The sequence below is a fragment of the Gordionus sp. m RMFG-2023 genome, chromosome 2 (genome assembly GCF_954871325.1).
Source record: "Gordionus sp. m RMFG-2023 chromosome 2, tfGorSpeb1-WG-v2, whole genome shotgun sequence".
NCBI classification, from domain to species: domain Eukaryota; kingdom Metazoa; phylum Nematomorpha; class Gordioida; order Chordodea; family Parachordodidae; genus Gordionus; species Gordionus sp. m RMFG-2023.
The window spans coordinates 22,812,402-22,884,490 of NC_088776.1; the positions used below are offsets into that span (position 1 = coordinate 22,812,402).

At 26.5% G+C, this 72,089-nt stretch overlaps 4 protein-coding genes and 1 long non-coding RNA gene across 6 annotated transcripts; 1 reads left to right on the top strand and 4 right to left on the bottom strand.

Annotated features, from left to right (window-relative positions):
- Positions 1-13,036: 13,036 nt before the first annotated feature.
- On the bottom strand, positions 13,037-20,667 carry LOC135925254 (actin-related protein 3B-like). Its single transcript, XM_065460483.1, has 7 exons — positions 20,575-20,667; positions 17,964-18,537; positions 16,768-16,975; positions 15,002-15,078; positions 13,749-13,964; positions 13,514-13,664; positions 13,037-13,286 (listed from the first exon to the last, which is right to left on the bottom strand). The coding sequence occupies exons 2-7, from the start codon at positions 18,529-18,531 to the stop codon at positions 13,151-13,153; spliced, it is 1,356 nt and encodes a 451-aa protein (XP_065316555.1). The 5' UTR covers positions 18,532-18,537; positions 20,575-20,667; the 3' UTR covers positions 13,037-13,150.
- Positions 20,668-20,738: 71 nt separating this feature from the next.
- Positions 20,739-51,069, top strand: LOC135923343 (BOS complex subunit NCLN-like). The gene is made up of 14 exons (XM_065458036.1): positions 20,739-20,928; positions 20,975-21,159; positions 21,209-21,350; positions 21,390-21,526; positions 21,568-21,648; positions 21,768-21,871; positions 38,721-38,809; positions 40,530-40,663; positions 41,901-42,082; positions 42,354-42,498; positions 45,508-45,671; positions 46,493-46,546; positions 50,489-50,567; positions 50,703-51,069. The coding sequence occupies exons 1-14, from the start codon at positions 20,757-20,759 to the stop codon at positions 50,895-50,897; spliced, it is 1,863 nt and encodes a 620-aa protein (XP_065314108.1). The 5' UTR covers positions 20,739-20,756; the 3' UTR covers positions 50,898-51,069.
- Positions 23,579-28,571, bottom strand: LOC135925394 (uncharacterized). The gene is made up of 8 exons (XM_065460686.1): positions 28,427-28,571; positions 27,947-28,336; positions 27,477-27,652; positions 25,189-25,324; positions 24,595-24,910; positions 24,324-24,530; positions 23,800-24,283; positions 23,579-23,752 (listed from the first exon to the last, which is right to left on the bottom strand). Exons 1-8 carry the CDS (start codon positions 28,569-28,571, stop codon positions 23,579-23,581), a joined length of 2,028 nt encoding a protein of 675 aa, XP_065316758.1.
- On the bottom strand, positions 51,061-52,375 carry LOC135924193 (uncharacterized). The gene has a single exon (XM_065459240.1). It carries the CDS (start codon positions 52,373-52,375, stop codon positions 51,314-51,316), a length of 1,062 nt encoding a protein of 353 aa, XP_065315312.1. The 3' UTR covers positions 51,061-51,313.
- A 674-nt stretch (positions 52,376-53,049) lies between these two features.
- LOC135923344 (uncharacterized) lies at positions 53,050-58,587 on the bottom strand. 2 transcript variants are annotated; one of them, XR_010571189.1, is made up of 3 exons: positions 58,450-58,587; positions 58,060-58,105; positions 53,050-53,160 (listed from the first exon to the last, which is right to left on the bottom strand). It is a non-coding gene; the product is annotated as an uncharacterized LOC135923344 (long non-coding RNA). The 2 variants fall into 2 exon arrangements; XR_010571190.1 differs by lacking the exon at positions 53,050-53,160 and adding an exon at positions 57,654-57,844.
- Positions 58,588-72,089: the final 13,502 nt, after the last annotated feature.

Consider the following 72,089-nt stretch of genomic DNA (forward strand, 5'->3'; position numbering starts at 1 on the left):
GGAGGAATGCGTTCTTTTTATGAGGAGCGAAGATTTCAAATTGGAAATGGAAAAATTTATAGGATATCCTGGAGAGGAATACATAGTTAACAGAAGTGTTATGGGAAACGGTGTCTGGGCAACAGAGGTAGAAATATTATCTATGGCCACATTGTTACAACGAATATATTAATCTATACCCATTATAAGTGGGCTTATTATTCGCCCATGAAATTTTTTAATAATATTTAAATATTTAAAGAAAATATTTATTTATGCAATGTAAATAACAATCATTTTGTTAAAATTATATCAATGTGATTATCTATTCTAATATTTTTATTCCATTATATTTATTGCAATTTAGTTGAAAGATGATAATCGGTAAGTATCTTTTTGTTAAATGTTATTGTACTCTATATTTTTATAAAAAGTACAATAGTTTGACATCCTTTTTATAAGTTGAATTCTATTCAATTGCAAATTTAAATTATATTTATTGCATTTTATATTTTTTTTAATACTTCATCTTTTTCTTAAATGATATTCGATTGCTATTTTATTCAATATATTTATTGCATTTTATATTTTTTATTAATAGTTATTTTTATAAAAAAAAAACAACAATAGCCATCTTTTTGATGAGTTAAGTCCTATTTAATTGCTAATTTATATTATATATCTTTTTATATTTTTTATTAATTAGATATTTTTCTAAAAAGTACGATATTGAATCATTTGATGAATGAATGATATGTAATTTATGTTTAAATATGAATAAATTTAACCTAGTATATAGATTTTGATCAAACTTTTTTAAAATTAAGCTATGACATTTTCGACGTTAAATTATTTATAGGTATAAAAAATTTAAAAAGGTAGAGAATAAAACTTAGATGTTAATATAACTAAATATCAGAAATTAATATTATCTATCGCATAAATTTCAATATTAGAAAATTTTAATTATTTATCACTCATAAGCGTCAATATGTTAAACATATAAACTTTAAGCATCACCTGTCAGTCATAAGTATTAATATATCAATATATAAATTTTTAACAATGCACGTAAGTCATAAATGTCAGTATTCCTTAATAATAGATATTTTTTAACATTACATGTCAGTCATAAATGTCAGTATTACTAAATAATAGAAACTATTAACATTACATGTCAGTCATAAATGTCAGTATTATTAAATTTTATAATGATATTTTAATAAAATATTATTATAACGTCAATCATAAATGTCAGTATTACTAAAGTGAGTTAATTTAAATTTAAGTTAAAATATCACACTAAATTTTATAATGATATTTTATTATAAGGTCAATCATAAATGTCAGTATTACTAAAGGGAGTTAATTTAAATTTAAGTTAAAATATCACGTTACACCGGGTCTGAGAATTTTTTTTTGAAACTTATCATGGGCTTGGAAAATTTTTTTTAACATTAGATATGAGCCGGGCTTTGGCCTAAAAAATTTTTTTACTGTGGTCCTGGGCCGGGCTTGGTCAAAATATTAAGGCCAATGAAGGTCTCTGATTTAATTAGACGAAGGTCGCTTAAACAAAATCAGATGCTTTATCATGATTGCCAATACTCAATCTATACCTATATCTATATTATAATTTTCCGATGTTTTCACTATGTCATCGATACGTCTGTCATCGCTACGTCATGTGATAGCTACGTCATGTAATAGCTACGTCATGTCATCGGTACGTATTTATTTATTTTTGTAGGAATCATCTATTTTATGAAACGATAAAGTATCTTGAGAAGAAATTCCTTACAAACACAAAACTTAACATCCACTATCAAAAGCCAAGAACGCACAACGCAAATGAAAAGCAACTATTTCATGAAAACTAAAGGTAAAAAAATCCATCCAGTAAATGTATATTTTTAATTTTAAAAAATTTTAAATTTCTCTTAAAGACAAGTTAGAAATTTATTCCTTTAATATTCCATGGCTCTTAAATAAAATAACTATTCTCAGAAAAATTATAGAAGATAGTAATGATAAAAATTTAGAGAAGAAATTTTTTACAGACATAACAGCCAAGAAAGCACGACGCCAATGAAAAGCAACTATCTTCAAAACTTAAGATATAATATTTTTAATTTTCTTTCCATAATAAAATTAATTTAAAATGTCAAACAAGTTACAAATTTATTCCTTTAATACTGCAGGCTCTTAAATAAAATAACTATTCTCAGAAAAATCATAGGAGATAGTAATATTAAAATTCGAATGACTCAATATGTTAAATGATAATATCATAAAAAAAACATAGAGGATATACTATTCTTACTTCAGGTAGTCCGCTGTAAATCATTCTAAAAATTACAAATTCATTCTTCAAACAAAAAAATAACAACTATTATGACTTTTTTAAACACAGTTCCTCATATAAAAGTCAATTAGATTTTTTCATCATGAATACCAGTAACCTACAAAATGTAGACTGGCTATGCTACGCAGATGACATATGTATTCTTACTGAAGATGTCACTAACATTCATAATATTTTAAGAACAGACTCAAATATAATGGAAAAATGAACCTGAAAATAAATTTAAAAAAAAACTAAAATTTTATCAAATTCAAATCTTCAATCATGAAATTTTTTACAATTAACAATAAATTTAATTTAACAAACTCTTATAAATATTTAGGCGTTATAATTGACTGTAAAAGTGCAACTAAAGCAAATATTACTTATAAGTTATCCATAATCAGTTTCCTTTATCTTCCCTTTTTTACTTTCCATATTCCTTTTTCTTTCCCCTTTCCTTTCCTTTCTTTCCCTTTCCTTTCTTTCCCTTTCCTTTCTTTCCCTTTCCTTTCTTTCCCTTTCCTTTCTTTCCCTTTTAATTTCTCTTATTATCTTACCCTTTCTCATCATTTCATTTCATTTCCCTTTCCCCTTTCCCCTCTTCCCTTTTTAATTTTCTTTCTCTTTACCTTCCTTTCCCTTTTAATTTCACTATTTTCTTTTTTGTTTCCCTTCACCAAGCCACCTTCATTCCGGCCGAAGGCTGGGGATATTAAAAGATAAATATCATTCAATCTTTAATTCATCTAGTACAAAAAAGTATAAGAATTATTTATTTTTATTTCATGGATAACTAATAATAATGTAAACATTAATCATTCAGCATTATAAAAAATCAATTTGGTTAGAATTGTTGCAGTGAACGCATTTTCAATCCATATTTTTCTCCATAACTTAATTTTTGGGGTTATCTCCAATAAAACGAGGTAGTATTTGTTATTTCTTATATAAACATTATAACGCACCTGATTTTGTCATGATTCTAATAAGTGGTTTGCCGGGGCTTTCCCAGTTTCCCTTATTAAGAATTCACGTGTTTTATTTGTATGCATACTAGAAGTTAACCCTTAAACTAACTGGTAAATCGGAGATTTCTGCTTCATTTGATGATAAATTAATTAAAAATTTAAGTATATTCGGACTAAAAAATTTTTCAAAATTATTATGGGTTGGCGTGGGCTTGGAAAATATTCCTCAAAATTAATATGGGCTTGAATCTGATTTGGGAAAATCTTTCACAAATTATTATGGACCGGGATTGGGAAAAATTTTTTAAAATTATTATGGGTTGGACCAGAGTTGAGAAAAAATTTCCAAAATTATTGGACGGAGATTGGGAGAATTTTTTAAAAATTATCAAGGTCGTAGACGCTTGAAATTTTTTTTGCAGGCTAGCGCTGGGCCTGATCAGAAAACAAAGGACCATGCTGATTCTGATTGCATTTATAAATGCATTATGATTTTTTTTAAATTTTATTTTGGTTCTGAACTATCAAAATTATTATGGTGTTTAACCGGACTTGAGGAAATTTTTTCAAAATTATTGTGGGCTTGGACCTGTATGGGATTATTTTATATTAAATATTAGCCATATATAATCAGCAATATTTTAACAAATAACTTTGATATGGGATAAAAGCTTATTTAAATATATTTTGAATCAAAAAATAGTATGAACGCTTAGTCTTAATGGGTTGGACTTGACCTAAATGGGGGAGGGGGTAAAAACCATAAAATTTGGATATGATTTTTAAATAAACGGTAACATCGTAAAAGAACGAACAAAATTCTCATTCCCCGTCATTTTTGACGGGCTATCTACTAGTTTATATTAATGGGTATGTAGTTATATGAAAACTACATGTATTATTACACTATAATACATATATAGATAATATTGATATAATGGAAATAATATGATATTATTTATATATTATGAATTAGTATATTGTTAATTAGATATGTTTTATAATGTTTGTGAAAATGTTTTAACTGCCTTACATTATTGCAATGTAAAGAGATCTATTATAATATTTTTTATCCTGTCTTATGAATTATCATGGTTGTATATAAAAATGAATGTTGTATGAATTACACTATGTGATATGTGAAATTATCCCATTTATTAAAGGATATATATTTAATTTAAAAATAGAATTAAGTCATGTAAGATACTTTTTAATAATTCCAATTTGTTTCACCAAATACGTTTATTAATCATTAATGCTACATAAGTAATACATAGTTATATATTTATCATAAAATAGTACATTTGAAATTGAGGTTATCTTATCATTTTCTTTAAAATATATTAAAAAAATTTTCCAATTAATATCACTTTTATATCCTAAATAATGTAAGTCATATGTTTTTATCAACAATGATTGTTCAAAGAAAGTTTAGCTATGTCATATTTAATAATTATAAACTCATGTCATAATAATCACAACTCAATTTATACTTATATTCATTTTATTAGTATTATTACATATATCATCTATGTAATAATTTTCCGATGTTCTCGCTAGTCGCTTCGTATAGTTATCGGTACGTATTTATTTTTATTTAAAAATATTTTAAAAAATAGTAAAAATGGTATTTAAGAAAAATAATATAAATAAATATTTTATCAAATGTTTTGTATGCACAACATTTCTTAAAATTCTAAATTCAACTCAACATAAGCAAATTCATTTATAATGGGTCACATGAAATTTTAATTACAATGTGGTGCAGATTTGAAATAAATTATATTATAATGAAATAATTTATATATATGTATTTCAGATATCAATTATAAAAACATATCTAATGGTGCCTCCTGTGGGGGTTTCAGTGCATTATTATTTAAAAAATTTTTCTTTTAGATAACAGGCCCTGTCTTAACCTGTCGTAAAGATTGTACGGATTCTGATTTATCTTTTATTATTATAAGAAAAAGATGGCAGATTAATCAACAAGATTAACTTTCCAGATATAATGAATTAAATTTTCATTCCTTTTTTTCTTTTCCTTTACATATTCCCCTTTACTTTCGCTTTTTAATTTCTTTTTTCCCCTTTCCTTTAAAAGTTGTAAGTCTCGCTTATATCTTCTAAAAAAAATAATAATAGAAACTAAACACTCATATTCAAAATGAGTACTTATTTTTCTATTTTTAGCGATTCTTTAAAAAACTCTATTTAATAAGAATTTACTTCCTTAGCATCTATAAATATTAATTTCAAACTTACTTAAAATATTTTCTAGGATATATAAGTAAGATTCCCAATTTTTTTATAGCTATTTTTATTTTAGCGATTTAGAATGGAAACCATTTTTTTTGCCCTTCCATCTCCTATCTTTACATTTCCTACTTACCTTCCTTTCCCTATATATATATAGAACTTTATTTTTATTATTTCAATAAAATTATGTCTATTCTTAAGGATCCTATTTTTTAAAACTTGTCATTTCGCCGCACCTATCATTATTTCTACTGCTTATTTTGTAATACTCAGTAAAAAAAAACAATACGCGTTTTGCTAATTTATATGACCATATATATATATGATATTTAAAATAAGATTCTAAATCTATTCGCAAAGATCCTAGCATTTTTTGAAGCTTTCCCATTCGTCTCCCTGAACAATATTCCTTTTTATCCATGCTGATTATTTTAGACTAAATAAAAAACTATATATGCTTCGTTATTTTATTATCAGATCAAGATAACAATAGTATTACATTTTTAGAATTTTATATATATTCTAAATCATACCTTTTTAAACTGACCATTTAGTCGCTCCTAACATTGTTCCCCTTCATTCCTGCTGATCAGTCCATACCTATATTTTTATTTAAAATCTCATATTTCATGATTTGAGATCCATTGCCATTTTTTTACTCACCACTATTTGTGATAGGTTTATATAAAATTCTGTTGTTTTTAATATTCTGTTAATAAAGTAGTCAAGTAAGAAGCTTGTCATATTTTGTTTGTTTTTCTCAAATATAACAACTTTACTATCCATGATACCTATGCCAATACATTTTTAAATATGAAAAAAATTAATTTTTTATTACCAACTCTTTGTCAACAGTTTTTAATAATATTATGTTGTTTTTTTAAAAAATAAAATAAAATTTATGTTTTTTTTAACAATAGCAAACATAAAATTTATACTTGTTATATATTAAGAAATAATTAGAATCTCATACTGATTGCATTTACAATAAAATAATATATTCTTAATCTATGGAATTTATATGATGTGTAATAGTAATAATTATCAATGTATGTAATTGAAACAAATAGAATTGATATTAAAAATAATATATCTTATTTATTAATAAATTGATTTCCCTATTTAGAATCAACCAACCACATTCATTGATACTTTAAATTAAAAAAAATAACACAAATAATATTTGTATCAAATTATCTATATATATTTGCTTTAATATAGAATACAATATATTCCTAGCACCTAGAGAAATCATCTCTTCCACACTTTTTTTATAAGATATATTATATTTAATATTTACCTTATAAAATAGGTGAAAATATGATACTAATCTATAATAAAAATAATTAAATGTCAAATTTTGTGTTATTTTAATTAAAATGATCGATAATATTTATAAAGAATTTTGGTATAAAAAAAAGTAGAAAGAAACATGGCTTTTATGCAGGGCCGTCCCCCAAACCTGGCCCCCAGAAAAAATCTTTGGTCCCCAAAAGTGGCCTCCAAAAATTTTTCTGGCCCCACAAATGGAAATTTTTTTTAGAATTGATTATTTTTATATTTTTAATATTTATTCAAAAATATTCAAAAAACATGTCTATTTAGAATTGATTATTTTTATATTTTTAAAATAAATTTTGAATATTTATTCTACAAACATGTCTAGTTTGTAAATTTTTTTTCTATCCTGTTTTATTTTTATTTTTACCCAATATTAAATTATCATTCATTCATTTTTTTTTCATTTGTTTTTGTTGTGTATAACATTCTCTATAGGTATCACATTTATATTATAATATATAACCAGTTATTTTATTTTACAGCGTTTATTTTAAAATTATGAAGAAACAATCAGTTATTAACTCTTATTTTAAGTTAAAGTTAAACAAATGTCAAGCAACATCACCTCTACAAACTACTAGTCTACATCAGAAATTTCAGAAACTGATTCTTCTCATAGTTAGTATAAATTTATATTATTATTTCATGACTTATATGATATTGATATAGGGCAATACCTATATATTATTATTTCATATATATTTATTTTATATAAGATAAGAGACAGACATTTATTATTAATATTATCATTTTTGTATACAATTTTAATTATTAAAATAAATATATTCACTCATATTTCAAGATATGAATGACTAATAATCTAGAAAATGATCCTCACTACACTCAGGAGGAGGAAGATGGTAAATAGTTTAAAATTTAACCCAAATTTTTCTATTTATATATTTTTGACAATATCAATAGGAGTAGGAGATTATTGTGTTTCATTATTACATTTTGATTTTAAAACAAATAAAGACGAAGAAGAGACTCAATTATCTTCATCTAGCAGCTCAGTCTCTCATTGTCAAGAGGCAACTAGTAATTGATTTATAAATATAAAAATATTATATTTTTTTGTTAATCTTTAAAGATATAATATATATGACCTTTTTCTAGCTTTTAATACTGAATATCTATTTTAATGATCAACTTTACTGATAATCTTCATCAGGGTTGGACACTACAGTATAGCAAATACTTGTATCTTAAATACAAGATAAATTTTGTGTTTGTTCATTTTCAGCATGCCCTTCCTTCGCCCATTATTATTTATGACCCTTTACAATTTATTAATTATAATATTTTTAGTGTCAAAAAAGTCCTCTAATGGTTCAATTCAAATCCCAGGTGACCTTGGCCAGAATAAACCTAATCAAATTAAACAATTACGCGTAAAAAGATATCCATGGAAGGCAAAGATCATTTCAAAAATCAAGGTATAGAGGCCGAGACTGGTTGGAGTATAGTGTAGAAGCTGACGTTGCCTTATGTTTTCCATGTAGGAAATACTTGTGTAATCCAAGTGATAAATTTTGACAAACGGGATTCAGAAATTGCAAAAATTCGTTAGCTGCCAAGAAGGGACTGCTAAAACACGAGAGCTCAAAAGCTCATTTAAATTCAATTACAATATGGCATGATAAAAATCAAAATATAAACAAAGGTACAGAAATAACTAAAATGTTGGGAGGTGATCAAATTAATCGTAATCAATATTATATTAAATCAATATTTGATTTGATGCTATTTCTTAGCATACAAGAGCTACCTTTCCGTGGGACTGGTTCAACAAATATTACGGATGCTGCAAAAGATGAAAACATAATTTATTCTTCTGGGCTATTTATAATAATGTTTTCCTACACCATCCAAAAAAACCCTGAATTAAATAAAATTATGAAATTTATACCCCAAAATGCCCAGTATACATCACCACAGATTCAAAACGAAGTAATATCCATTATGGCAAATATGGTGCTTGAACATATTTCAGACAAATATAATAAAAGCGAGATGCCCTTTTTTTGTCTTAAGGCTGATGAGACAAAAGATGCTCAGGTTGTGAAAACCTGAGCATAATAATTCGCTATATTTTTTCTAAAGAAATCCAAGAAAATTTAATAGGAATCATTAATTTAGAGTGTCTTTCTGCTGAAAGCATTACAGATTGCATTTTAAAGCTAATGATCTAAATATTAATTCAGTAAGCCAGGCATATGATGATGCAAACGTTATGTCTGGCCGAAATGGAGGAGTACAAACACTTCTTCAAAAAAATCAATAAAAATGTTCCTTTTATACATTGCTACAACCACAAGTTGCATCTTGTGGTTCAAAATTGGTATAATAATATTGTTATTATTTCTAATTTTTATAATTTATCAAATGCATTGTATAATTTTTTCAGGCGTTTTAACGTATCCTGTAAATATACAGGCCACACCCTTAAGAGACTTTTAGACCAGAGGTGGACTGGTCATTTGGAAACATTTCGCATTATTTATGAGAATTTTGAGGCTATTGGTGAAGTATTATTTTACTTTTCTAATAGAACTCCTAATTCAGAGGTTTCAATTCATGATTCAGTCGAAGCCTCTGGTCTTTTATCTCAATGTATTAATATAAATTACATTATATTAGCCATCATAATTTATGAGATATTAATTACAATAGATCCACTAAATAAGTATCTACAATCAGTAGGTACTAATCTAGTGGATGCTAAAAATTGTATTGATTCTACTATCAATATATTAAAAAATAAAAGAAGTGATAATTCTTTTGCTTTGATTATGATTAAGGCTGAAAAACTTTTATCAAAATGTAATCTTACTCCCCAAAAATCATCACGGGTACGTAAAACGCCTAAAAATTTCCAAGATTTTTTAGTTGATAGCAAACTAGAATTCGATTGTGAAAAAGACTCCAATTGGAGTTCTTTAAAAAGGATATATTATAAAATTATAGATAACTTTGTGGATCGTTTTTTAGACCGATTTACAGAAGATGATTTTAATCTTTTAATACATTGTCCCCCCTTGACCCTGATTATTTAAATTTTGAAAATATCTTACATATTATGTATAAAAAAAATATAATCAGGCATTTAAAGAATTATATAAATGCTACTCAGCAGCGATAATCATTGGGATATCAACGGCTTCTTGTGAGGCCTCGTTCTCTACATTAAAGAGAGTTTTATCGAGCAGTAGAGTCTATGAAGGATAAACGTAAACAAAATTTAGTATTAATGGCGTATGAAAAAAGAATAACGCAGAATTTATCTTTAAGTTCATTTATATTAAAATTTAAAAATAAAAATCGCCGTATTCTATTATAGTAATATTTTGTTTTGTATATGCATATTATAGTATTTTTTGTTTTGTATATTCATATTATAGTATTATTTTGTTATTAAATTTTTAATAAAAATAGGAAAAAATTTCTATGAATGCGTAATTATTTGTTTGATTTTAAAAAAATAGTGCCCCCCCCCCTCAAGTAAGCACTTGGAACCCCTAAGTGAAAATTCCTGGCTACGACCCTGCTTTTATGGTAAACCCGGTAAATATAAATATATTAATTGATGAACTCTTTATTATAAAGTAGAAAACATTATAAGTAGGAAAGGAATTTAATATTATATATTAGTTATATTAACACTTTGTCAAAAATAAATAAATATATTACATCCGCTTTAATGCATTAGTGAGCAGTAATACCTTTTCACGGCAATGCATTTCGCGGTATTGATGTGATAAGAATTTAGAGACATTTGATTGTAATATTTATTATTTTATATAATATAACTATTAGTAACCTATTAATAATTTATTTTAGTAAAATTATTATAATAGATACATAAAGTAAAAATTATTAAATGTTATATATATAATAGTAATATATTTTTTCAGTTAATTTTATATTTTATTTGAGTACTTGTAAAGAAACGAATTTAAAACAAACATAATATAAAAATCAATTTAAAAATATAGCACATATATATAAATATTTAAAACGAACAAGCAAGAGGATAAAAATTAAATAAAAAAACAATTAAGAGATAGGTTCTATTGCATTGCTATATGGAATTATGAATGACAATGCGATTACTCAGGCGAATAGCCAACATAATTGCTTATTTGAAATTGCAGGCTTCATAAAGATCGCCACTTATTTGGCTCAACTTTGTCCCTAATAATGTGATAAATTTAAGAAATTCCTCACCAAAAACACCAAGAGTATTGGTGACAAGTGGGATAAAAATTACGTTAGCCATATCTGAATATTTATTTTCAAAATTTCTGCCGAATTAAGTGCTGAAGTATTTCCATTGGAATGCTCCGAAAAGTTGATACTTGTGTAATGCAAAGCTACAGGAAGACCAAGGTAGAGGTCTGCACGAGTTGTCGTCCAACCAGATAAATAAAATCCAAAATAATCATTAAAATTTTTTTTTATAATTCGGGCTCAGGCCGCGAAGAAATCGCTCTGCAGACCACTAAACCAAGGTTCTATCATATTTTTTTAGGCTAACTTTTTAAACTTAACACTAAACTCATCCAAGAGTTTTGTTTGAGAAAATTCGTTGGGGGATAATGATATCCACAAATTATTTTAGATAATTAGTTTCAAAATTATATTTTTTTTATTGTATATATTAATATTAACCTTACCTCAATCTCACCTAAAATGTTAGTCAGTGGAAAAACTGGTACCATCGTGGAATGATCAGACCTGTAGGCCCGGCCCTGGTACACGGGCCGGATTAAAATTTTTTTTTTAAAAAATACCCGAGCCGGGCCTGAAATTTTTTTTTTAAAAAATAACCGGGCCAAGCCGCAAAATTTTTTTAAAAAATTTATACAACATAAATTATTATATTCGTCAATTAGATATGGTTATAATGATTATATAGTTATGATTAATATAATGTTGGGTGAAAGTTAACACTAGCTAACACTCATAGTATCTATTACATAATATAAATAGTTTTCCTGCCATGGAATAAATATGCAAAGGATAGTAGGTAATAAATACATTACTATATAATATACGTAACATTTTTAAAATATGAGTTTTATTTTTTTTATAAACACAATTAATATAGTATATTCTCAAAATATTATTTACACAAATTTTTTATAGTATCAATTTGTAATATACTAAATATCTGTTTAGAATAAAAAAAAATAAAATATGGTAGTGTTGTTAAACAGCTCGTTTTGAGCCGATTTTTAAAAACGGCTAACAGTATTTTATGCAGAAAAATATTACGCAAGCCTGAAAATTTTGTATAGAAGGAGCAAAGGTCTAGACATATAGTATCGAAATTTCGAAGCTTAGTCAATATTTTTCTGGCGAAAATATTGAGTTAGCCGTTTTTAAAAATCGGCTCAAAACGAGCCGTTTAACAACATCAGATAATATGCTTGCTTATTAAATGATAATACTCGCCAAAAAATATGATAAAATACCGAATAGGTGAATTTTTTCTATATACCAGGTCGAATATAATTTTTAAATATCCGGGCCGAACCATAAAAAATTTTAAAAAAAATCCGGGCCAGACCGTGCAAATGGTACCTCTGCAGGTCTCTGGGAATGATATATATCTATTTAACCCCAAACTATTTTAGATATCTATTCCTGAAATATCCTACTCCCCAGTCTTCTTTCAAAATGTTCAAATCACCCCAAAGTCATTATACATTAAATAAATATCATTCTGTGGACATCTTTCATATATGAAATTTTACACTTTTGTAAGAAATAGCGTAATTAAATGTCTAGTACTTTAGCTCTATTAGTTCCAGAGATTTCAAGGTTAAAAGTTTAAAAATGATGTCTTTTTTATTTTGAAAAAATTACCAAATTTTATAATTGTCAATATAATCTTTTTATATTTACCCAACATCCACTTTAGCATTTTTATTTTTGTCAAATCACAATGTCTTACATTCTGAGACATTTAACCTCACACCAGACCATCATTCTCATAAGCCTCCATCATGCATATCATTCTTTAGTATTGACTTGGTGTCTCAATGTAAATGTATTAACGCAGTTATCTTAAAATAAAGAAAACAATCAGGTAGTTTCGTTCTTAACTAGCATTATATTTTCATCACGTTTTTTCTTATCACATTAATTTATTTCTCGGTCAATATAAATATAAAATATTTTTACAAATGTATGTGAATAAAACAAAATACTGGTGAGATATTATTTTAAAGAATAAGTGATTGGTACAATTTTAACTCATGGCCCCAAAAACTGGATTGTAACGGCAAATCGAAGGCCCATATTCTTGATAATCTTTTTTGGTATGACAAACTTTATAAAATTCTGGAGTGGATGCTAGCATACTACCACCGAACCACACAGCATACCTGATAAATAATTCAGAAATGCAAAAAAAACATTTTTTATCCTGGACAGAGCTTTTAAGAATATATTTAAAAATCAAACTCTCTTCATCTTTCCTTCCTTATCAAAATTTTTATACAATTCTAAATTCAATTAATTTTAAAATAAGTCTACAAACTCTCACCTTTCTCAATCATTTAATAGATAAAAAATAAAAAAAAGATTTTTTCTCTAATTGCTTTTGACATGCCTCTGCATATGATGAGTGACCACTTGAACATCTATAGGCCTAGGAACTATTCCTCCGGATCCACCTTCTTTAACACTTCCGGCTTCTGCGTACTGCTTAAGTCTAGCATCCACGCTTCTCTTCAAATCACGTTGTAGTCTTCTACCTAGATCTTTTGTGATAATTTTGGGAAATTTATTAAAAGAAGCAAAATTAATATATTTTGTCAGTTTCTTTTTCTCCCTTTCTTTATTACCTTTAAACATGGTGGATCCTCCCGAGAGAACCACATGCTCATAAAGAGGGCGACGGGCATCAATAGGACAGGATTGTATAACGCCATCAACAACGCTGGATAAGGACTCTCTGTGGTCTGGACTCCACATTTCGGGTCGAAAGAAAATTTCAGGACCTAAAAAACGTTCGTAACCAACGTCTATAACGAAAGGGCGACGAGTTACATTATTTATGCCTTTAAATAAAAGATAAATTTTAGCATAGTAATTATGGAAAATGGCGATTAATATGATTGTGACTTAATTTCGAACAATTATTTTAAAGCAATATTTCACAATTTTTTGGATATTAAATGATAATGCACGTTTGGACATAGTAGCTTATAAACAAAGTTCAATTTTTATAATAATAAAGGTATTTAAATATAGACTATTCCATATTTGTGTTTTGGTTGGATCAGGCAAGTCAAGTTAATTTTTTTTTGTCAAAATTTACTTGATATCAAGCACGTAGCCCTCAAGTCGATAATGCTATAATAACTCTTGCTGTATTCTACGGCTCTCCTAATGCAAGTTACTGATTTCCTTAGTATAATTTTTTATCGTTATAATATTAGATTTTTTGTTCTATTGCTATCCATAGGGTGAGGGAATGGAGATTTGATTTAGATAATTTGATTTTTTAAATTTAAAATATATTTTGTTTTGGAATCCATAGGTTTTTTTTGGTATTTTATTATAAATTTAATATGTATTTCTTAATAACAGGTCTGACATTAGTTGTTTGTTGTATGAGAACAAGCTTATTTTGTTAGTTTGATTAGTGTTCGCTGCTGCTTCGTCTATGCTCTAATTAAATATTAACTTTTATAGTGCTTAGCATATTTTGGTCCCATCTGGCTTAACGATTCAAGACAGGATGAGACCTTGCAAACACTACTATTACCTAAAAAGAGTCTATAAATAACTGCCACATATGACATTAACATCGTATTGTTTTTAGGATTAGTTCTATGCACAAATAGTACATACTATAATTTGAATAAGAAAAAAAATTATATAATGAATAGAAAATTCTTATTATAACTTATGTTGACCTATCACGTGTTTGCATAATTTTATTATTTATATTTACTAATAATAATATTAGATTTATTAATTTCCAGGATTTTGTATTATATTTAAAAAAAACTATAATATAATATGACGGTAAAGATTAGAGCATAAGAACGGAGAGAAAGAAGTAAAATTATTCATGAAATTAACGAATAACCTTTGAATTGTTTAATCCAGGATTTAGGATCCGTGTCGTACTTATTAAATTCGCGGCACATATCGGGGCAAACGTATCTTTATTTTTTTAATAAATAAAAAAAATTAAAATGTAATAAATTAGATTACCCAAAAAAATATAAATAGCCACAATATTATTTTGGGAGAAATGTTCTGATTAAAAAAATCATGAAATAGAGTTATTCTTATTAGTAGGGCTAAGGCTTGAAAATATATAATTCTTACACTTCTTTTGCTTTTCAAAAAATAATATTTTTTGCTTTTGCTCCTATTAGAAAAATTGTGATGGAAATAATACATTTTTTGGGTTTTTTTTAATAATAATGTTTATGCTTTGCTTTTGGTCAACTAATTTTTATTTTGCTATTAGTCCAAGATTTATATTGTTTAAAATCTAATTGGTTATAAACTATTAGAAATAAAATTAGATGACTATTTAAAGTGACTGGATAGAATAGGCAAAATAGCGAAACTTTTCACAATCTAGAAACATACTGAATAATTTTATAAATATTTTGAAAAACAAACAAAAAATTTTCGCATATATTTTATTTTAATTTTTCAGATTCTGATTGTGCAAAAATTTTTATGATCCCTCATAAAAAAATATTAGGACGGGACGGACAACTTGTATTAAAAATATTTAACGGGCTGGGCTGAACAAAATATTCAACGGGCCTGGCCGACCTCTAGATCTGGGTCCCTGCCTATCAGATAAATAAAATCTGTTAATTCCCTCTATTATTTTTATGTAGGCTATGTATTTTTTATAATTCTCAAAGTTTTTTTAATTTTCCGACGTTAAATCCCATGTACTTTTGTCTAATTTTTAACTCACAGTATATTTTTAATATAAGCCCTTTGTTATGCCCCTTAGAGTCTAGATGATTTAACTATGAATTATTAATAGTCCGATACTCATTGAATAGTATGGATACAAACTTTGCAAGTTCATATGAATATCGCTAATATGCAAAATCGTTGAAATATTCCTTGCATTTCTGATATTACCAGAAACTGAAACATTTGATTTAAGGTATTCTATTCTTTTTAAAATTATATTTTATATAGATAAAACGCTAATCCGTTCATATTGAAGAGGGTTATCCGGCTGGTATTCTTTTCTTGACCCATTTCTAGGGGTACTTCGTGTTAATGTTAAAAATATCTTTACAAGCATAAATTGTATTGATTTATTAAGACAGCTCCTTTCTATAGATATATTTGATAGTTTTTAAAGGGGTTTCTCTTCTGATTACCCTAATGATTATCTAAAAATCATTAATCATTTGGTTTATAATAATGAATGGTTTTGTTAAATGACTCGATTTGAGCCGATATTTAAAAAAGGCTAACTTAATATTTCATCCAGAAAAATATAATGCAAGCATGAAGATTTTACTCATAGATGGCACACCGGTTTGGGCATCTATTAAAATCTCGAGGCTTAGGCAATATTTTTATGGCGAAAATAGTAAGTTAGCCGTTTTTATAAATCAGCCCAAATCGAGCCGTTTAACAACACTAATCATGAGGTAGATCAGTGTTACAACTGAAACTGAGATAGGCATTTTTGAGAAAGAACGTTAATAGCTCTCTATTAATCAAGCCTAGCAAAATTTTAATATTTTCTTTCGCGTGTATCAAAATGCGATCAAGAAATCTATTTTTTTTAGTTGTCTTGAATTTTCAAAGACAAGACTAAAATCAAAAAAGAGAAATTTTCAAGCTTATAAAAGTGATAACCCCATTTTTTCTTTGACGAGCCGAGCCGTTTCCAAACTCTGCTCGGGTGGAACGTTAGCGGTTTCGTTTCTATCCCTAAGCAATTGTTGAACAAAGCCAGTTATATCGCGACCGGCTATAGGCACGTGTTTAACGCAACTGCCTATGGCGAACCCATCTGCAACCGGGATAACGTGTGTTACTCCATCGCCAGAATCGATCACTGTGCCTTTATAAAAATAAAAAATATCATTAAATTTGATTGGATGAGAAATTTGGTTTTGTTATAAAAAATATTATTTTTGAAAAACAGATTTGTTCTATTTAAATATTAAATACGAGTTTTATTTTCGAGCAATTTTTTAAAAAAAGAGAAATTATAATATTAACCATAGTAATAACCATCTAGCCCTTATTAGACCTTCGCCCATATCTGGCCCATATAATTAATACAATGATAATTCAGATGAGATTATATCCATTGAGGAAAAAATAATTATAAAACACTAAAAAACGATTTTTTTAAAATATAATTTATTTTCAATTTCCCTTTGAATCATTTTATAAAATACAGCCAAAATGATTTAAAATCAAGGCCGGCCTATGAGGTAAAATGATCGAGTCAAATTTTAAAAGAGTTTTTAAAATTTTGATTATTATATGGTCCAACGAGTCAAGATTTTTAATTTCCCGTTCAGTTTATGGTATTTAACCCTACTTTAATTATGGTGTATACTTATTAAATTTGAATAAGCTTCATTATAAAAACTAAATATGGGCTGGCTAGTGCTAAATTAATATTCATAAAAAAATACTGAGACTATAAATATAATTAAAAATCAAGAGTCATCATAATAGATATCTTAAACAAATACAATCAACAAATCCACCCAAATATTACTATTTTTATACCCTGTAAATCGTATCAAAGGCATCAAAAATGTTGGAAATTGGAATACAAATAAATATATTTCATTCCGCCCTATTAAATAACAAGATTTATATATAATAAGGAATATAATTTAATCATCTAATTTGCATATAACAATAAAGTTGGTGTGTTAAAATATAAAATAATAATGAATATTGCTAATAAATAATTAAACCATTTCCATTCTTTTGAAGTAGAATTTAGCATTAAATTTCATGTAAGCCTGCCTAGTCCTAACACCTATAAAAATCTAAAATACCCAAGAAAGATATATATATTCGATTACCGGTCATAGTCCGCTTAGCTACCGTCTTAGAAGTCCAGCTTGCAGCTAAGGCTAAAACAGCCTGTACCGCTATGTAAAGACCCGGCGCATTAAATGTTTCAAAAACGATCTCTGCCAAATATTCCCGATTTTCGGGTGGGTTTAAAGGGGGCTCTGTCATGAGAAAATGGTGGTCCTCAGGCTGTACACGTAGGAGGCCAAACATGCAACGTTGTAGAAATTTTTCCATAAGGTCCCAATCTGCTACGAGCCCATGCCTAACTGGATATTTTAACGAATATGCTCCAGCACCTGCTGGCCCACCCGCCAAAAGAGCCCGATCTCCAATGTGAAAATCTAAGTCTTCTATAATGCAAGAGGCCAAGGGAGCCTGGGCTGATCCCCCACTTCCCCCTTCTTTACTATAAGCTGGTGCAGAAGGAGCTGGGAATGGACCCTCACGAATGGCAACGGCAGTGGGGAGAATAAAGGAAGGTTCTGAATTGCCTGCAAATCCCATCTTCGTGTAGCCTGTGCCCACATCAATAACGCAAGCTGGCAAATGGTTCCAGCTACCAAGGTTTGACATTATTAGCTGTATTATATTGATTATAAATAATTATTGATTGAGGGGGGGGGCGTCATATTCTTAAAATTCTTAAAGTGAAGGCATTTGTATCATTTTAAACTATTATTTACTATAAAATATCAAGGAATATTGAAATATATAAAAAAAAATATTAATAATTTATTAAGCATTATAAAATAATAATTTTATTATAGGGTATTGATATAGAATGATTGGATATAATTTTCAGGGGTATCAAAAATCTGATAGGTTTCTATGTATAGATACACCTCTGCAAAAACTCAACTTTAAAAATAAAAAAAATGCCAAAGTAATTAGCAATGGTTGGATGTATTAAAATAATTAGTTTAATATAATATTAATATATTTTTTTTACAAAATGAAGATAAATAAAACAAATTTTTTTAAGATTCATTTGGTTGAAATTTATTTTAATGCAGTAATAAAAGTATTAACAATTCACAAAAGGTACTCATTCTATCAAAAAGGAATTGGAACTACAAATTCCCAAGTGATAACAACTAGGCAAATAATGGCAAAATTGGATCTTTCAATATCAGTAAAAAAACACTCTATTTACACATGAATCGCGGTTTAAGGTTAATTTGAATTGTGTTGGCAATACAGTAGGCATAAAATAAATAAAAATATTTAATTCATTTTGAATGATTTGGATCCAATAGAAAAAAAAACATATAGTAAATTATTCATTTAACTTGAATACAGATAAATTTTTATTTTTTCTAAAAAAAAATTTTTTAAGCCCAAACTACGTCAGATTTTGGGTCTACCCATGTAGAGCTCTAGTACAGTACAGGCCCATAGAATAGCCAAATTAGCTGGCCTAAAAATAGATAAGGTTCGTATTATTTTAAAAGAAGATGCACTAATAAATAACTTTACATTAATGCCATAAGCTAAAGTCATGACAATTAACTAAAATTGTAATTTAATATAAAAAATATCCATTATACAGAATTATTGATTTATTCATAATTAATATCTTATTTTGTTAAATTTTTAACTAAATCCTTTTCTATGATGATAAATCATAAAATAAAATAAATTTATTGCAATTTTGGGTTTGTTCTTTCTTTCTTGAAAATTAAAAATTGTGATGGTATCATTATTAGTGCATCTTTAGTTTTAAAGAGTTTATTTTATTCTGAAAATTAGTTAAACTTTAAAATAAAAAAATTTAAAATTGATGCTAATTTCTTTATTTATATCAGAGGTCTGCAGGCCAAAACTCTAGATCTGACCCAAATTTGAAAAATACTTACTTTATGACATGAAATTTATTTCAAATAATTTGGTTGTATTAGATTATTTCAAAAGGAAACTAATAAATAAAATATAGGCAGAACATAAAGCAATATGATGATTATAAAATAAACTTTAAAATAAGGAAAATTTAAAAAAAAATCAAGAGGTTAGAAATATTTATAGTTATTTTCATACTGTTTTGTAATAAATAGATAAAAATCATTAAATTATCAAAGTTATTGTTGAATATTAAAAGAATAAAATAGATATGTTATGTTTGAGATTGGACGATAACAGAACTGACTATTCTGAAGATCATGTTAAGTATTCAAACTAGGGAGAACAACAGCTCAATATACACAAATGTAAATTTAATTTAAAGCATCTTATAATATATCCAATTTGAACCAAATTGAGGATATTCATATATAAATTATTTTTCTCTGTGAGTTAACCATAGAAAATTAAGGGATGGTCACAAACTCTTCCCAACACCAATAATTTTAGGTAAAAATGATTTAGATTCTTGATATAAATAAATCCAGCCTTGTATTATATAATCTAAGTTCAAGTTAATTTTAGGTCTTCCATATATATAAATTTTATCGATATAGATATGATATAACCAGAAATAATTAAAAAATACCATTAAAAAAAAATTCTATTTAATAATAATCCAAAAAAAAACTTTGCTATTAATTTAATAAAGGATGTTTATATACCATCTAAGAAAAATAATTTTGCATTATAATACATAAATAAATATTTTATACTCACATGGCGTAATTTACTAATTGGACTATTTTATCAAATAAAATTTTCATATCGAATATTTGACATTTGTTGATGTATAAAAATTTTTGATCAGATTTATTAATGTCAAATATATTATGTTTTATTTCTGATTGATGTATAATTTTCTGACAAACTAATTTCTTTTTTATTTATATTTTTACAAAATGACACTGGAAAATATATCATATTTTATCGAGTCCCTTAAGATCTCGATTTCGCCTTACAGTTTGATACTGATTCCTTTATTAGTTATTTTAGTTCCTCATCATGTTTTATCTTCAAAAACATTTCCTGCCTTTAGAATACAACAATTTGATCTTCAAGGCATTTCATATGGTTAGTTAAACACCACTATTATAAATTTTTTAAAAATATAATATAGGTAGTCAAAGTGTTGCTATTAATACAGAAGCAAAAATAATAACATCAAATAACTGGATAAGAAAATGTCTGATTTTACATTTATCAGAAATAAGTGGACATCTATCAGATATATTAAATAAAGCTGCTGCTTTAGTCATTATTATACCTAACAATATTAATCTATTTAATGAAATTGAGAGAGAAGTAACAATTGAAATTTCATTAAAGCTATTTTAATTAAAATATATTGTAGAATATATTTGAACTTGAACAAAGATTAATAAGTTCTGACATAGCAATACCAATTTATTTGATAGTTGAAGATCAATATAATCACAATGATTTGAATAGAATAATTAATACATTAAATTCAGATCAAAATAAAAATAAAAAAGGTACTTATATAATATATTCATTTATATAAAAATTATAAGATGATACTGCATTTAATGAAATGATTAAGGCTGCTACGATTAATACCTATTTTGTTACATACAAAACTAAGGATGCACAATTGCAATCATCGACTTATTCCAGAGCATTAGATAACTTTGAATTAATAAATATTCAAGTTCTAATAATATTTAATATCATATTTTAATTTTTTTATAGGCAAAATTAAGTGGTATACATGAAGAAGAATCTCCAAATATTATTATAGTAACACATTATGATACATTTGGTCTCTCACCAGTAATTATTATTATTAAATGAATTATTTTTGTTATAGTATTAATTTAATTTTGAGTTTTTTTTGGATATGAATTATATATAAATACAATTTATTATACATAATCTTTGGTTTTCATTAGGCATTATCATTTGGATGTGATAGCAATGGTAGTGGGTTGGCCGCATTTTTGGAAATTGCTCGTATATTAAAAATGTTTTATTCATCACGGCAAATGCTACCAAAGTACAAAAATTAAAATTATGAGGGTATTACAATAAAATCTCTTTAATAACAGTTTTTTTAGAAATGAAATGTTGGTAGTTTTTGTTAATTTTAAAGTGTGACTAAAATATGCTCCTCCATAAACTAAGCAATCCTACATTCCCCTTATCAAAGAAGCTTTAATTTAATAATATTAATATAATATTGTGTTTAGCTTATCAAGTTGATTTAGAAATGTATTTTTTATATTACAAAAAAACTGATATCAAAATGAAATTTAAAAAAATACATTTTTAACATGACTAAAATATGCATCCCTACATGTACCCATATGCATCCTTATGTGCCCCCATACAGGTCCCTACACAACCATGATAATTATGCGCTATTTTAAAAAATGAATTCAGAATTCTATTTAGCTCGATTCTGAAAATGTCAATACTAAATTTTAAATTTTTTTATAACTTAGAGGGCTTTTGAAAATCATTTTTTGACCAAACTAGTAATTCCTATGCAACCCCTATTAAGGCACTAATTTGAAAATATAAAATCAGGTTTAGCTCTTCGCAGATTCAGAAAATGACATTAGCTTTTTTTTAAAAAAAATTTGCGATCCCTATTAAAAGTACTTAAATTAAAAAAAAAATATAGAATTGTATTTAGCTTATTGAGATGATATTGAAAAAGCTATTTTGAATTTTAAAAAAACTGTTAAGTAAAATATTAAATAGGGCTGTGCCAATCCACATATTTTTCACCTATATTTTCCGATATCGGTTCAAAGCCGATCCGATATTTATAATTACTTTTCACTACCCCCCTTTGAACCAAATTTAATTAAGAAATCAATATTTTTATGTAAAAAATCTAGTGATGTTAAAAGTTACTTTTGAAACATAACTAGTTACAGTTACTAGTTACATTGGCAAAAACATAACTAGTTACAGTTACTAGTTACATTTTTACAAAAGTAACTAGTTATTAGTTACAGTTATTTTCAAAAGTAACTAGTTACTTACTTTATACATCATTCATATGTGCATTATTTATTTATTGACATTTATTTAATATAAAAAAAAACAAAGTATAATCAGTTATTAAATAATATACAATTTATTTATATAAAAAATATCGCAAAATTGAATATTTACATCGAATACAAAAATATATATTTGCATTGAAAAAAAAAACATTTATTTTTCATAAAAATTAGAATCTTATAAATGTTTATTTGCTTTTAACAACAAATTAATTTCAAAGTTATTATCTAGAAGACGTGCTCGTTTATCTCCAAATATGAGCTTACCTAGACTGAACAAGCGCTCTACGGGAGCACTTGATGTTAGAACAACATTATATTTAATAAAGAGTAATTTTAACTTTGGAAAATCGTTATATAAAGAAAACGTGTTGTTATTAGATTTGATAAAGTTTTCTATAAGTTTATTATCCAGAATATTTTGGCGCTTTAGGTCAAAAAATCCAACTACATCAAGTGATGTTGGTTTTGAGCATGATTCATTCGTCTGGGATTCACTCTGAGGTATTAAGGTATTTATTAAATTTAAAATTTCCTCTTTTTTTGCTTTATTCCTTTCTTGCCTAATCCAAGGCCAGTCAGTTTTAAATAAAGGGTGAAGAATTAAAGCAATGATGTTGTCATTATCATAAAGATTATTAAACCTATAACATGATATTATTAATTTATAAATAATTATTTGATTTAAGTTACCTTTTTTCAATACTAGCTAATATAGTATCCTTTAGAGGTTGACAATATTTTAATACCTGCACATCTGCCATACATATAATTATTTGTGTTATTGTTGGGGTATAATAACCCAGATACATGTACTTTTCACCTTCAAGAATATCAATGGCTTTGGACACTGGTCGCATAATCTAATTTTTAAATTGTAAATTTTTATAAGACTTTAATTTAAATTTACACTACAATATTCTTTTATAAAATCACGATCATCTGATGTGAATCTACACAATTTTAATTCATCACATAATGAATCAAATTCCACAGGCACTTGATTTAAGAACGATAATATTTTGGCCAGGGATTTATAAAAGGAACCCCACCTTGTTATAACGGGATATGGGAGTTGAGAATGTAATTTTTTTAAAATAAGTTCGGCAGATGGCCCAGATTTATTTTGGAGGTTCCACAAACGTTGGCATTTAGATATAGCTAAGTTATAAACTTTCCTATACCCCTCATTGTTTAAAAGTAACTTGTTGGCATCTTGTGTTGCCACTAAGTTTAATGTATGGCAAGAACATCTTCGATGCTTGGGAAGGTAGTCGAAGTCATTAATATCATAACTGGAGAGCCCAGAAGAAGACATTATATCTTCTATTGAGATATATTCAATATCAGAAACAGAATCTTCCTCCATTATAATAGATGGGCAGCTAAATACTCTAAGAGAAATAATTTATAAAGTAAATTAGTTAGGCATACCTAAACGCCTTTGAAAAGTTGCTAGCATTATCCGTTATTGTGCAGATATTTTTATTTTGGATATGGAACTCCTTAAAAACAGCAGTTAAGGCTTTGCTGATCACATCATATGTATGCCTACCTTGTAGTCTTTGGCAGGCTAGAATAGCTGAACGCCTTTCCAATTTCTCCACATCAATCCAATGCACTGTTATACCAATATAGGAGCTATTATTAATATAACAAAAGATAACCAAATGTATTGTGCACTTTAGTAAAAAATAATATTTACCGATTAAATGCTGTCCAGCAGTCAGCTGTTGTACAAACATAATTAGGCTCTAACAATTTTTCTATTAGAATATCTTTCATTTGAACAAAATATTTTGATATTCTTGAGGTTAAGGTTTGTCTGCATATAATCTTCATATTAGGTTGCAGGGTGTTTATCAGCTCAACAAAATCTTCATCATCACAGGTTGTATATGGGTGATTTCCATTTATTATATATTTAATAATTTGTGAATCAAATTTATCTTTGCTGATACCTTTAAAATTTGATTTTCCACCAAAGTCAAGTTTAGTTTGTTTTAACTTACTTGATGTGGCTAAATTGTTTTTTTATTATCTATGGTTTGTTTTATATTTACGGATTGGTTAGGATGCTTTCTCTATAGATATATGTTTTATATATATAAATATTTAATTAATATTAATTATTGTTATAAAGTTAATTCATTTAATTATTCTATATAATATTAATACAATTTATATAAACTTACAGAGATATGTTTCCATAAATTAGCTGTGGATGACTTAGATGCTGCAATATACTTTTTATATGGTAGGCATAAGAGGCATTTGACAATAATATTAGTATTATTACCAGCCTTGTGGTATTCAAAATATTTTTCAAAACTTGGCCAAGGAAGGTCATTTTTTTTTGCAATTATTGTAGGAGAAAGTATAATTTCTTCATCTGACTCAGAATCCATATCCATATTGTATTCTGTTTCTTCCATCTAGGAGATAAATATAAATAGCACTATCTAAATTAGGAATAGAATAATCAATTAGAGTGAAACATACAGTTCTAAAATGTGTCTATTTTATATATAATTTGAATATAAATAAAATTCAGGCTAGACCAAAAAATAAATTTCAGAAAGCAATCATTTTTTTAAATTTGAGTCATGTTCTTATGCTTTTGTTAGACATGGTTCTTGTAAGTAATGATTAATAATTTAATATTAAATTCTAAAATAATCTGTCTTTGTTTTTCCTTATACTAAAAATTTTTTTTTATTACGTATGTTATGAAGTTCCAATGCTTGTTACTTGATGGAAAAAAATATATTGTGCTACATTTGTAAATAAATATAATATTAAAATTTATTAAATTACTTGAATTTCCTTACAAAATTATGAAGCCCAGCAGCAATGTAACAATTTAAGAAAAGAAAATCAATTTGAACGGGAAATTATAACAATCAGTCATTTTCACAAAATATTAAATTAATAAATTTAATTTAAAATTAATTTATCACAAATATTAAAAATAAAATTAATTATTTGAATATATCGTTAAAAGTAACTAGTTACTTTAGGCAGTTACATTTCAAAAATTATAACTAGTTACAGTTACTAGTTACAATTTTAAAAATATAACTAGTTACAGTTATTTTTTAGCCAAAATGTAACTAGTTACAGGTAAACATCACTAAAAAAATCGAATTATGCATTTAATTTAATTTTTTTATTTATACAATTGACTATAATTCAGGGACAAGAACCTTCCTTCTAAAAAAAATGGGTTCAGGTTTGGGTTCAATGAAGAATCCTTGAACCTGGTTTAGGTTCAGGGTTCAGAGACCAGAAAAATAATGACTTATTAAAATTAGTTAAAATAACAGAAATATCATTTTTTTTATAAAATTTATTTTAATTTGTATTGTCAAAAATAATTATCATCATTATTATAATATAAAAAGATTATTAAATATAACAAATATAATTACACAAAAAAATGACCAAAAAATGTTTTTTTTAAATTAATATTTTTTTTGAATAAAAAAACAATTGTTTTGAATAAGAACTCTTTAAATAGGAAATCTTTTATAAATAAAAATATATTATATTAATTTTAACATATTATTTAAATTAAATAAAATGAAAGTTTAAAATAAAAAAATAAACTTTTTAAAATTAAAAAAAAGCTTGAACCCTAAATTTAAAAAAAAGGTTTGGGTTGGGTTCGGCGAAATATTGAGGGTTAGGGTTCTCCTCCCTGCTATAATTAAAAAAAAAAAATTATAATAGATAAAAAAATATTATATTAATGTAAAATAAATATACATAACATAAAATAACAAAAAAAAAGTATAAGTAAAAAGATCAATCGGTTTTTACAGGTATCGGTTTGATCCGATATTTTTGGGAAATGCTAAATATCGGTACCGATCCGACCCGATATATAATATCTGCACCGCTATACTATTATAAAAATTTTAAAAAAAATAATACTACCATTTTCTGACTCACTGAAGAGCTAAACATGATTTTATATTTATATTTTCAAATTAGGGCTATCATAGAGTGGGTAGTTTGGTCAAAAAATAATGTCTTTTCAAAAGCCCACTATAAAAAATTTTAAAATTTAATATTAATATTATATGAATCCTTTTAAGAGCTAAATCTGATATTTGAGTTCATTTTTTAAAAGAATACATAATTATGCGCATAGGGGTGGGTAGAGAACTGCAAAGTAATTTTTTCGCAACCTGAGCCCGACCCGAGCCCGAATTTAAAATTTTTTTTTGTCCAAGCCCGACCCGAGCCCGAGCACACATTTTTTAGTCCAACCCGACCCGACCCAAATAAAATTTTGCAATTTAAGTTTTAATATTATAATAACCAAAAAAAAATTTATGTGTATTTATTCAGTTCAGCCACCTTAAATAAAAGTTTATTTGACGGCCATAATCTATTCAAGATATATATTAAGTTGCATTTTATTAAATTTGTAAAAAATATTATAAAATGATTAATATACAAGCGAATTTAAACATTATAACGATTATATAATACAATAAGCATCATTTATGCGAATATAGATATGATATAAAAGTTAATAAATATATAAAAAATATAATAAATATATTATATTATATTGACCTCATCAATATCATTATCAAAATTATCACAAAGTGAATAATTATGATATATAAATAAAGAGGCGTCCAGTTGATCTGGCTTTAAACGAGTCCTTCTCTCCTCAAAGGCCCTACCAGCAGCTGAAAACGCCCTTTCACTGCTAGCCGAAGAAGCAGGGATAGCCAGGAATTTAAGAGCTAAAATACTTAAATTAGAAAACTCATAATGGTTTGTTTTCCACCATTTTAAAATATTATCGTCATCAATACATAATTTCGGATCAAGGTATTTTTTAGCTCGTCAACTTCGGCGCTAGCATCAGAATACGCATTGTCAGCCTCCCATAGAGAGAAGTCCAAAAACGTATGTACCACCTTTGTAGTTTCTTAAGAAAAAAATATTCATTAATAATATTAAGATATATATTTATTTTATATTTTTTAATAAATAATTTTATTAATAATTTAACCATATTTTCATAAATTTGTTACCAGCACATCGACCCTTTTTCATATATGAGTTTAATATAGGAAATAATTTATTGCGGATACCATCAGCAGTATCTACTAAATTTCTAGAAATTGTCGTAGGATTTGGAATGATGCTTTTAACATCAATATTTCCATATATTGAACCAATTTTGGCAAAATATTGGCAACAATCAACAAAGCCTTCCCCATGAATTGTATCAAATGATCTCAAATCACGTCCACAAAACATAGTAAGCACCTTTGTGCACTCTTTTTTCAATTTTGTACAACTTTTGAGTTTTTTCGGATCAGTACCAAAAAGACTATCAATTGTTAATTGTGTCTTTTTACTCTCTGCTGTTGTACTTGTATTTGTATATACACATTTATGTCTTTTAAGTTGATTTGTGCCTAAAATAATTTAATAAGATCATATTTTATGTATAAATATCTAACCTGTTGTTATTGAATTATATACATAAATAAATTTGCATATAATACAAATGACATAATTAAGCTTTTCTTTATTTTCATCATATATAAATGAAAATTTCTTCCATACATCGGATTTCCCATTAAGATTCTCCCTTACTTCATACTCTTTTGTCTTAATCTTTTCACCAATTCTTTTTAATTTTGCATCCATTGAGATAATTTTTTTAATATAGCTGTGTCTAAAATCTAAAAAAAATATTTAAAATGACTTTAATCAATTAGATTGAAATAAACAGAGTTGGGCAGTACTGCGTACTTGTATCTAAGATACATGATACAAGATCCCTTTATATCTTGTACTCAGTATATTTTGACATTTTTAATAAGATACTAATATCTGTATCTAAGATCTTAATTCTGAAAAGAATCTTGTATCTTTTCCATTTTCTTGACAAAAGATACAGATACAGATTCTTTTTAATATTCATGTTTTAAATTTTACATATCACAGTATACATCTTATTTTCTTTGAGAATCTTGTATTAATTTCCTAATTTTTTTCTGCCATATTTTAAAATATTGACAACCAAAATTAGCTGGAAAATTTACAACTCATATTAAGGTAGATAGATAAAAAAATAATAATACCAAAACGAAATAAGTAAAGATTATATTTTATATATAAATGTAACTTAGAATATCATTACCAATTTTATATAATATTTTTTAATTTCTAGGATGATTAACATTTATGGTAGTGAAATTTAAATTATAGAAATAAGTTCCCCTGAATCAAATCCCAATCTTAAATTTTATATGGAAATTTTTTAAAACAAATGTTAAAAAAGACAATGTATAGGCTAGATAAATAATAAATAATGAATAAAATTTATCTTTAGCACATAAAATATGTCTTATCTTGTAATTCACGGGAAACACACAATTTAGTGATAAAATAGTTTGGTATCCGGTTGTTAGGTTTATAAAATAATAATTAATAATGACATGACATGTTAATATGATTGACATTTTAATCCTAATGTGATAAATATTAAATAATATGATTTTATAATTAATATTATAAATTATACTGACTATTTAAGATATTAATATTATTATTTATTGTCGGGTCGGGTTTCGGGTCGGACAGCTTTTATAACCCGACCCGAGCCCGAACCCGAGAAATTTTTTTTGATGTCCGAACCCGAGCGGGTCGGGTCGGGCTACGGACAGCCCGTGCAGTTCTCTAGGGGTGGGTATTAATTTCATTATGTTATCAGTTTTTTTTTAAATAAAAAAATATTTTCTAAATTAACTCGTCAAGCTAAACACGAATCTATATTAATATTATTAAATTAAGGCGTTTTTGATAGGGGATGCATGAATGCTAGTTTCCATTTAGTCATGCCAAAATTATATTTTTCTATCTCTTTAATCCTATTGGTAATACATCAGCAGGCCCAAAGCCAGGATAGGGGCTGACCGCACCCCTCATCCCATAATTTTTTATCCACAAACCTGGTCCCGTGATAATTTTTGGTCCCCAAAAATGGCCACTGAAAATTTTTTCAGCCCCTAAATTTATTATTGAATTTGCCCTTAACAATTAAATCTAAATGAAAAAACAAAATTCTTAAAAACCTTTAGTTATTAAAATTTTATTTAACTAAATCAATTTGATAAACAAAAAAAACTTATTAAAATATTAATTATAAAATATTCATTCAATTATAAATAAAAAAAATTAAACTCTCCTTTTATATTCCTTGACAAAAAGACACTAGTGTTGGTGAATTTGTTCAATATCTTCTTGAAGATGATAAGTCAGTCAATATTAGGGAGATATAATCAATTAAACAAGATAAATTATAGATACTATAAACTACTTCCTGCTTTTCACACGATGACACCTAAACGTTAATTAGACCAATATATGTCAACTATTAATATAATATTTTAAAAAAATTGGAAAAGGACAAATATTCTTACATGAAGAGCACAAATAGTTTTTCAAAGTACTTATTGTCCTAGTGAAGTTTAAAATATTAAAAATGGTAAGATACTTCCTGCCTATCACATGATCTTGCTTACACCTTAAATATAGATCAGCATATCAAATAATAAAATAATATATAAAAAATTTAAAGAGGACTAAGATTTTTATAAAGATGACAATTATTTTATTACAAAGAGGACAAATGTTTTTTAAACTATCATATTTCTAGTGTAACAACCACCTTCAGGCTCTGAAAGGCACTCAGACAGACCTCACTTAATAATTACTTATTTCCACCCTTAATATTTAAAAGATGGACGAAAACAAAACATAAGATTAAAGGCATATCAAAAATATAAGCCAAAATTTTTCTTTTAATTTATTTATGTTAAAATTTAAAAATCAAAATTTTCGTATTATAATTATAGTATTACTTTGTTTATTTATATTTATTTTTACAAATTTTCAATAAAAATATCAAAATATTTATACATACCTCACTATTTTATTTCAAAAAATATTGATCTTCTTAAATAATCAGTTACCCCCCTCCCCCTGGAAATTCCTGACATCAAGCCTGTATATCAGAGAGAACATGTCTTGGGAATATACTCAGGGAGTAGATTATTTTCCTTATTTATAATATATATATTAAAGATGCAATATTACTGAGGCTATAATCTAAACTTTTTACCTGGCAACAAACCCAATATATATTTTTTTGGTCATTATATTATTTAATAAATCAGCTAGTCACTTTATATATGGCTTTGAATAAGATGGCATGATTATTCTCTGAATATTATACAAAATGTTATGTCATATACACTTGGACACATCTTTCACAATCTACTAAAAATCTGTGTATGGAAATGTCATATATCCAGAGCAGAAACGAAACATAAAGATTACATCTAAGGAAGCAATTGATTTTTTTATTAACCAAACCATAAATGATTTAAATGAGTGAAATTCATCCTTGTTTTTAAGTAAAATAATAATAGGCAGGTTCATAGCTAGGAATTTTCCAGAGTTGTTAAAAGATACTTTTTAAATGGATCTAGATACAGATACATCGTCTAAAAATTTATCTAGATATAGATACATATACAGCTTCTAAAAAGTTATCTTGATACAGATACAATTTAAAATGTATCGATGTACAGATAAATTTAAATTGCATCTATGTACAGATACATTTTTTATTATACTCTTAGATAAGGTTTGAATAAACTTAAATTAGGATTCTATTGTGAAAATCATGAAATGATCTAAAAAAATTTATTGACTCGATATCACATTTATCAAAATATAGCTAAAATAATGATTTTTAGATATTAATATAATATATGATTAATATAAATAATTATTATTTATCATTAATAAAATAATATAATATATGACTATAAATAATTATTAGATTTCAGTAATAAAATATTTTCAAAATTTTGGTCATTAAGACATCCTCGTTTATCTGTAAAGACATTTTTAGCTATACTAAAAAGTCTTTCAACAGGAGCGCTGGAAGGGATTGTGGTGTTATATTTAATAAATAACATTTTTATACCAGGATATTGTTTAAAAATACTAAAATCTCGGCATTCATTTTTGAAAAAACTATTTAAAATTTGTTGATTATCAGAATTTAAATCATTAACAGACATATCTCCTGCGGTGGGATACTGAAAAAAATCGGATATTAAATTATTGGTTTTTTTTTCTTGTACTCATTTGAAGACTTTGATAATTCCTCAACTAATCTTTGTATTAATTGTTTTTTATTATTAGAATTTTCATCCATTTGTAACCATGTCCAATCTAGTTTAAAAAAAGGATGAAGCATAGTTGCCAAAATATTTTCATCTTCAAAAATTGTCCCAATAAACCTAGTATTATTAAATATTGATTAATTTATTATTAATTTACCTATCTTCAATCCCTTTAAGTAAGGTATTAAGAGTGGTAAACAAAATTTCAGGTTCATTTGTTTTGAGATATTATTTTAAAATATGGTCTATAAATTGGCCATGGATGAATGTCGTCATTTTCGTCATCAATATTAATCTTAAAAATTATTATAATAGAATAAAATAAAATAAAATACCAATTGCATTGCAATTAAAAATGGCAAATTCCTTGAGATGGATTGTAATATCAGAATTTTCTTGTTATTGATAACTCGGACATAATATTTAATTAATATTTATATATTCTTTTTTATATATAAGTTTTAACATTTTACATATATATATTTTTTTATTATATATATTAATATTAAGTTATATGCTCATATGAAATAAAATTAATTTTACATTCAAGTATTTTTATTTATAATATAAAAAAGCCTTAAATAGAAGTATATCAAAATGTATCTTAAAAAGTATCTAAAAACAGATACTTCTAAAATAATATCTAGATACTGATACTTTAATCAAAAATCTATCTAGATACAGATACCACATTTTTATATCTAGATACAGTATCTAGATATTTTAACAACTCTGGAATTTTCCATTGTGTTTGTACTAATTAGCTTGCCAAAATAAATTTTAATGTATTAAGAAAAAATTCTAAGATATATTTTAAAGTTTGCAATGCTTCCATGACGTTTCTTGGAGGATTATCTACCAAAATTAATCTTTCTTACCAAGGTTTAAATTCTTAAATTAATTTACCTTAAGATACATTTATATCCTCTAAATAAAAATTGAGCTAAATATTAAATTTTTCAATGCCAAAATTTAATATATCCTCAGAAGGATTTCTAGATAATATTATTTGTAAATTAGATAGAGCCATTTGACGAATCACAAATCGTTTTTTGATTTGAAATTTGAGTCAATAATATATCCAAAAATAAAATAAAAACGGTTATTTTTTGATAAACCTCAAATGAGTTGACGCTAATATTGGAATTATTTGATTGTCTAAGTGCAAGTCGAGGCTTGCGAATTTCCAAATAATATAATTTTGCTTTCGCCTCAGCAATCACATAAATTCGTGAAATTCTTGGTCGATATTATTTCTTAGTTTTCTAAGTTGTAATGTAATAATAGTATTCGCGATTCCCATAACCTCAGCCAAAACCATAGTATTTTTGTGAATTGCATAAAATTGTTGTGTGATTAAATAATTTTTAATATATTCCATTGCAAAAATATTCTGAGCAATCTTTTATTATAATTTCTGATACTATTATTGTGTTTGGATTAGAGGTCAGTAATGGGCGGGTTTTTGGCCCACAAACTCGCCCGCCCATTGTTTGAAAATTTTTAATTCGCTTGCCCAAACCGCTCATATAAAAAATATATGCACGCCCACCCATTAGTCTAAAATTCTTTACCGCTCCCGCATTATTTTTATATTCTTTACCTCTCATGCATTATTCTAAAAAAATTTACACACCCTCCCGCCTATTAGTTATATAATTTTTTAACCCAAGCCCGCCCATATAAAATTTTAACCTAAGCCCGCCAATATATAATTTAAATATGCCCATTCTTTCAATTTTTTTAAGCATCTAATAAATCAGTTTCGGAGCTCCACCCTTACAAAAAAGTTTTATAATTTAGGAATTACTAAATTAAGCATAAAAAATAATATTCAATTTAAATTACGTTGATCAAAAAAATGTTTATGAAAAAAATATAAAATTAATATTTATTGACATTTGTAATTATGATACAAAAATAATAATCAAATTTTTTGGATTCAAACACGTTCTTCTTTGTTCTAAAAACCTTCCAGCAATGTTAAATCCTCTATCAGAAGTAGCATTAGTTGCTGGAAATCCCAATATTATTCTAGCTTATCTTAATATCTTTGATAAAACTTTTTCTTGTCGTTTCCACCAAAGTAGGATATCCGTTTGAAATATATTCTTTTCCTCAAATGAGATTTTAAATAAAAGGGAAACCATTAATAATTAATAAAAAAAGAAAGTAATTTTCCGATGCAAAACGGCCTGGCGGAATTACCCTTATCCCATGAGAACAGGGCCAATTTCTGGTTTGGAACTATTCTTGTATAGATCCATTAGCTTTATCCAACCAAACTCCAAACCTACTTGAGCAAAAAGAACAACATAATATTTTCAAATATTCGGAAATATCAGAAGATCACATCATTATCCCTATAATATCTACTACCTTCTCCTTTGGTAAGCTTGCATTGTCCTTCTTCAAGGATTTAGAATCTCACATCCATAAACCTACTGGCGATCCGCGAGAAGGCTTACAGAGACTGGCTATAGCTATCCTTAAAGCGAATTATCAAAGTTTCAATGGCTGTCTTCTCTCCACAGATCTTCGCTAGATTCATCTTTTTATTCCTTATTCTTTATCATTTTACATTCTATTTCACCTTTATATTATTTAATTTGGAATTATTTTTTTTCATATATAAATTTTGGGTTGATTTATATTATTCCATAAATAAATAAATAATTAATTAAAAAGAAAGCATGAATAATAAAAATATTTTGATTAAAAAAAATTATAAATTGTAAACTAAAAAATAGCTTAAAATTTTGATAAATTATACAAATCAAGCTACTTTAAGATTTAAATACTTTATGTGCTCTTTGTAACAACCTCATCCTCCCATATGCTGTGGTTCAATTTTGACGTGGATGCTATCTATTTTAAACGTTTAAACATTGCATTTATAATTTAATACCCTTTAATTAAATTCTTTTTGCTTTTGGGGTAAAAATAAAATTAGATTTTCATCCACGTCGTTGTTATATTCTTCCATGCAAATCAAATCCAACATGTTTTTGATATATTTTTACTTCATTAATTTCTTCCGACGACAACATCTCAATTATAGGAACTTTGGTATTAAAAATGTTGAAATGTTAAGAACATATTTTTTAAAATATTTACTTAAATGATTCTAAATAGCAAATAAAAGTTAAAAATTTTTTAACCCGCCCGCCCATCCTTTTAGTATTTAATTCTTTAAGCCCGTCCGCTTATTGCCCCCATTTAAATGAGTAAACGGGGGGACTAAAAACCCGCCTGTTACAGACTTCTAGTTTGGGTTTTAATTTTTTATTATATTAAATTTTATTACATTTAGGTTTATTTGGTTGGTAGAATTTTCTTATATCTATCTTACTCCGGTCTTTGCCAACTTATATTTTCGATTACGCTTTATAATAAAGAAGGAAACGATTCAAATCTATTCAACTTTTTATTTAATTTTTTAGTAAGTAGAAAATATTGCTTTTTATAAGAAAAATACGACAAATTATATCCGATAATTTAATAATGCCCGAAAAATTTACATCATCCATATCTTCAAAAATCATAATCATATTATTTATTATTATTATTACTTAATTTCGATCAGAGTTGTTAAAGTAGCTCGAGCGCGTTAACTTTTTTGGTAGCTATAGCATTATTTAATTTTTTAGCGCGCTACTTTTTTTGAAAGTAGCTAAGTAGCCGCTACTTCGCTACTTTTAAAAAATATAATGAAGGTAAGTATAAACATAAAAATTTAAATATAATATCATAATTATTTATAATTTTTATGATTTATTATTTAATTTTGAAATTGAAATATAATTTCAATTTGTAATTTATATTTTCATTTGTATTATAAACCTAAATCACGTGTTAATAATTTAAAATGTCATCGCCTATGGATATCCAAATCGTTGAAAGTGATTCAGACAATGATATTAATGAAATGGAAGATACCAGGGAAGAAAATGTTTGTTAATAGCTATAATACAAATTTCCCATTCCCTAGATTTGAAAATTTTTTTAAATATATAACCAAAACTGGTTTCAAATTTATTTGTTTAAAATGTAAAAAAAAATATTTCCTTAAATCAATCATAAGCTATAACCTCAAGAAACACCTAAAGGTAAAGTCATTTTTACATTCTAATAATATTTATTTTATAAGACTGTTCATGAATTTTAAGGAAATGGAGAAACATCTAAATAATTTTTTGTATAGGCGACTCTACATCCAAAAAGATTAATTCAATTCAAACCAAATTAATAATGCAAATGACAATATTTTTCAGAAATTGGCTGATAAAGTTATTGTTGATTTTATAATTTATACTATACAGTTCAGCCAATGTCCTTAGTTGATAATCCATCATTTGCCATGATGATTAAAACTCTATCCCCTGGTACAACAATTTTATGCCGCCAGACACTAATGAATAAATAGCAGATAACTTTAAAGATGAAAGATGCTCTAATAGTTAGAGTTATCAGAGATATCATATATATGTACCACGGGGAGATAGTTAGACATATAGCAGAAGGTAAAAACATATTTATATTTAAAAATTGATCTGATTAAATATTTTTGAGCTTTGGGAATCACAGGCCATTGGCTAGACTCTAGGACTTTAAAAAGAAGATCTGTTGCATTAGCCCTCAAAATGATAATAGGATGCCAGACATACGATGCACTTGCAAATAAAATTATTGATAATCTATCTTATATTAAAAATATGTATATAAGATTAAATACCCTTACTCTCAAGTGCTTGTGTCGAGAGATTATTTAGTAAGGCAAAACTTATACTTTCTGATCATCGCTCTAGACTTGGAGATGATAATATTGAAATGATTTTATTATTAAAATACAACAAATTACCATAAATATTTATTTTTATTACATAAATTTTTTTATAATCAAAACTAACTATATTTTAATATTTATAAATGTTGATTTTTATATAGCGCTACTTTTAAAAGTAGCGTTTAACAACTCTGATTCCGATCAATCTGGACAAAATATCCATCAGTGTTTAAGGTTTAAAAAAATGTAAGAAAATATATTTTGAATTTTCGCGGGAAAAAGTATTAAAAGGAATTTATATTTTTATGAATTGTGAATTGCAAAGTATTCTATTCGCAATTCATAAAAATCTTTTGTATTTCTTAAAAATTAATTTTAATCTATATTTTTTTTTGCTGGGGGGAGGGGGGTGGTTGTCTTTTTACACCCCTCTCTTGCTGCGCGCTTGATAGTAGATTATAAAAGTTATTCTTAGCTTTTAATTTATTTATTTTTAAATTGAATTGAATTTATTGTATAATCGATTTCGACTCATCCTGTTTCTACAATAAGTTATTATTTTTTTAAAGATGAAAATCCCTGCTTGCTCTAGTGATGTTAAACGGCTCATTTTGAGCCGATTTTTAAAAACGGCTAACTCAGTATTTTATTAAGAAAAATATTTGCAAGCCTTAAGATTTTGCTCATATGTGGCGCAAAGGTTTGAATTTGAACATCTATTAACGAAATCTCCAGGCTTAAACAATATTTTTCTGGCTAAAATATTGAGATAGCCGTTTTTAAATTTAACAACACTACTCTGCTCTGCACTCGTGATTGTTTGATTTCTATTTTCAAATTTTGTAAATATAGTCTTCCTTTTTCGATAATCAATTTTTATATTAAAATTTCTTAAGCTAAAAGGATATTTTAAATGACACAATTAATTTTAAATATATTTTTATTTGTAAAAATTCATTATAATTAAAAATTGTTATTATTGAAATGATTATTATTGAAATGATTATTATTTTGATACCAAAATATATTAAAAATTAGGGGCTTGTAATTAAGCCATTTTTGCATCCCTATTCTGTTCCAGCCAAAAAAAATATGTTCGGTTTCGTTTCACATTTTGGAACTTTCAATTTTATCAATATCAATTATTTTTTCATTAATTCAATATTGTATAATTATTGCATCTAGTATTAATTAAGATATTAGCGAAAAGATAAAATTTACATCGCGGTGATATTAATATCTGAACGTTTAAAAAAAACATCTCTATAACTTGGCAACAAAATTATTCTTTGAAATAAACATCTATTATATATAAATGCTAATTTTATAAACAATTAAAATATTATATTAAGTTTAATTTAAAAAAAAGATTTTATAATCTTAATTTCAAATACTAAATACCAGAGTTGAAAAACAAAAAATTATTCAAAAATTTTTGATTTCATCTTTAATTTTTTTGTGTATGAAAATCACAAAAGATTTACTTATAAAAGATTTTGTCATTTTTAGGTTTTTTTTCCTTCACATTCTGCTAAATAATAAATAACAATATTATTATTATGAAAAATGGAATTTAAGGAAAAAGGAATATTATTGAATGAGTTATTAGAAATATTAAATTTTATTATATAATTTTATATTATTAAGAACGTTTCGAAACTGTTTTGGGAACATTACCGAAATTACCGTTCATTTCCAGTTAAAGTTCCTTTATTTTTCCTAAGTTCCATTACCTGAACATGCCCGGAACGTTCTATCTGTCTTTGCTAAAAAAATATTTTATGTATTTATTATAATATTATTGAAAAGATACAACGTCATTTTTCTATTAACTTCTGGTGGCAAATTTACTTTCCTTGGTGCAAAAAAATGGATCAATGATCAATTCGAAAATTCTGGTTCATACACATTTTTTAAAACAAATTATGCCAATTTATTGAGTAAATTGTAGAAAAAAATGAATTAATAATAATACTCAAATAAAATATTATTTATATTAAAAAATAACATTAATTAAATAAATATAGAAAAGTATAATTTTTTAGGGGTTTAGATACCACTTTTTGTAAGCCGATCCGATATTCCCGATATTAAATTGATATCGACCGATTACCGATCCGATATCTTATCTAATTTTATATTCTGCAAAGACATCAATGGTTTTAATTTTTATTATACTTTTTATTAGTATAACATCTATAATTTAACTATACCATAACATATGTCATTTAAATATATTATAATGATCAGTTATAGTTTATATTCAATTCAATTGCAATTATAAAGGTATATAAAATATTTTTATTGATAAATCACTTATTTATATAATAAGTAATAACATTAATCTATTTTCATAATTAAGTAATAAATTTGATTTAAATTCATGATTTTATACATGAATTTATAACTACACGATTTAAAGTATTTAATTAATGTATTTATAAGTTTTAGACTTCAAATGTTTTATATATAAAATATAAGTCTACAATGTAGCTCATAAAGGTCAATGTAAATTTATCGATTTCAATTTTAAAAGTGACTGGTATTCAATTAAGAAATGAATAATACCTATAAATTATCAAATCTATTATTTGCATTATTCGCATTCTATTCATAGTTTTCGAATTGAATAATTGTAAATAATAAATATATTCGATTCGATTTCGAAAATTAAATTATTTAAAAATATTTTCAAAAATAAAAAAATGTATTAATAAAATTTAAAAAAGTAATTTTTAAATATGGGAAAAAAGAATACATAAAAATTTTCTCTGTACATGTTAAATACTTAAGAATAATTTCAAATATTTATGAATAATTTCGAATGTTTACGAATAATTTCGAATATTAGATAAAAAATTACTCGGCAGATAATATAGTTATCTTATTCATGTTCTTAAAATACCAACCGAATAACGAATTCGTTTTAGGTATAGATTAGGCTAATCCGATATTAATCTTATTTCTGACCAGAGACCCGGAGTGAACCGTAACGAACCGTTAAACCATTATAAACCGTTATAAATATCAGAACCGTAACCGAACCGATATAATTATTTTTTGAAAGAGTAAAAAGAACCTTTATTAAAAAAGGTTAAACTGGTTTAAACCGGTTCAGTTTTTATATTTTAGGAATCAAAATTTGAATGTCCAGAATTATATAAACTTGCTCTTATAGTACTGATGGTTCCCGCAACACAAGTTTCTGTAGAAAGTGCCTTTTCGGGGTTAAATTTGTGTTATCGTCACAACAAACAAATATGAATCCATTTAAATCAAATATATTACTTACAATATATTTAAAAATGAGTTATTTTGAAACTTATATATTTTTTTAATATATAATTCATAGATGCTTATAATAAAAATAAATTAGACGATGGTGTTGCTTCAATAAAAAAAAATTTCTAACCGTAATGAATATGAACCTTTATAATTAGCTAAACCGAAACCTTTGTAAATTTTTCTTAAGAACCGTAACCATTATAATTTTTTACATACTGAACCGTAATCATTATAATTTTTTACATACTGAACCGTTATAAAAACGGTTCGGGTCCCTATTTCTGACATAGTTTGGTGAAAACTAATTTGAAAAATAACATAACTAATCTTCAGATATCAATATCGTTTCCGATATAGCCTTTATCTTATGCCTGGATTCAATAGGAAGTGGCAAAGTAGGTGATACAATGTATTTGCACGTTTCCAAAAACCACAAAGAAAATTCGGCCATTCACAAATTTTTTAGGGTATCCTCTAAAAAATTTAAAATAATTTTATTGCTTGACTTATATATGTTTGAAACTGAGTTAGAGTCAAAATCTTATCTTTTGACGTTCCCACTACCTCCTTTACATCAACCCCCCCCCCCCCCCCACCCATCCAAGAAAAATTAACAATTTCATATTTTTTATAAACAGTGTAATTTAATTATAATTATAAGAGTTTTTTTTAAATAATCTAGCCTTTATAAATTAAAGATTCATAGTTATGTAGTAGATGTTACACTCTTAAAAGATGATACCAAATCTTTCGTTTTTCCCTAGTACTGTGAAAAAAAATTTTCAGATGGGTCAGGCTTGGAAATATTTTTGTCACAATTTTGAATTTAATCAGAGATATAGATAAATAATAGTTTGCTTATATATTATCTTACAATTTTGTTCATTTTAAATAATTTCTTTTAACACATTAAAAAAATAAATTTTGGGTATTTTTTTCTTAGATTTTCATAGTCGAGTTGGGAATAAGAAATTAATTTTATGTTCTGGTTTGGTCTGGAATTTCTTTTGACAAAAAAATTGTCGGTTTGGTTGGGTCAGTAATATGCTTTTCGGATTGGGTCTAAAAAATTTGTCTCTTACAGGTCAAGATATACAAAGTAAGTTAAATCATTCACCTATATTTTGGATATGTAAGAATTTACTAAGGTTTCCTAATCTTATGAAAACTTAATTATATTATCAAAAATAATTGGTTACCCATCACATATACACTCCATAATAATTTTTGGATTCTTGTATCCCTCTACCTATTTATAATTAAATGCATACCTTTTAAAATGTGACCTCTTTGATAAGGCGATTATTTTCGTAAGGGATCCAGAATATATAAAATATGTTCAAGCTGTTTAACTAAAATTCACCAATCTTTTTTTTGTGATAGGCTGCTCTTCTTATCGACATTGCTAGAATTTTTAATATATATATATATATATGCATCGGCTTCTTTGATTATTTAGTATTCTAACTCCACTTTCATCAATTTTACAAAAGTGCTATTTGATGTCCCCATATAATATTTTATTTACCCCTCCCCCCCCTCTTACATTTAAAATTGTTTGTTTTTGAATGTATAATTTGAACCCAACACAATTTGCACCAAAAGTGTAGAGGTGAGCTATTAATGAAGAGTCGGCATTTTTATTAAATTGAATTTTCTTATACTTCCGCTCAATTCAAATTAATAATATATATTTTTTTAAAGCATTTAAAAGCTACTTCTAATAAGCAGAAAATATCTATCCAAGTTTCCAACACCAAAAAAATGTATTGGGAACACGAAATATTCGCACAAAAAATCAAATCAGCCTTTACTGTCTCATCTCACTTGAGCACTAGTAGCAATTCGCAAGAAAGCAGTAAAAGGGATACTATTTTAGATTCTGAGTATAATTTTTAATAATACTTATTTTTCAATCATATTAAAATAAAAAGGAAAGAAATAAGAGAAATAAAAACAAATTGACATAAAGAGCGAAAAAGAAAGAAATAGAGAAAAAGGAAAGCTCGAACAAAGGAACGAAATTTATAAATAATTATATGCGACTTTATTATTTATATTCTATTTTCTTTCATCTCTTTTATTTTCATTTCTTACTTAAGTTAAAATTTAATAGTTCTTCATGATATTTTTAACGAATAATTTTATCTTTTAAAGCTGTACAAGCATTATACCTGCTATAACATTAAATACTCGTATATTGGCGGAGGCCTTATTAAGATTTCTATATTTCCCGGATGAGGATCCTAAAAATCTGTCCGAGAATATTCTTCAAAATCGAACCCTGTTGGGCTCTCATTTTGTAAGTTATTGTAACATAATTATATTATAATTTTTATATGATTTATTTCTTATTAACATTTTGTAAAGCTGCATACCAGTACTATTCCGATATTTAAATTGCTTTATAAATTTTTATGTGAATTCAAATCCTATCCTTATCTTGCTTATTTTTTATAGACAAGATAAGTTGAATATCATAATTTTAATCAAAATTTATTTTTTTATATAGCATAGAAATTGTTTTTAATAATATTTTATAAATTTTGATTTTTTATATTTTACGATAAATTGTATTTTATAATAATTATTCACTATTTAAAAAAATGAATGTTCATCATTCTGGCATTCCATTTAAAATCGATCAGGTTTAATAGACCGTTGTGAAGATCTATGCAATTTAATTTTTTAAGCTCTAACTTAATTAGTTCCGGAGATATGGCGTGTCCAAGCTAAAAAAAAAGGCTTCCTAATTTGGAAAAACCGATATAAATAAAGATTACTCAAAAATATGATAACTAAAAAATAATGGTTTTCCCAACCTAATTTTTTTAATATAAATTTATATTTATTTAATAAACAAATATTTAGAAAATTTTAACCCAGCAAATTAAAAGATTTATACCTTTTCCTGAAATGAAAAACACTTGCTATTTTTTTTGGAAATAATAATTAAAATTATATTTAAAAAAAGGATTCGAGGACTATTTAAAGATACCAAATATAGGTCTCAAAAATTTAGATTTTTTGGGTATTTAAATTAGGAAGGACTATTTTTTAACTTGAACCCACCATATCTCCGGAACTAATTAAGTTAGAGGCTAAAAAATTAAATTACATATATGCTCTGATACAGGGTTGCCAGGTAAAATATATTGACTATGGTAGATTTTACTATAAAAAGATTGGGTTTGGGAGCGAATAACGAATTTCTAGATACTAATTATAGATTTATTTTTTAAAAATATAAGTGGGGGAGGGATTTTTTAAAATTATAATTGTTTTATTATTTTAAAATTTATAGAAATTTGATAATATGGTATGACCGCTCTTTATATAAAATCCCATCCTTTTATTGGTTAACATATAAAACAAGAAATTTAAAAACAGGGGTTTCAATAAAAAGGGGTAATTGAATTTTTTGATTTGAAATTTCTTTCTAGGACATAATACAATATATTTTTATATGAAATTTTTCAAAAACATGATTTTTGAAGAAAATTTAAAATTGTGGGAGTTTGATACATTTCGGAAATTGAAAAATGTGGTAAAATTATGGTGGTTAAGTTGATTGTGGTAGATTTCGACTTTTAAATAAAATTGTGGTAGTTACTAGTCAATGTGGTGGGCCTGGTAAACTCATGCAAAATTTTATTCGTTTTGAAAGAGGTCCACGAATATGGAAAAAAGTTTAAGTGTATATAATTGATGTGCAAAATTGAGTTTTTGCATTAAAACATTTGAAATTTTACGGATAAATTTTTATAGATAAAAGTATTGAAATGAAATCATTTATGGAAAATTTTAAATCCCAAGTATAACACCATGAATGTCTGGTCACCAAATTAACAAAAAAATCTATATTTTCGATGCAAAAAATCGAATTCTGCATTTAATTTTATTTCTACAATGAATTCTAAAATTTATGAAAAACCAATTATATTAGGTGTCAAAAAATATATTTTGAACAGCATATTGGTATGAATATCAAAATAGTTATATTTAATTTAATATATAAAATTTTCGATTTTTTTAAAATAAAAATGAAAATGTAAGACTCGAGATTGGCAAATGAGATCCAAAACTTTCTGCCTTCTATGAGCAAAGTCTCCAGACTTACATATATTTGGTAAAATCTTAATCGGGCCATTTTTAAAAATCGACCCAATTCGGGCTTTTAACAACACTACTAGAGGCTCTATATATTCTGGCAATAAAATTCTACGATATGGACTGTTTATATCCCTTGAAAATTCTTTTTATCTTTTGTAAAAAAATTTCCATAACTCATATGCCATCTTAAAAATTTATGATAAAAAATGATAGATCCTTACTTAAAGTATATAATTAAATGGGCGAGTTCTTATTTATAAAAAAAGATTTGAAACGTTCAATTTTTATAAAATTAAAAAAATATAAAATCTTTTGAAATATTAAATAATGTATAACAAAAAATAAATAAAAATATTGGATCGGGTTTTTATATCGGACCCGATCCTATATTTTTTTTAAAATGCGAAATATCAGCCTCGATATTTTATATATCGGCGCAATCTAATAAACAATATTTCTAGAAGATTAATTGTATCAAACTATTGGATTAGAAGTTTCGCTAAGACATTTAATCAGGGATTCACATAACTATAGTAAAAAATAATAATTTCTATATTTGAATAATATCGAGCCGGGCTAGCAAATAGCTTTTGGATCTGGACAAATAAAAATTCCTTGGAAATCGGACCGGGCTTGAAAATCAGGCCTGATTTGAGCTGATTAAACGGCTAACTCAATATATTTTTCCTGAAAAATATTGCCTAATCGAGATTTCGATAATAGATGCCAAAATCTTTGCGTCATTTATGCGTAAAATCTTCGCGTCATTTATGCGTAAAATCTTCAAACTTCCATAATATTTTTCTGAACAAAATATTGAGTTAGCCGCTTTTAAAAATGGGCTCAAATTGAGCTGTTCACTACTACTTGCAAGTTCAATTTTTTTTACCCGAGCTCATTAAAATTTGTATCTATTTTTTATTCCGATTCGAAATTTTTATTTACGGGCTCGATTTATGCCCGACCCCGAAATTTTAATTTAAATATAAATTACTAATTGCTTTGACCTAATCTCAAAGAATTATCATTTTATTTTAGTAAATAGGAAAATATTATTTTCAATTTTTTTAGGCCCGTGCTTTACTCTGGGTTCACTTGCAGGGCTTTGTTTACAGTTAGTATGTGAAATCAATTAAATAAAACATAAAACCCTACTAATCCAGCTTAAAGATTAATCTTAATTAAAAAAATTTTTAAGAATATAGACGAAGATCATATATTAGGCTTAATGGATACCTTTTCTAAATTCCCGCGTTCCCAACATTTACTCACGAAAGAATCTCACATATTATCCAGCATCGTTAACCATTTTTCAGATATAATGAAAGACATTAGGATTATTCCTTTCAAAGCTGATAAAAGGTAATTGTATAATTTATGTAAATTAAAATAAATATTGCCGAATGATTATTATCACTGTAAAGAGCGCCAAAAATCCTGCTCACAAATATTTTTTTAATAGCCGGCTCAATTCAAGTGAAAATATCACGATCTATTAAAACTTTCAAAATATGAATATTTTTTAAATACAAAAAAATCTTTCGGAAGCGGAATCTATAAAAACCGTTTCACATTGCAGAAAATAAAAATCAAGATATTATTCTATTTATATAAATATATGATATGATTTGGACAATATTTAATTAACAAAAAGTTAAGTATATGGGAGATATTTTCAAATATTTAAAAAATAATGATAAAGATTGTAATTAAAAATCTAATAAAATAGGTTTCTAAAATATTATTTTTAAATTTTACTCCATCGATTATTAAAATTTTTCAAATATTTAAAAAAAAAATTCATCAAGGTTTGATTATTTTCTAAAGCAATTTTCAGACAGCGTTATTTCAAAGAGGGTTCTGAGGCATGTTTCTAGTAATTAGGATAATTTGTCAAATTAATTTTTTAAAATAATGTATCAAAAAAATTATTTATTTGGAAATAAAAAAATTGCTGAAAACATGCCTCAACATCTTTGAAAAAAGGTTTTGTCTGAAAATAACCGTACATTTATTTTAAATTAAATTAAAGCTTTCTAAATTATCTAAGTTTTGTTATAACATTATGTCATTAATTCTGGCAAGATAATAGTTTACAAGTTAATAAGCTTTAAATTATTATTAAAATTTATGCATACATAATAATATAGAAAATATAATAATTTTTTAAAAAATACTCACAGAGAGCCAGAATTTGTGTTTTACGATAACTTTGAAGGTTCTCTCACCTTTTACAAGTAATATAATTTTTTATTAAAACATTTCTTTACAGTTTCCCATTGCTTACACTGTGTGACAAATTTCGACTTTATTTTTTGGGAGAAAATAAAATAAACATGTTTCAAGACAATTTTTTAATCATATTCTAAATCCGCTGTTAGTTTTTTCCTAGCACATCAGGTTTTTTATTTATTTTAGGTTAAAGTGGCCAAAAAGGTCATTTTTACTTTTTGAAGGTTTATAACTTATGATCCCTACAACTAAAAAAATATCTTAATTTTTGCAGCAAACCTTCCTTATTATTATTATACATTTTTTTAATAAAATCCTTACTCAATTTTTAAACAACCTATATTTTTTAAATTTACCTTTATTTATAAAATCTTTTTTAATATAGCTTACATTTAATATATTTATTTATTGTGGCTTTCGTTCTCTTCGCTACACTGCACACGTTACGATTCCCAAAAAATTTATTTTAAATGAAATAGTTATATTTCTCATATTTAAATAAATATATTATGCTAAGCTAACCTATCTCATATTTTACTTTTAATAAACCTTTTATCGGTCAGTTGTCCCACCCCTCCTTCATTATTATATAGGATTTAACTTGTAATATACAATAAATTTATTGAATTTAAAACAAATTAAACAATAACATAAAATTTATCGAATTTAAAAACATTTAATGGTAAATCTAAAATTTCCGCCAATATGAAGTTGATGATTTATCTTCAAAAAAGATACTCCAGCAGTAGTCCGCCAACATATTATACAATTCTTGCCGTGATAAAACTTTTCGAGATTTTCTATTTGTTGATAGAACCGCTCCCCCATTTCTTCTGACACAGCACCTAAGTTTTCAGGGAAAAAATCTTTATGGGAATGAAGAAAATGGATTTTGAGGGACTCGGCATCCCATTTCCTTATAATTTGTTAATAGGTCATCAATTTTCTCACAATAGTCGGCTGATTTATGATTGCGAAGGAACGATCTGCATATCCATTTAAAAGATTCCCATGCTTTTAATTCAATGAGTAACAATTCATCTTCGTCCTTCATGAGTTTTCTTATTTGGGGGCCCACTAAAATCCCCTCTTTTATTTTTGCTTGGGAAAGCTTGGGGAAAAAATTTATAAGGTATATCGTGGGGCCCTCGGACAATTTTTTGATAAAATTTTTGATTAGTCTTAATTTTATGTGCAACGGAGGCAACAAAATCTTATTTTTAGAAACAAGCGGGATATTTACGCGATTTTTTTCAATAACGTTGGGACGATCCTCCCATTCAGATGCTGTATAATGTTTTAGAGTTTCTCTGGAATTCCAGAGACAAAGAAAACACGAATGCTTGGTGTAGCCTAACTGAAGGCCCGTCAGGATTGCGATCATTTTGAGATCGCAGCATATCTTAAATTCGTAAATGGAATAATTTATTTTTGACAATAAATATTTCATATTTTCATATGATTCATTTAACTGGTTGGAATAGGCGATGGGAATTGATGGCTTAGAATTTCCGTTATGAAGCAAAACTGCTTTCAAGCTGTTTTTGCATGGATGAACAAGCGCCATTCATCGGGCACCAATTCAATATTAAGTTGTAAAAAAAGTTGACCTAGATTGTTGGAATGGTATAAAAAATTTTCGTAAGAGAATAAATTTTTAAACGATGCTCCACGGAATCGGTATGAAGTTCGAACTCCATATTTTAAAATTTTAAAATCATTAAGCCTTGAGGCTAAAAATTCGGACTTTCTTTTTGAAAGTTGTAAATTTCTGGTTATGTTATTTAGTTGCTCTTGTGACATAAATGGCGAATCCAAGATCAATATTGTCATTGTCCTGGCAACGTAATTTTTCCAGCTGCGAACTATTAAAAAAAGGAACTGTTGTATGCATATTATATTTTACCGGATAAACAACCGACGAAATTTCAGGATAACGAATTTTTTTCTTATTTTTTTTGTTAAACTCAAATGTACTAATCGAGCAAAAATAACAATCCCGCAAATGATTTCTTGCCACGTGCCAAAATGCAGGTTTCGAATAAGGCAAATATGACCGTTTTCCATTTACCCATGAATTAAAAGAAGGGGCAAATGGTTTATCCAAATCGCAGAGTGGAATATTGTAATAAATTTCATAAATCCTTTGAATGATTGGAGAAATTGGAATTTGCGGGCAATATATAGCCCGCACAGATGTAACAAAATTTAGAGACACACTTTAAACAAGGGGACCTCGGCATTAATTTTTTGTAGAATATTATATAAGGAGGGAATTTGAATAATATTTAAAACCCAATTTAAAAAAAAAATTAATGAAAGAAATTAAATGTTTATGAAAAATTAAGCGCGAAAAAAAATAATTCTTCTCCTTTCTTCCTACTCGTTATTTGGCATTATTATTTATTGCCCATACTACGGGTTCAAGGATCTCCATTGGAAAATCATATATTTTGATATAAATTGATTAAAAAAACAAATATATACCTCTAAAAAAGATAAATAATAATAAAATTTGCAATTATTGTATTTTAAATGAATTTTGCTTCAAAAATGCTCAATTCAAAAAGAGTATAAATTAATAAAGTGGGTACAGATATCTGATTTTAGTATAAATTGATCATAAATGCATAAAATATTACTAAATACAACTAAAAAAGATAAATATTACCTTAATATACTTTAAAAATGCTTTATGCAGAGAAAATTCAATAAAAGTGTAAAAATTAAAAAGTTCGAAAATATTTGTACCGACTTTTTTAATTTATAGATTTTGGTTGAATTTTCATGGCATAGAGTACTTTTGAAACATATTTAGAATTAACGGTAATATTTTTAGAACTTGACGTGTAGGGAAAATTTGGAAACGGATTCGAACTCAGTGTCAAATTCTGCACCAAAACTTGTTTTTATTTTCTTCTCCCATTTTTCTTGTCACACAGTGTTATTAGAGGTGTACATTTCTTAGAGAATAATTTAATTTTAATTAATTCCTATAAAATTTTTTATTCATATTTCAAATTATATAGATAAAATATATTGTTTTATTTCTTTTTGTATTCCGAACTTGTTTTAAATTTTTATTAAAAATTAGATCTGAAGTTAATAAACTTAAAAAAAATAGTGATATACCGATATTTTAATATAAGATTTAGAGATCTGCAAAGCCTGTTTCGCTGGCTAAATTAAAAAAGACTTGGCAAGACAATTATTGCATTTTTACATAAACTATCAGGCAAGGTCTTGCAATGACTTTTCGTTAACTTTTAATAGGTTAGCCTGTGCAATAAAATCTCCATATATTTTTTTCCAATTTCAAGCTAATTTGATTAATTTTATTAGAAATAAATTATAATATGCTTATTTCTTTGTATTTTAAGAGCTACCTAACTTAAATACTAAATCTATAATAAAATAAAATAGTAATTCACAAAAAACTGCACAATACATATATCGAACACAATTGATTATTAAGCCTTGTAGAGGAGGAGAGATATAAGAACCTTAAATGATATTGTGAAAAAATTAGATAGTTATTAAAAATAAGATGGGCAGAAAATTTGTATAAAAAAATAACGTGCCAGGATCGATTTTTCGTAAAACTATAACGGGTTGGGCTTGACTTTTTGTAAAATTCTTATGGGCCAGGCCAGGCAAATTTAAATATAATTATAACAAGTTGGCCTAGGGTGGGCAAATTTTCAAAAAAATGGTGGGACAGGCAACTTGTGCAAATAACGGGCCAAATCTCGTTGATCTTTGCAGACCTCTAATAGGATTGGCCTCAATCATTGATATTTTTTAAAAATTGGTTATTGGCCTATCATTATAAATTGATTGAATTAAATAATGGCGTTTTAGGAAATTTATTTATTTTTGTCAAGATATTTTCACCATTTCTATTTCTTTAAAATAAATCTTAGACATAGTTTTTTTTAATTATATAGATCTAAACCAGCCATATTCGATTTATATATTGCAATTTTGATCGGGTTGTATTTGGGATTGGTGCATCTATTTTTAATGGTAAATTTAATATTATATAAATATTTAATTCCACTGATAATCTTATAAAACAATACTTATTGAAAATACTATACATATATTTTTAGCTATAATTAACTCACAAACTAAAATTCATATATTTAAAAAAAATCTTAGTACTTCGACACCATATCAAATATATGGATAAAAATAACACAGAATTCTATGAGTTACTACAATGGTTTCAGCAACATTAATAATAACTCTTCACAAAAATACGTTGGCAGCAAGCAACATAATGAAAATAATAGCAATTTAAGCCAAAATGGTAACTATTACCTTTATAAAAGAAATGCCGATCTTAATAACTAATTTATTTTGTTTTGTAAAAAATTGAAACTGCTTGAAATTGATAATAACCATTTTAGATAAACATATTTTTGCTTGTATCTTTTTTTTTGTAAAAAACATTAATAACTGGAGACTGTACATTTGTAAAAAAATATAAGCTACTCTATGTATTATATTGCTTTTATTTAAAAATAATAAATTAAACATTAAAATCAGGATTGTATTGTAATAAATTTATGAATCTATTAGGTGTTTAACGTTCAAATTTGTGCACCACACATTACAATAATATACAATATAACATATGATAGCTACATTGGTCGAAAAAAAAGACAGCTCATAATCAAAACATACATGAAAATATTAAGACCTTGAAATTCTAAATTGTAAGCAAAAAATAACCAACCAACTTTCATGATTAGCCAAAGTGTTATTAACTAGATAGGAAGTTTACCAAATGTTTTTAAGCTGAATTGTTCAAGCTCATTAAAAGATGGGGCTAATACAATGGGCAAAAAAATTAAAGGCCATAAGAAATATTGGGATGTTATAACTTTGTTAAATGTTACAAAAGTAAGTGTAATGATTAAAAGGCAACTAGCAAGTTTGTGTATATGATGTGAAACTACGATAGACAATTGATTACCATTAAATATTTCATATACATTAAATATTTTGAAAGGAATGTATAGGGATATGACAGTGACAATTAATTTATCTAGAGATAATAGTTGATATAATTTCATTAAATCTAATCGTGTTTCAAAATGGGATAAAATTGGAGTGCTAAGTGATAAATATGTAGGATAAAAATGCATTGAAAAATTATGCTTAAAATCTTTGCGATATATGAGATGATAAAGAAACGCCGAATTTATATAAGGTTGATGAAATATTTTATAAAAATAGAATGTTAAAATGGTAAATGTCAAGAATGCAGTTCCAAAAAATATAAAATGCTGATAATTAAAAATAAATTTAGGAAATTTTGAATTTCTCTGAAGTAGAAAGAAATAAAATGTTGGTATAAATAAAATAGGAAAAATTCTAAGGTGAATACATAAGCCATATAAAAAGCTTGAAATAAGACAAGAATTTGGTTTATTTATTTCATGAAGTAAAAATGCAAATAAACAACAAATTAATGAATCAAAATTACCTCTTGTTGATATTGCAATGACCAAAGGATTATATAACCAAATATTTTTAATAAGAAATAATAAAGTTGTACTAGAGTGAGCATGGAGTAAAATTGAGGATAATTTATTTATAAACAAAGCTGCTACTATATCTGAAGAAGCATAAATAAATTTACAAAGTCCACTTACAAAATATATATCAATTAAGGTTATATATGCAATCAATGGATTATATCTATAAGTTGGGTTTATAATATATAAATCTACAAATTTTGGTGATTTCAATGTATGAGATGCTTGCAAATAAACATCATAGTCAATATCAGTGTATTTTACACGAAAATATTTGTCTTGTATCATAGAATATGTTATCAATATAATTCTAATCATATATGCCATAATAAATATAAAGTAATTCATCATATATGGTGTTATTTCAGCCTTAATCCTCAATTGAATTAACAACTGGAAATGATAATTTGTCTAATAATTCATCTACTTCTTCCCGAAGTGATTCAACAATGTCTGAAGAAACAAAGATATGTGTATCATCTAAGTCTTTCATATTATTTAATACAATTAAAACATTTTAAAAAAAACTTGAATTATAAATTTTTTGCCCAATTTTGAAGTTTCATCGAGATAAATTAAAAACTGTTTCATAGTCGAATCACTTAAATACCTGTTTATAAAAATAATTTGCATAAAGTTTACCATTCTATCATGACTCCTTTTATCACATTTACCATGTTTATAACTAAAAAAATATATAGACCCTTGACAGCTGTTAAATACTGACAACATTATGTCATGATAATACTAATATTAGAAACATAAAATTCATTAGAACCAATCATATTTTAAAAAATGACAATTTAGAACACAAATAAATATAATAATGGAAAATACTAAATATTAGAGCGTTTTAATATTATAATATATTATAGCTCTCTAACCCGGTATGTTCGCACTAAATTATAGAATTAAACATAATAATTTAAAAGGTTAATCAAAACTTCGTTCATTAATGTAACCTTTGCGATTGCGCCAATTTCTCTATAATATGTTTAGGGTTTCAAGGGTATCACCAGGGCCGTAGCTATGAATTTTCAGCTAGGGGTCCAGCTGCTTAGTTGAGGGGGCCACTATTTTTTAAAAATAAAACAAATTAAGCATTCATTAAAAATTTTTGCCATTTTTATCAAAAATTTATTAATGTAATATGAATACAAAATAATACTATAATATGAATATACAAAATTATAATATAATATGACGATTTTTTATTTTTAAATTTTAACATAAATTAATTAATGAATAAATTTTCTGTTATATTTTTTCATAAGCCATCAATACGAAATTTTGCTTACGTTGATCTTTGATCGACTCTAGTGCTCGATAGAACTCTCTTTAGTGTAGAGAATGAGGTCTCGAAGCCGCTGATACCCCAATGATGATGGCTGCTGAGTAGAATTTATACACTTTTTTAAATGCATGATGATATTTTTTTATACATATTTAGGATATAAAAATTATGTATTTCTTTAACTTCTGCAGCTAATAATCCTTTAGCTTTTTTATTTTATGATGTAACGTTCCTATATTTAAGTTTAATAATGATTCTAATGGGATTATTTTATCTGATATAAAATAATCAGGGTAAAAGGGGACAATGTATTGTTAGTAGATTATAATCATCTTGTGTAAATATATCTAAAAAACGATCAACAGAGTAATCAATAATTTCATAATAATTCCTAGTCTATTTCACAATCAAATTGTAATTTGGACTCGACTAAAAAATCTTGAAAGTTTATATTAGTTTTACGTAACTTTGATAATTTTTGGGGAGTGAGATTAAATTCTTCTAAAATTTTTACAGCCTTAATTCTAATAAAATCAAAAGAATTATCGCTTCTTTTATTTTTTATTATATTGATTGTGGAATCAATACAATTTTTAGCATCATATTGGACATTTTTGGGTATAAATTTCATAATTTTATTTAATTCAGGATCTATGGATGGTGTATGAAAATTCTAGAAAAATAAATTTTGTTTTCATCATTTGCAGCTTCCGTAATTATCTCCTGCAGAAATAGTATTAAATATTAATTTAAGATAGTAACGACTACGGTTAATTTGTTGTCATACCAAAATTGTTGTTATTTCAGTATCCTTGTTTATATTTAGATTTTTGTCATGCCAAATTATTATCAAATTTTAATGAGCTTTTGAGCTTTTATGTTTAGCAATCCCTTATTTGCAGCTAACGCATTTTTCCAATTTCTTAATCTCTTTTGTCCAAATTCATCACTTGGTGAAAAGAATAAGGTTCTTAACGATATAGCGCGAGGTGCGAGTCAGTAAAAATATATTTTATTAACTCCTTTCTATTTCTTTTCTAAAGGTATATATACATTTTCTAAAATATAAATTAGAATATAAAACGAAATACAAAAAAGTAAAATAATATAAAAAAAGTAAGGTTACGCCGTTTATAAAATAAAATTAGATTATAACAAAAAATAAAATTTATATTGTAATTAGAATAATGCAACATTCTCCCTCTTCTGATAATTTCATCGGAGAAGTCATGAGAGTTTGTTGTCCAAGTGGTTTATCATTTTGGCTTGTCCCAATCGTTGGTTTGATTAATTCGATTATGCACGTTGGTTTGTTTAATCACAAGCTTGATATCCATATCGTAAATTGTCTCCATTAATCATAGCTTGTTTGATAGTACTCAATTGTTATTATCATTTTTTATAATTAATCCAGTCGAATATTGGAATTTGGAATAAATCGGAATATATAATTTGGAATAGTTGATCAAATCAAATGTATGAATAATATGCACGAATAAAATTTTGAATTTTGGAACAATAAAATATGTAATAAGGAATGATAATTTATGGAATAAGGAATAAAATTTTAATCCAGAATAAGGAACGATAAATCATAATGATTATCATAATATTTTTAAGTTAATCATAGCGTTTTATATTTTTAGCGTTTTACATTTTTAGCGTTTTATACTTTTAGCGTTTTATGCTATTTTTTGCGTTTTACATTTTTTTTATTAGTAGAGTTTTAATATTTAATTAGTAGCGTTTTAATATTTAATTTATTTTTATTTATTTTCAATCTCCAAGGTTAAAATATGCAAATATTATGCACATTTCCCTCTCTTAAAAAAAATTTAAAATTTCACACAATATTTTTCTAAAATAATGTTGTTTAATTTTTACATAACCTTTTGTCTTCAAAAGCTTTATTTCAAAAACATTTTTATCATATTAAGTATTACTTATAAGAATCAATCCCTTTTAATTCATATGTTTTAATTACATTTTAATATATTTAAAATTAAAATTTTATCTACTTGTTAAGGATTTTTAATGGTTTATATTTAATTATATCTAAGAATTCATCTTTAGGATTAGTTAATTTACAACAATTGGTCATCATTCAAGAAATCAAAAAAAATACCAATATTTCACTAAAATTTAAGTAAATAATTTTTTTAAAGGCTTTTTGTGTGGTCTATATCCATTATGATTTTACATTTTAGTATCAATATTTCACTAAGAAATTATAAATAATTTTTAAAGGCTTTTTGTGTGTTCAAATATCCATTATGATTTTACATTTTAATGATTTTAAAAATTATAACATGCCTTTATCCTGGCATAAAATCTTAATATAATAACTTTTCTTCTTACGTGAATTAGAATAATAAGTAATCATCATAGGTCTCACAATATAGAATTCATAACCTAACGTCTAACTTTCATTAAGGTTCTTTCTAGGTTGCCACATTAGGTTAGGTGCTGGCTATTATATTCCAGTCCAACATCCAGAGCCGGGACACCATGAAGAAAGAAGCTTTATGCATGAAAGAACGTGCTAAGGTTTGATTCTTGGTCATCTCCATAGATTAGACATTGGTCATATCAATAGATTAGGCAGTCACAATAAATAAGGTAATAATAGGTAGTCATCTCCATAGGTTAAGCAGTCTCCATAGATTAGATAGTCATCTCAGTAGATTAGGTAGTCACAATAGATAAGGTAGTCATAATAGGTAGTCATCTCCATAGGTTAAGCACAAGGTAGAGTCATAATAGGTCTCCATAGGTTAAGCACAAGGTAGAGTCATAATAGGTAGTCATCTTTTTCTAGTCCTCACCCGGGGCACCATGAAAAGAATAAGGTTCTTAACGATATAGCGCGAGGTGCGAGTCAGTAAAAATATATTTTATTAACTCCTTTCTATTTCTTTTCTAAAGGTATATATACATTTTCTAAAATATAAATTAGAATATAAAACGAAATACAAAAAAGTAAAATAATATAAAAAAAGTAAGGTTACGCCGTTTATAAAATAAAATTAGATTATAACAAAAAATAAAATTTATATTGTAATTAGAATAATGCAACACTTGAGCTACACAAGCATTTCCTACATAGAAAACAAAAAGCAGCGTCAGCTTCTACACTGTACTCCAATCAGTCTCGACCTCTATACCATGATTTTAGAAATAATCTCAGCTTACCATGGATATCTTATTTTACGGAATTGATTTATTTGATTTGCTTTGGTTCATTCTGGCCAAGATCACCTGGGATTTGAATTGAACTTGAATTATTAGAGGATTATTTTTTACAATATATAGGTATTGCCAACCCTATAGAGATTAGTTTTTGCTCATATAAGTTAAGGTCAAATAATTCCTCACTAGGTAACAAAACATAATAGAAATGTATACTCACTATGAGCAGAATCAGTTTCAGGAATTTCTGATGTTGTAATACTAGTAGATTGTAGGAGTTGTGACATAAGCATAGACAGGGGGGGGGGTGACAAGGGAAAATCCCCCCTTCAGAAATGTATCACTTTTTGTGAATATCATTTTAAGCTAATAAAAAAAATCCCCCTTAGTCCTCCTTTCCCCACCTTCCACTCCATGACCTCCAAAAATGTATGCATATAACTTAAACAATAATTTGAAAGAAAGAATTTAAAAGTCAATATTTTTTTATAAAAATATTCATCATAATTTATACATTTTTGGAAAAAAGCATTTAAAAAAATAAAATATTACAAACAAGGAATGATAAAAACAATAAATAAAATAAAACTAATTGGAAAAATAAATACTAATAGATAAGATTATATATGGGAATAGGATATCCTAATAAAAGTAAAGATATTTTAAACATTCTCAATAACTGTGATAGGGTTGCTAAATGTTAAGGTTTAATAGTTAATAAGATCTAGTCATATAACTCCATAAAATATTAAATTCATAAGTTTATTTCTTTAATTATAATAAATAAATATTATGAATAATATAAAAATCATTTTAATCATAAAAATTAATAACTTTATTAGATAATATATAATTTTTATCAAAATATACAAGATATATTAATATTCATATAACTAATAATAATTGATAGGATATTTTTAAAGTCATTGCATTATTTTTATATGAATTTCTGATAAATAAATAAGAATATGTTGCCATAAGAAATAAAGCTTCGCTTCAGATATAGATTCAGAAGGTTTTGTTCCATTACCAAAATCTATATATCCATGAAACTCTTTTTTATACCAATGAATAAGTCGCTGAATATCAAGGCTTAAAATAGTAAATAATTGATAGGATATTTTTAAAGTCATTGCATTATTTTTATATGAATTTCTGATAAATAAATAAGAATATGTTGCCATAAGAAATAAAGCTTTGCTTGCTCAGATATAGATTCAGAAGGTTTTGTTCCATTACCAAAATCTATATATCCAGGAAACTCTTTTTTATACCTGTTGATTGATCATATATAAATTTAAAGAATTAATCTTAAATTTGAATAGTTAATCTTATATTATAAATTGATGTGTTTGATATAATTTAACTATTCACAAAAACGTGATATTATATATTTTTCAATTAACTTTTTTTTATATATATATACTATGTTTTTAGATATAGAAAGAGAATAAAATATTTTAAAAAATAATTAATTTGAATAGCTTACTTCATGGTGCCCCGGTTACGGTGGTACGTTTTTCGTTTTTCTTTCTCTTTAAAAAAATAAAATAAAGTAAATAATAAAAGTTTAAAAAAATTTAAAAAAATATCCTTACCTTGAATTCTTTTGTAAAAATAAAAAGTAAAGGAATTACTTATCAAATTCGTCGTTCGATATTGGAGATGATAAAAGGACATATAAAATTTTTTTGACTTTTCTTTTCGATAGTCAAAATTTTATCCAAATTTACAAAATCATGAAAGGTAAAAAAAAAAAAGAGAAAATAAAATATACATATATATAAATAAAAAGAGTAATATGATAAAAAAATAGTTTTTTCATCGGAATCTTTGCATTTTTACGTTATGATGTTTTGTTTTAAAGCTTATAATATACCTCAGTGCATAATTATCGATAAAATGTTGAAGGAAATGGGAGTATGTAATGAATTCTCTTATATCCGTGATAATAGAATGAATGAAATTGTCTTTTATTTCAAGTCCTTACGAAAAATGATTGATGCCTATATGTCTCTAAATGAAGCCCTATATTTTTGATGAAAATAATTTCATTTTTATATCTTGTGAAATTACGGAATATTAAAATTTAAATATTAAAATTTAAATATCTTTACGCTTTACATATTTGACATACTATATTTATAGGGTATAGAAAATTTTCCCTATGTTACGTTATTAAATATAAATTTACGCGATGTTTAACCTATAGAATATCAATAAAAATTTTTTAATTTTCCTTCTAAAACTTAGTGGACTTAGTGGACCACATTCTCTTGATTAAAATTAAAATTTTTAGACAACTTAAATTTGATTTTAATGAACTACAATGTTTTGCTTTTACGATTTTAAATATTGAAAGTTTACTTTACTCAAATAAAATTTTATCATGGACGAAAAATTAACTCCTACACACACACTCAATATGTTCCAAAATTTCCCAAGTTATCAGGAAAATTATCTGAGACTTATCTTAACTTAATAGAAACATACTTTGAAGGACATATTGAGTCAGACTCATCTAAAGTTAGGACACTACTATGTAGCTTACCAATTGAGATTGTAGACCAAGTTACGTCGATATGTTCTAAAGCACAGTTAAAAGACTATAATATTGTTTTTGGTAAATTGAAAAATTCCAAGTGAGGACATTAATGTAAATATAAAGAACTTTAACTTAGCGGTACAAGGTGCCGAGGAGTCCTTCCATACTTTTTATTTTAGAATTTCAAAACTTCATAAAAAATGCGATTTTGATAACGATACAAGAATGATTGAGAAATTAATAACTTGTTCTTTAAATGATAATATCAGAAGGAAGTTAAATCATAAGCACGAAGGCTTAGATAAGATGATGAAATTAGGAGTGGAGTTAGATGGCAGCAATATTAAACCAGACGTTAGCGATACAAATTATGTAGACAATGATAAAAAATTGGATAAAAATAAAAAATTTTACAATTTAAACATGGATAAAATACCATGCAAAAGTACTTTTAGTAATAATGAGAATAATTCTAATGATTATGAACATAATAATTTTAGAGAAAATAATTTTAATTATAATGGACATAACACTCGAAAGGAAAATTTTGATTTTAAGAAGAGGAATTATAATGATTTTAGGCCTAATGATAGTGCTAGCCGAAACTATCAAAACAATACTTTTCGAGACAGTGAGGGTAACTCTAGAAATTTTCGTAATAACCAATCTTCGAATAACAATTCAAACTATTACGGAAGAAACTCCATGTGGCACAACAACAATAATGCAAACAATTATGATAGAAGCAATGCCTGGCAATACAATAACAATTCAAACAATTATGGTAGAGGTACTTGGCAAAACAATAATTATAATGGGAGAAACAATTCCTGGTCTTACAACAATCAAAGAAATCAGAGTCAATATAATAATCGATATGGTTATCAATATCAATCCTACAATAACAACAATAATGGAGAAAATAATACGTGGAAAAATTATAATCAAAATATTAATCAAAGAAAACCATTACAATATAATGACATGAATCAAAGTAACATCAATTGTAACATGAACATTGAAGAGATTGTTGAAGAAAAAAATAACCCTACACAAAATAATAATGGTAGTGATTTTAATATCAACAATTTAACTGAGTTTAAACTTAATGATAATGCGTTCATGACTACTTTAAAAGTAAATGATGCTGCTGTTACTATGCAGGTTGATACGGGATCCAAGTTTACAATTATACCTCATGATATGGCTAAACAAATAGGTATTAAAGATCTTAAAAAGTCCACTCTACAACTCACAGCTTATGATGGAAACTTAATCAAAATTATTGGCGTCACTCAAGTTAAAGTAACCTACGAAGGTATCACCAAACACTTGCAAGCCGTGATTGTTAAATCTAATAAAAATGCGTTATTGGGACGTATGTGGATTAATGCCTTTAGTAATATTTGAACAAATTTATAGCAAACATTGATACCAACTATGAAGATGAAATAAAGAAATTAATAAAAGATTGCGAATCTAAACTGACTAAAAAACCGATCAACAAAGGGAATGTCAAGATATATCTACGTAATGACGCCAAACCGAAAATCATACCACCTAGACGGTTACCTTATTCAAAGATAGACGCTGTTACTAGAGAACTTATGAGATGGATAGGAGATGGAGTCATTGAGCCTGTAACAGATGTCCGATGGGCAAGTCCGATAACCGCTGTCTACAAGGATAATGGGAGCGTTAGGGTTTGCGCCGACTTCAAAGACACTGTCAACCCAGCCCTTGAGGACTTCAGATACCCACTTCCAAGAATAAATGATCTTATCGCTAAGCTCAAGGAAGGGAAGAAGTTCACCAAGATAGATTTCAAGGATGCGTTCCTACAAATTCCCATCAACGAAACCTGCAGAGACATAACTATATCTACACACAGGGGGTACTACCGGTTTACCAGACTTCCTTTTGGGTTAAAGACTTCATCTGCAATTTTTCAACAAATTATGGATCAAATTTTCGGTGACATGAAAGATGTCATATTTTATATTGATGATCTACTAATTACGGGAAGTAGTGACGAAGTTCATTTCAACAACATAAAGAAGGTTTTTGAAAGAATACTATCTCATGGTTTAGTGCCTAATTTTGCAAAAAGCTTATTTTTCAAAAAAAGTCTAAGGTTCTTAGGACATGACATCGACGCCAAGGGGATCCACGCCAACCATGACAAGATCGAGGCGATCGTTAAAATGCCGGAACCAAAATCAGCCGCGGAATTGTTAACGTTTCTAGGTATGGCCGGGTACTACAGAAAATTTTTGAACAACTTCGCTGAAATAGCTGATCCTTTATACAAGATTGTTAACAAAGAAAAATGGGAGTGGAATTTGGAACACTCCAAAAGTTTTGATGATCTAAAGACATTGATTAGTCTTCCTCCAGCTTTGACGTACTTTAATCCTGAACTACCTATCGGAATTGCGACTGATGCATCTAAAAGAGGTTTGAGAGCTGTTTTGTTTCACACTGAAAAAGATGGCAAAGAAAAACCGATAGCTTTTGCATCAAGAACTTTAGCAAAATCCGAAACAAACTATACCAATATTGAGCGTGAAGCTCTGGCCATTATGTTTGCTATCAAGAGATTTCAAGAATACTTGATAGGGACTAAGTTCACTATTGTAACGGATCACAAGCCGCTAATCCATATTTTCACCAAAGGGCTCAAAGATAATAGCACCATGTCATTAAGGTTACAGAAATGGAGTATAATTTTGGGGGGTTACGACTTTAACATCAGATATAAAGCTGGTAAATACAATGTTTTTCCCGATTGCCTCTCAAGACTACCACAAGTAATTGATGATGACGTTATTGATGATATCGCGATTATAAATGACTTTGGCGATATACCTTTTAGTTTTGACCGAATACGTGATGAAACGTCGAAAGATTTTGAATTATCTCAAGTTATGAGTGACATAAGAAATAATGTGCCTATCCAAAATAAAATTTATGAAAATATTGAATACGAACTAAGTATCATTAAAGATTGTCTGTACAAAAGCGACAAAATAATAATTCCGTCAAGTCTGAGAAAGAACATACTGAAGGCGTTACACGAAGGTCATTTGGGAGCAGGTAAAATTAAATCCTTAGCCAAAGATCGTATGTGGTGGTCTGGTATGGTCAACGACATTGATTTGGAAGTCAAAAGTTGCGATGATTGTAATATTTATCATGACAATCCAAAGAAAATACAAAATCCATGGGTAGCAGCAACTAAACCATTTGAAAGGATACAAAGAATTGGTTGATAATCGTTGATGCTTACAGTAAATTTCCGGTTATAGTTCCGGTAAAGAGTATTACGACTGAATTCACGTTAAAGGAAATTTATAAAACTATTTCACTATTTGGTATACCTGAAACCATTGTTACAGATAATAGTACCAATTTCACGAGCAAAGATTTTAAAAAATTTTGCAGCAATTATGGTATAAAACATGTACTAACGTCGGCCTACCATCAACAATCTAATGGACAAGCTGAACGTATGGTGAGAACATTTAAAGCTCATATGAAAAGAAACATAAAGATTGACTTAGAAACTGCGCTGGACAGATTTTTGTTCAACTATAGAAACACGCCGAATGACACTACGGGAGTTACACCGTCCAAGAGAATGTTTAACCGCGACATTAGAATAAAGTGGGATTTATTAAAACCTTTGGAGGATAAAGTTGGTGAAGTCTTCATGTCGTTACCACGAAATCGAACTTTTAATAGAGGAGACTAAGTTTGGTATAAGAAACAGGGTGATGATACGTGGTGCAAAGGCAACACCATGTTTCAAGTTTATACTGATAAAGGGATAGTAAGTAGGCATCTTGATCAGTTAGGGAAAAGAGAATGTTACAACAGTTTAAAATATTATGAAATTGACCCTAAGAATTCCTCTAAGGGGGGAAGTGTGGACGCGAAGAATGAGATTAAGATACCAATTACTGGACCAATAAGAATTAAAAATAAACCTGATTACTTAAAAGATTACGTGCTTAAAATTTAAAAAATAAAACGCAAAAAAAATAAAATATAAAACGCTAAAAATATAAAACGCATAAAACGCTAAAAATATAAAACGCTATGATTAATAAAAAATAATATAATAATCATTATGATTTCATTCCTTATTTTATTCCTTATTCCTTAAATTATCATTCCTTATTACATATTTTTCCGAAATTCAAAATTTATTCGTGCATATTATTCATATATTTGATTTGATCAACTATTCCAAATTACATATTCCGATTTATTCCAAATTCCAATGTTCGACTGGATTAATTATGAAACATGATAATAACAATTTTGAGAAATGTGAACAACATACGATAAGGATATCAAGCCTACAAAAAACGTACAAACTCACGCAACTCTAATAAACGTTTTTATCAAACCTACGTGATAGAATCAAGCCTACAAGAACATTTGAGACTTATGCGCTAACCAAGATAAAACCGAGTACAATCGAAACGGGAAAAAACTTCTGGGACAACAAGCTCTCGATGACTGCTGAGAAGAAGCTTCGTTCTTTGTAGAAGAGGGGGAATGTTGATTGATCATATATAAATTTAAAGAATTAATCTTAAATTTGAATAGTTAATCTTATATTATAAATTGATGTGTTTGATATAATTTAACTATTCACAAAAACGTGATATTATATATTTTTCAATTAACTTTTTTTATATATATATACTATGTTTTTAGATATAGAAAGAGAATAAAATATTTTAAAAAATAATTAATTTGAATAGCTTACTTCAATACCAATGAATAAGTCGCTGAATATCAAGGCTTAAAATAGTAAATAATTGTACATGCGAATTTGATTGAATTGATAATCCTTTTGAAGGAAGAATCTATAAAACCTAAAATAAAATAATTTTAAGGTTATAAAAATAAGTTTATTTCTAACCTGGCCTTATTTGTATTTGCTGACTCCAAATTCTTAAGAATGTTAAAACATCCTACTAAGCAAAATTTTAAAACAAATTAAAATGATCCAAGCCATGCAAAACAAAAATTATAATAAATTGGCCCAGGCTGGACAAGTTCATAAGTAAATAAAACTCTTAATTTCTTAAGTTTTTATAAAATTAAATGTAATTTATATGGAACCAAAAAATTGTGACAGTTTTTATTCTTATATGGAATCTTCAGTTTATATATATACGATTGCATAAAGTAAATAAGATACCTAATAAACTTGGATAAAAATTGCTGAACTTGCCAACCCATTGGCGTACGCAGCGGTTGGGGGGGGGGCAGGGGGACAAACCCCCCTCCCAAGCCAAAAAATGCAGATGCCGGATATATTTTTCAAAAATATTATTGTTTATATTAATTTATATTTGTTTATATTTATTCGTATCTCATATTAAGTATATATTTAATTACATTTATTATCACATTCATATACTAAGTTATTTTATCAATTAATTTCGATTTCAAGTTTTCCGGCGTAATATTTACTTATTATTTTCAAATTTTTAGTGGCGTAATATTTATCTACCATTTTCAAATTTCTAGTCAAATAATAATTATTTCTGAAACTTCTTGTCCAACAGGGAAAAATAAATTGCTACCTTGTCCAACGAGATAGAGTCTCTGCCATCAAGCAGTAACAGCTTTTAAGGAGTTAGAAGAGCCAATTATTTGCTATTACTGAAATATCACAATGGCCTGAAAGAAATATTTCCTCAGAAGCAAGAAAATTATTGGATTCAATGCTTATTCCAAATTTTATTTCTCATTAGAATGTATTATTTAATTATACAACTATTTTAAGTATTACTTTTCAAAAACATTATACAACTATTTTAAGTATTACTTTTCAAAAACATGACATTGACTTGATTAAGAAGATGAGAATAGCGGAGAGCATTTTATCAGAACTCAAGGAAATTAGGGCTAATGTTGATGAAGAATTTCATATTTTATTGTTGAGTCAAAAGCACAGCTATACGTGTTTAATATTTGTCTCCCAGGACTTGTAGCAAGGCAAGGTCATCGTTAAAACATTAATATAGGATCAGTAGAAGAGTATATCTTAAATACAGATACATTTATACCCCAAATAAATGAATTTTTAATTCATCATGCAGCACTTACTAATCTGCAAATATTACTTCCACAAAAGCCTTCCCAACCTTTTTCAGATGGTGATAGAAAAAAAAATATTTGTTAGATTTTTAATATGAAGATGTTAAAGTATCTTATGATGCCTTACTAGCTGAATAACTATGTTCATAAGATTAACAATTAGTGTTGTTAAATGGCTCGTTTTGAGCCGATTTTTAAAAACGGCTAACTCAATATTTCGTCCAGAAAAATATTACGCAAGCCTCAAGATTTTGCTCATAGAAGGAACAAAGGTCTAGGCATATATTATCGAAATCTCGTGACTTAGGCAATATTTTTCTGGCTAAAATATTGAGTTAGCCGTTTTGAAAAATCTGCTCAAAATGAGCCGTTTAACAACACTATTAACATTGGTTGATATAGTCCAAAAAAATGCTATGGATGCTCTGCATTATTTCAAACACATTTTAGATTAAATTCCCAATGTATTAAAAGGGTTTATAAACTCTTCCCATTAGTAAACTAATGAGAGAACATTCTCTTTTTTAAGAAGAATAACAGAGGCCTGCAGAAGTACAATTTGCAGGGCACAGCCCGGATTTTTTTAAAAGATTTTTTACGGCCCGGCCTGGGTTTTTTTTAAAAAATTTTCAGGCCTAGCCCGGCTTTTTTTAAAAAAATTTCAGGCCTAGCCCGGCTTTTTTTAAAAAAATTTAAGGGCCGCTCTGAAAAACATACCAAGAAGTACAACATCTGAAAGTAGATTGAAAGGTTTGGATTTTTTAAATATTCGTAGGCATTTGACGACAAGCAAGGATGAGATAATTGAAAAATTAGCTCAATCACAACGAAGATTGGATTTTACATTGTAAATATATAACATATAAAATGTAATTATTCCTAAGAAACTTTTTGTGTAAAGGCTCAAAAAATTCAAATTTCTATTTTGGGTCAAAGTGATTCTTTACATATCATTTTTTTATAATTCACATAAATTTAAAATTGTGTATTAGAAATAGTTATTAGTCCTAATAAATTTATGTTTGATATTTTTAAAAAACAATAATATTTCTTAAAAAATTTTATTATCCCCCCACCCTCCCAGACAAAATTCCTGCATACGCTCCTGTGCTAACCTGCATATTACAAGCAAAGAGCTTATACTTATTTTATAAGATATGACTATATTATTATAATTAATGTAAATAATATAAATAATATAAATTAAGAAAATAAAAATAAATGCTTTTGATAAAATATAATGTTTGATTAATAAAATTGTATCAGTATAAAATTAAATATAAAATAAATAATGAACTGATGATATTAAGAACTAGCTAAGGGCAAAATAATTATTATAAATATAACCATAGTATTACTTATATTAAGAATTGGTTGTAAGACAAATTATCATCGATGTACTCAACATGGTGTTAATGGCGTCTCCAGCTGATTTCAATTGATATGCTTAAAAATGAGCTCCGTGAAGTTGGCCGAACATTTGGAAACGATGAATCATATGTAATTTTTTAGTGCTTCGTTAGTGCTTATTAGTGCTTCAATCCTTATAGTAGCCGAATTTAAGGAAAAAAGGTTATAAGCAAAAACAAAAATTTGTGCCAACTTCACGCTTAAAAGTTGATTGAAAGCACGAATGATAAAACTTATATCATTCTTTAGTGCCTAGTTAGTAGAGGTTATTGCTTCATTCACTTTTTTAGCCTAATTTTCGTGATCCGTGATATATATCGCATATGCCCTCTGACGCTGAATAAACAACAGTGCTACGCTAGGTATTCCTCATTTCCATCTAATTGGAACATAAGTTAATTGGGGTGAAAGTTGAAAAAAAATATATGAGGACTCTACACGTTTGTGGGCAAGCCGTACGTACTTGTACGCGCAACATTTCGAAAAATGTTACAGACGTCTATAGGCATTAAGAAAAAGAGCGGGGCAAAAAAAAGAGCCTATGCCCAAGAACTGAGGTATAAGTTATTTATTTTAAAGGTGGGTTGTGGCTGATTTTAAATTTAATAAAGCTGTAAATTTATACTAAAAAAAAATTTTAAAGAGCATACCAATTCCATTATGGTTTGTCCTGAAGTCCTGAAAAGGTTTGAAAAATACTAGTTGAGAATAATTAACATTATAAAAGCAAGCCTAGATGTTTTTTATTTAAAATATTTGTCTTTAATTCTGAAAAGCTTCTTTATGAAATTTTTACAGTTGTTTAACTTGATAAATTGTTTCATGTTTAAGTTTAGTTCCATAATATATTTTATGGTTTTATAATACCATAAAGATTTATATTTTGTATATTCTTTCCTATTATAAGTGTAGAACCATGTAATGGCGTTATGAACTAGATTATGGTCTGAGTTCCTTATGATGTGAGCTAGGAATTGAATGCGAAGTTTCTTTAATGTAATATGAATTGGAGTGTGTTTTGATATTCTCCATAAATTATTATTAGATATTACTTTTGGGTAGAAGATACCATTTATAGTACGGAGGCAGTTATTTATGAATGATTGTAATCTTTTATTTTCTGTTTTATTAATTTCCCATAAATCTCCACCAAATAATAATATAAGAATAGTCTGGTGTGTACAGAAATCTCTTTCGCTTTCCATATTTTTATATATTTATAAAATGCCCCTCTCGCTTTTTGTATTCTAATTTTCAATTCTTCTTTACTACAGCATCCTTTATTGTCAAGCATAACACCTAAATATTTTATTTTATCTACAATCTTAATTGCATTTCCTCCAATTGTAAAATTTAAATTTTGAGTTGCATTTGGGGAAGGAAGAATAAAAGTTTTATTAAAGTTTATTTTTAGACCCAATCTCAAACTTAATGTTTCTAATAAGTATAACATATTTTTTGTTTCTTCAACACTGTAGACACAATGGCTATATCATCAGCATAAGATATTATTCGATTTTCCACACTTATTGTAACATTTGAACATATATCTAATATATTTGCAGCTCCCAGGGCTTCTTTTATGATTTTATACATTATGATATTGAACAAGAAAGGTGAAAGTGTGACACCTTTTTTAATTCTGAAAGAGGGAGATACTTTATTGTTTATTTTAAAACAAGCAGATAAATTAGAATAGTGATTCTTTAGAATGTAGATAACATTAGATTCCAGAATTCCAAAAGTTTTCTCCACAGGGCATCATGATTTACGCTATCAATAGCTCTGCTAAAATCTAAGAAAGTGAAGAAAGCTGGAATTTTATATTTCCAACATTTCTGTATCATTATTTTTAAAGCTAGAATAGGTTCTAGAATATTTTTATTTGGTCTATAAGCACAAATATATTTAGGGAATAAGTTTGATATAGATGACATCATCCTGTTTTTTAACAGGACCATAAAAATCGTAGATACAGTAGAAGTAAGAGCAACGGCGCGATAGTCATTAAAATTTTTTGGGTCATTTATTTTAGGAAAATTACATAAGAAAGAAATATTCCATTCTGCAGGGGTTTTTCCGGTTTCCCATATTTTATTAAAAAGAGATAATAAAAGGGAGGATATAGTTCTAGGAGCAATTTTGAGATGTTCAGCTGTTATTTTATCAAGTCCGGGAGCTTTATTATTACGCAATTTTTTAATTACTTTTACAATTTCATCCGTGGAGAAACTTGACGGGGGTCACTAATGTTTGTTGGATAGATAGCTCTTCTTGAGTCGAAGACCATCATATAATAGAAAGCCATAGTGCTATTTGTTCTACTTGGTAAAAGATTTGCTTTCCATTTGCTAAAACTAAATAGGGAAGTTTCTTAAAGCTGTACGGTTTATAAAAATATTTCAATATAAGCATCATAAATTCTATTTTCTTTCATATCCTTATCAATTTCAAAGGCTATTTTTGCAATGTATCTCCTTTTATTGCTCCTCAACAATTTTTGTACATCTTTCCACAATTCTTTATTCAGATTGTTATCTTCTCTGAGCTGACTAATTTTTGCTATTGTTTTATTTGTTAACCATTCACTTCTTGAATAAATATTTATATTAGGTGGCCTATTATAGGAATCTGTAATATCTTTTTTGAAAAGGTTCCAGCATTCATCAATAATTCCATTCGAGGACATGTTTAGAAAATTATCTCTTTTTCTGACAAGTATTTGATCAAATAGCAACAAATCATCTTGCAACTGAGCTTTAATTTGTTTTCTGGAGAGGAGAGGTTTAAAGAGATTTGCCTTGTGAAAAAATGTATTTGGACTATCCCCATTATACCCCATAAATTTTTTATAGTTATTTTGGCTACTACTATTCTGTGATCTGACAATTTATTATTGGTAGACACTATAACATCATCAAACCACCCATGAATATTTGACATGAAGAAATCTATTTGGGATTTCTAATTTGATCTTACAAAAGTATAAGTGTTTATCTCACGATGGTGAAAAAAAGTATTTTCAATTTTAAAGTTTTTGTTTTTACAAAGATCAAGTAATTTTTTACTATCTTCACTATTGGATTGTTGTATAGTTGCATTACCAATGATATTCTTATTAGCATACTCTTCAATTTTTCCAATTTTCAGATTAAGATCACCTAATATTATTATATTATATCTTGATGGCAAAAAATCAATCAAGGTGGTCATTGTGTCAATAAAACTTAATCTATCATTTTTTCTAGGTGGAGCATAAAATTTATAATTATTGTAGGTTTAAATTTAGTATTCAGCAGAGTTGGGCAGTACCGCGAATACTTGTATCTAAGATACAAGATACAAGATCCTTTTGTATCTTGTACTCAGTATCTTATTGACATTTTTAATAAGATACTAGTATCTGTATCTAAGATCCTTTATTTTGAAAAGAATCTTGTATTTTTTTCATTTTCTTTAAAAAGATACAGATACAGATTCTTTTAAATATTCTTGTTTAAAACATTTACATATTACACAATGTAACTTTATTTTCTTCGTGAAATCTTGTATTATTTTCTTTATTTTTTCCCGCTATATTTTAAATATATTGATAACCAAAATTAGTTAAAAATGTTATAGGTCACAAAGATAGATAGATTAAAAATAACAACACCAAAACTAAATAAGAGAAGGATATATTTTATATGTAATATTTTTTAATTTGTAAAATGTTTAACAATCATAGTAGTGAAGATGAAATTATGGAGATGGGTTCTCCTGAATCAAATCCGAATCTTAAAATTCTAGATTTTTATAAAATAATTCATGTGAAAAAGAACAAGGTACAAGCTGGATGTCAAAATTGCACAAGTAAAAAAGTTATTAAAGGTTCAACAAACTACTTTACAAACTTTGTTAAACATATTAAAGTATATTATATTTTTATTTTATAATTATCAACATAATAATACCTATACTTCAGTCCCTCTTAGATAATTGTTATTAAAAATTTTTATAGAAGATGGTTGTAAACAAATTAAAATCATTTTGGATATATATTTTTTAGGGGTGTGTCGATACCACTTTTTGGAGGCCGATCCGATATTCCCGATATTAAATTGATATCGGCCGATTACCGATCCGATATCATATCTAATTTTGTATTCTCTAAAGATACAAATGCTTTTAATTTTTAATATACTTTATTAGTATAACATCTATAATTTAACTATACCATAACTTATGTCATTTAAATAATTATAATGATGAGTTATAGTTTATATTCAATTCAATTGCAATTCTAAAAGTATATAAAATATTTTTATTATTAAATCACTTTTATATAATAAATAATAACATTAATCTATATACATAATAAGTAATAAACAATTATATTATGAAATTTGAAATAAATATTTAAAATAATATTTAACATTAATATAACGAAGATTTCTTTTTAGAAATACCAATATTTCCAATTTATCAGAGGTCAGCTTGTGGCGATAATAACTGTCAATATCACCAGCTTCACTAAAAACAGATTCTGAAGAGAATCTCACACACCTTTATAAACAGAATGCGCAAAAAAAATAACAATATGGCAGAATATATATTAATTAATTATTAAACATAATAATTTTCTTTAATACATTTTAAATTGATTAAATTTTGTAAATAAATACTGTAATGTAATTTTACTTATATCATAAATAAATAAAAGTAACTAATAAAGTTAAATTCTACCTTATTATAATTATTTTATTAAGAGCCTTTTAAAATTATTTAATATTTTTGTATATCAATTGTAGCTTAAATATTTTCTCTAATAAGAACTTGTTAAAATAATTATATATAAAATATATTAGGGATGTGCCGATTTTTTTATCGGATCAGATCGGGCCGGTTTCACCCATTTTAAAATATCGGTTATCCGCCAATATTATAAAATTTGTTCCGATATAAAATGGCTTCTTTAACAAAAATAAAATGTTATAAAATTAAAAAAAAATTTATATATAAAATCATTTATTTTTATAAATAAAATCGAAATCCATTTTTATGTATATTTTTTTAATAATAATTATGTATTTAATAATTATAATATAAAGTTGTACATTATTATGATATTTTTTATATATAATTAATGATTTTGCAAGAAATATATAAAAAAAATTTGAAAAGAGATTTAAATGATATTTATATATATGATATTACAAACGCAAGAATTAATAAGTCATATTAGAAAATAAACTAATTTAAATAATACATAAAAATCACAAATAAGTAATGATAAATACTTATTAAAGATAATGAATAAAATAAAACTAGTATATTTTTTTTAGAGATGCCATTTAGCCATATACTCCGAATATAAGCTATATTTAAAACAACACAGAAAATAACCTGCAAATTCTAATAAATCATTTGATTTAATTTTTTTTCTTATTTGCAAATTTTCA

Excerpts from the sequence above, each read along its gene's own strand:
- LOC135925254 (XM_065460483.1), bottom strand. The coding sequence starts at position 18,531 with ATGTCAAACCTTGGTAGCTGGAACCATTTGCCAGCTTGCGTTATTGAT. Across the intron at positions 13,965-15,001 it reads CTGGATTAAACAATTCAAAG|GCATAAATAATGTAACTCGT; the intron begins GTTATTCGTTAA and ends TTTTATTTAAAG. Across the intron at positions 13,665-13,748 it reads AGGATCCACCATGTTTAAAG|ATCTAGGTAGAAGACTACAA; the intron begins GTAATAAAGAAA and ends TTATCACAAAAG.
- LOC135923343 (XM_065458036.1), top strand. The coding sequence starts at position 20,757 with ATGACACTGGAAAATATATCATATTTTATCGAGTCCCTTAAGATCTCG. Across the intron at positions 21,351-21,389 it reads TCAAAATAAAAATAAAAAAG|ATGATACTGCATTTAATGAA; the intron begins GTACTTATATAA and ends AAAAATTATAAG. Across the intron at positions 21,527-21,567 it reads TTGAATTAATAAATATTCAA|GCAAAATTAAGTGGTATACA; the intron begins GTTCTAATAATA and ends ATTTTTTTATAG.
- LOC135925394 (XM_065460686.1), bottom strand. The coding sequence starts at position 28,571 with ATGGATGCAAAATTAAAAAGAATTGGTGAAAAGATTAAGACAAAAGAG. Across the intron at positions 25,325-27,476 it reads TTGATAATGATATTGATGAG|ATGGAAGAAACAGAATACAA; the intron begins GTCAATATAATA and ends TTTATCTCCTAG. Across the intron at positions 24,531-24,594 it reads TGCTGGACAGCATTTAATCG|CTCCTATATTGGTATAACAG; the intron begins GTAAATATTATT and ends TATTAATAATAG.
- LOC135924193 (XM_065459240.1), bottom strand. The coding sequence starts at position 52,375 with ATGATACAAGACAAATATTTTCGTGTAAAATACACTGATATTGACTAT.